Here is a 72,089-nt window from a genome sequence, read left to right as displayed (position 1 = left end):
AAGCCATTGATGTCAACCTCTGGTATGTCATCAAGAATGGCGTTCCCAAGGCCGGTGAAGGCGTCACCCCAGCCGATGTCAAGAAGTTCATTCAACTGTATTCTACTGCCAAGAACATCATCTATGGTCATCTGACCAAAGGACAGTATGGCCATGTGAGTGCTCTGGAAACGGCGAAGCTAATCTGGGACTGGCTCTCCAAGGTCAATGAAGGCGTCTCAACCCAGAGAGACTCAAGGATCAGTGTTCTTCGCAATCTCTTCAACCGCTTCAAGAGAAATGACAATGAGAATGTTAAGCTGACATTTGATCGCCTCACTGACATCACAAATGAGCTTCATGCACTCGGTGCCACTGAGATCACCAAGCATGAAATCATCAAAACACTCTTGAGATCACTAGACAGCTCATTGGACACCCTGGCCCTGATGATTCAAGAACGCCCTGACTTCAAGACTCTCGATCCGTCTGACATAATTGAGAGGCTCAACACACATGAGTTCCAGTTGTCTAAGAAAAGAGATATCTATGGTCCCAACTATGGCCGAGCTCGTGCTTTGAAGGCAAAGGCTATTTCCTCATCTGAAGAAGAATCTGACTACAGTTCTGAGGATCCTGAAGACATTGGAAAGGAACATGCCATGCTCGTGAAGAAGTTCCATAGGTTCACCAGGAAGAAAGGCTCCAGACAGTCTTTGAAATCCAGCTCAAGAAATGATGAAGCTTCCTCCCATGACTACAAGAAGAGAATGTGCCACAGGTGCAAGAAACCTGGTCACTACATCTCTGAATGTCCTCAATGGACAATTAGAACAACAACAAGAAGAAGAGCAGGGAATATGGTTCTTATGACAAGAAGAAGAAGAAATCCTCAAAGTCTTCTTCTTAGTATTCATCAAAGTCTTCATCACACAAGAAGAGCTCATTTAGCAAGGCTCGTGCGTTTGTTGGAAAGGATATGGATCCATAGGAGGAGTCTGCATCTAAGGAGGTGGAGATAGAGTCTGAAGAGGAATCTGATTCAGGCATGGCAAGCTTGGCTTTAGCTTCGGCATATGTCACCAAGTCCATCTTCAACACTGAAGACGATGGCCTCTTCACCAACACTGATGCTAATGGTGAGGATGACTCTGCACCCACCTACTGCTTCATGGCACGTGGTGCAGAGGTAAACTCACGCGATGCTCACTATCAAACATCAAGTGAAGATGATTCTAAATGTGAATCTAAACCTAGCTACAAAACACTTGCCAAAATTGCAACACAGCAACAGACTGCTATGGAACATATTCAAAAACTGTTAGACAAAAGCAATGACCTGTTGGACGTGGAAATGACTCAAACTCAGTCCTTAATTGAAGACATTAAAAATCTTCATGTTAAGTACGAAGAACTTGAAAGTCGTCATGAAACGCTCTCAACTACTCATGAAAAGCTCTCCTATGATTACCTTCAAAGGAAGCAAGAGCTTGAGAACTTGAGATCAGCTCATGAAGATCTTCAAAAGGAGAACGAGTCACTTCGCACTCAACAAATCAGTTCAGCTCAGGAAGGATTTGAACGACCATGTCTAAAATGCCTTGAGCGTGATAACGCTACTTCTATTGCTGGATGTTCTACTGCTACTACTGTTGCAATATCTTCAACTGCTGATGTGGTAACTAACCCCTTTGCTGAGGATACCACTACTATTGCTGATGAGAATGCCAGGTTGAAGACATTGCTTGAGACAGGAATGTACAAAAGTCTCAAAGGGCATCAGACACTATGTGAAGTCCTCATGAAATAGATTCTGAACCGAAACCCTAGGAATGAGGGTGTTGGGTTCGAAAGGAAAATGAACATTGATGGTTCTTACTGGAAGCCTGAGCAGTACCCCAAACCACATGGGTTGCTGCAAAGCGACCCTCAGTGGATCTATCTACCTTATCAGACTTCACTTGTGCTAACCCAATTATCATTGATGAATCCTTTGATGCAAACTATAAACTGTTTAAGAATCAGAATGGTGAAGTGTTTGCCAGGTATATTGGTACTAACTGCAGGAATGGACCACCTTTGAAGAAGATCTGGGTGCCCAAGAGTTGTCTTGAAAATCTTCAGGTGAATGTCATCATGACACCACCTGGGAAGAAGACAAACCCCAGACCAAAGGCCTCACATGGCCCAAAGGCTTCTTACAGACAGAGGACTCACCAGAGTCACCCAAACACTAATGTTTTGTAGGGAAACCATACTCAGGCCTATGAATATGAGCATGTTTCATCAAACTGCCATGTTCATAAGACCAAGAACTATTCTACCTACTCTTATGAGTATTATTCATCTCCTGCAATACTATTTGCTAGGGCTCCAAAGCCAAAGTTCTCAGATGCTCCACTTAGACTCATTGCTTCGAAGACACGCCTGAAGATGTGGGTGGTTAAGAAAACTTAACTCTCTTTTGCAGGGAAGGGTCTCCAGCCGGAAATCAAAGGCGTCAGATGCTATTGCTGGGGACCTAAAACATCTTGTGGAGCGCAAGATAAAATGCCCAAATGGTCTTACTATGTATTTTGTTCCCGTGTCGCTTGCCAAACATCCTATCAGTCCTAACCTGTATCTGAGCTTTCATAATCCACTTGCTCGTCAAATGTTTGTGCTTCACAATACCCTTCGTGAGGCCTATCCCCCTAACTGCACTGAAGGGTATGACACCAGCTGCTTCAGAATGGATTATTGACAGTGGATGCACTAACCACATGACTGGCGATCGAAGTCTTCTCATGGACTCAACCTTACATCCATCTGACAAGAGTCACATCACATTTGCTGACACTGGTAAAGGCAAGGTATTGGGTCTAGGTAGAGTTGCAATCTCAAAGGATCAGCACATCGATAAAGTGATGCTTGTTGAATCCCTTGGTTTCAACTTAATGTTTGTCTCAATGCTTTGGGACTTGAACATGATTGTGATATTGGAAAATATCGTTGCCTTGTTCTAATGAAATCTAACAAGTCTATAGTCTTTGAAGGGTACCGAAAAGGTGATCTGTACATGGTAGATTTCTTAGCAGGACCACAGCTGGCCGTATGTCTTCTAGCAAAAGCTTCTGAGTGCTGGCTCTGGCATCAGAGGCTAGGGCATACTGGCATGAGGAACTTGTACACTCTCTCGAAGAAGAAGCATGTTGTTGGCATCGAGGGCGTCAAGTTCAAAAAGGATCATCTGTGTGGTGCCTGCGAAGCAGGGAAGATGACTAGGGCCAAGCATCCTTCAAAGACAATCATGACGACATCATGTCCTTTCGAGCTGCTTCACATGGACCTATTCGGCCCTACTCATTACTCTACTCTTACTACCACTGCTTGTCTCTATGGATTTGTTATTGTTGATGATTACTCTAGATATACATGGGTGCATATAATTCTCTACAAGACTAAAGTGCAGGATGTCTTTAGAAGATTCGCCAATCGTGCCATGACGAACTATGGCATCAAGATCAAGCACATCAGAAGTAACAACGGCATAGAGTTCAAGAACACCAGCCTTGACACTTATCTTGATACATTGGGCATCACTCATGAATTCTTAGCTCCATCCACACCTCAGCAAAATGGCATCATGGAGCGCAAGAACAGAACACTCATTGAGATGGCTCGGACGATGCTTGATGAGTACAAGACTCCAAGGAAGTTCTGGCCTGAAGCTATTGATACTGCATGCCATGTCATCAACCGTGTTTATCTTGACAAGCTTCTAAAGAAGACATCATATGAGCTACTGACCGGTAAGAACCCAAACGTAAGCTACTTTAGAGTATTTGGTGCAAGGTGCTGGATCAAGGATCCACATCACACTTCAAAATTAGCACCGAAAGCACATGAAGGTTTTATGCTTGGTTACGGGAAGGATTCACAATCCTACAGAGTCTTCAACCTCTTTCACTATAAAGTGGTTGAAACTGTGGATGTGCGGTTCGATGAGACTAACATCTCGCAAAGAAAGCACCTGCCAAATGTGCTAGATGAAGTTCCACCTAGTGAATCCATCAAGCTTATGGGTTCTGGAGAAATCATACCTCAGAGGCACATGCTGAAGAGGAACTTATCATTTCTGCACCAAATCAACCTGAAGACTCTGCTCAGCCTGAAGCCAATGCTGATGACGGAAAAAATGACTAGCTAGGGCAAAATCTTCATCCAGTTCATCCTCGTGTTGCAAATGAAGTACAGACTGAGAAATAATTAATAGCATCAATGGACATGGTCCACTCACTCTTTCAAGAGCAACTCAGCTAGCAAATTTCTGTGGGCACTTTCCATTTATCTCCATATCTGAACCCAAGGAAGTTGTTGAAGACTTCATGGAACCTGAGTGGATTCAAGCTATGCAAGAAGAGCTTCAACAGTTTGAGCTGAACAATGTGTGGGAATTGGTCAAGCATCCTAACCCATGGAAGCATAATATCATTGGAACCAAATGGATCTATCGCAACAAACAAGATGAGCATGGTCAAGTTTTTAGAAACAAGGCTCATCTCGTTGCTCAAGGATATACTCAAGTTGAATGGATTGACTCCGATGAAACATTCGCTCCGGTAGCTAGTCTTGAAGCCATTCGCATTCTGCTAGCCTATGCCAACCATCACAACATCCTCCTGTATCAAATGGATGTGAAGAGTGCCTTTCTCAATGGCAAGATTGAAGAAGAAGTGTATGTTGCACAACCTCCTGGCTTTGAAGATCCAAAACATCCTGATATGGTTTACAAGCTCAACAAGGCACTATATGGACTCAAACAATCCCCCCGTGCTTGGTATGACACAATAAAAGACTTCCTGAAGAGAAAAGGCTTCAAACCTGGTTCCCTGGATCCCACTCTCTTCATGAAGACATACAATGGTGAACTGTTTGTGTGTCAGATCTATGTGGATGACATTATCTTCGGCTACACTGACAAAAGATATAGTGATGAGTGTGGACACATTATGTAAGAGCAATATCAGATGTCCATGATGGGTGAGATGAAGTTCTTCCTTGGTCATCAAATCTGTCAGCAAAGCAATGGAATCTTGAGATCTCAAGAGAAATACCTCAAAGATTTCCTGAAGAAGTTTGGAATGCTAGACTGCAAGGGATACACGATGCCAATGCCAACCAAAAGTCATCTGGGCCCCAACGATAATGGTAAAGAGTTTGATCAAAAGGTATACCACTCCATGATTGGTTCTTTACCCTATTTGTGTGCATCTAGGCAAGATATCATGCTTAGAGTTTGCATGTGTGCCCGATTTCAAGCGGCACCAAAGGAGTCGCATCACTTAGCTGTAAAGCGAATTCTTCGATATTTGGCTTACACCCCAACACTAGGATTATGGTATCCAAAGGGCTCATATTTTGATCTAGTTGGATTCTCAGATGTTGATTATGTTGGTGACAAGGTTGATCGCAAGTCTACATCAGGCACATGTCACTTTCTTAGACGATCTCTTGTCTGTTGGTCTTCAAAGAAGCAGAACTATGTGTCTCTCTCCACTACTGAATCTGAATACATTGTTGCTGGATCTTGCTGTGCTCAGCTTCTATGGATGAAGAAAACCCTAAAGGATTATGGCATCCATATGAAGCATGTGCCACTCTACTGCGATAATGAAAGCGCCATCAAGATTGCCAATAACCCAGTTCAGCACTCGAAGACAAAGCACATTCAGATCTGTCATCATTTTCTCAGAGATCATGTCATGAAGGAAGATATTGATATCATTCACATCAGCACTGAAGAGAAATTGGAAGATATCTTCACAAAGCCCTTGGACGAGAAAAGGTTTTGCAAGTTGCAGTGTGAGCTAAATATGTTAGAATCCTCGAATGTCCTGTAACTGGACACACATCCTAACGCTTATGCATGTGATGACTTAGATGTGCAACACACGAAGTAACGTATATCAGTAACGTATATCTTCAAATAATGAAGACATACACTCTAAGTGTGAATACATTAATGCGGAATTTGACTTCGAAGCACCACGATAATTGTGCGCCGTGTCTGGGTCTAATACATCCTATACGGTGGGCAACGCCACCACCAAACTCTTACTTGATGTGTTTGTTTTATTGACATCACATTTGCATGGTCTTCGCATTTGGTTTGTCTTTAACACTGATTTGATCTCATGATTATCTTCACAGTGATTGATTTGGTCTCATACTGATATATATATACATTTGTGTTTTGTCCTCTACAACATTCACTTGTAGCTATGTCTTCATGTTTGAATCTTTTTGATCTAAGTGAATGTGATCGGACCCTAACACCCTCTATGCTTCTACCTCAGATTCTATCTATCCAAATCATATGCATTCTATTAAAATTGTTGATTGTCTTCTCTGAGTCCTTGTCAGCAGAAGACACAGAGACAAAAATTGAATCCGTTTTAGTGCTATATCCTTTTTGCCTGAAGCCCGGAGAAGCTGGAACAACCACCCGACAATCCATGCATGCGTGGGAACATGGAACAACTCCCAATGTGTTGCATGCATGCCATGTGTCCTTCAGATATGAACCGCCAGGGGCACCTGCATAAGACCGTTGTGCCGTCCTTGTCTCTATAAATACACACCTCACCGCGGTCATTATCTCTTCTTCCACCCCCTCTACTCGCACCAAAACCGTAGCGCCGCCGCTAGCTCGTGACAACACCGGAGACGAAGCGCTTAGCTGTCGCGACATCTTCGACATTGTCTTCACGCCGGCCGCAGACCTCGTCCTCTCCGCCGCCGTTGTAGGTGTCTTCCGTCGCCAAGTTAGGGCACGGGAGATTGAACTGCTCAGCCTCCCTCTCGACTTCATCTAGCAGTTCTCGTCTGGTAATTAAATCTCACTTTTACTCCCCCTTTTGATTCATAAGATCCATCCACTTCAACCAGAAGTGGTTTCTAAGCTTGCAAATCTGGATCTATCTTGTTTGCATCTCATATCATGCCAAGTATATTCACTTATGCTTCACTACTAGTTAGATTCCGCACTTGTACTTATTCTTGAATTTGTACAAATCTGGAACCAGCTCGCAACAAATAAGTGAATGTCTTCACACTGTGAGGTCAATGTCTTCAAACTTATTTATCTTCAAAATCTTCTAAGAATGCATATGACCTCTTCCCCTTCCCACGCATCTCTAATGCTGTCACAGGTACATGTCTGTGGGAGAATCCCTTGGTTCTCATAGTCTGCATTCGTTTGCAGAATTCTTACAGCGACACATCAATTCTCCTGAAGCCAGTTCCTGTTTGACCAGCAGAAGGAAGGCATTCACAGTCTTGAAGCCTTTCAACTTGAATACTATGGCCACTGAGAAATCAGCTAGAAAGGGCGGCAGGCAGCGCCATGGGGATACATCCAAGGACCTGGCACCAGATCTATTTTAACTATACAAGTCCAATCCTAAAGAAACCTATGGTGAGCGCAAGACCCGAATCCAATGGATTCAGAGATATTGGGTAGAAGAATGGTTCAAGTACAGATTTGTGATTGTTGAGTATGCAGAATAGAATGCCATCAAGTGACCATGGGGAGATATTATATACAGAGGTCTGCAGCCTAAGTCCAGGCCCGAAGCTATTGCTCAATGAAAGTGCTAGTTATCGACTAGAGGGGGGTGAATAGGCGATTTTTATGAAAGTCTTCAAAACACGGGGGCTTTGAAGACAAACAGTAGAAATGAACCTATTGATATGCAGTAGAAGGTAGACTACACTAGACATGCCATAGTCAAGTAAGCAATGAAGTGAAAGCACGAAGACGATAAATAGCTAGGTAGTATGGATCAAGACGGAAGAAAGTATGAAACCAATCAACAACAGTCTTCACATAGTGAAGTCAATCATATCACGCAAGAAGGCAATGACTTCACGAAGACAAACTGTAAGTAAAGAGAGAGGTAAGGATAGAACCAGTTGCTTGGTGAGGACTGGTATTTGTTGGACCAGTTCCAGTTGCCGTGACAACTGTAAGTCTGGTTAGGGAGGCTGAGATTCAACTCACAAGACCGCGTCTTCACCTTATTCCCCTTGAGCTAAGGACACACAGTCATCGCCCAATCACTCTGGTAAGTCTTCAAGGTAGACTTCCAAACCTTCACAGACTTCGTTCACCGGCGATCCACAATGAGTCTTGGATGCTCAGAACGTGACGCCTAACTGGCTGGAGGATTCACAGTACTCAAGTGTAACAAGTCTTTAGATCACGCAGACAGAAAGACCTCAGCGATGCCTAGCACTCTTTGGCTCTGGTGTTTAGGGCTTTGTCCTCGCAAGGATTTCTCTCTCAAAGGCTTCGAGGTGGGTTGCTGTCAAACGACAAAAACCGTGTACTATCTCAGAGCAGCCACCAATTTATGGTGTAGGGGGTGGGCTATTCATAGACACTAGGCAACCCGACCTGATTTGTCCGAAATGACCCTGGGTCACTAAGGAACTGACACGTGTCTAATGGTCAGATTTCAATCACACGTGGCAGCTTGACTTGGGATACAAGTAAAGCTAACTTATCCAGCTCCAGATAAGATTTGCTCTCATTGGCTTCGCTCGAAGACATAGGATTTGGTTGAGCATCACTTTAGTCACTCTAACTTTGTCCACTTGGACCCCACTTAACAGTACGGTGGTTCCTATGACTCAACAAAGAAGAAAAGGAAACTACGAAACAACTATGTCTTCACAATCCATAGTCTTCATACGATGCCTTCTCATGTCATAGTCTTCAATGTGAAACTCTTCACAGACCACCATTGTCTTCAATGTCTTCATACATTTTTAGGGGTCATCTCTGGTAGGTAAACCGAATCAATGAGGGACTACTACCTCTGTTTATCCTGCAATTCTCACAAACACATTAGTTCCTCAACCAGGTTTGTCATCAATACTTCAAAACCAACTAGGGGTGGCACTAGATGCACTTACAATCTCCCCCTTTTTGGTGATTGATGACAAACTGGTTGAAGTTTTCAACGGGGATAATAGTATGTGAAATTGTAAAGGATTAAGGTATTGTCTTCATAAGTAGCAAAAGGCTCCCCCTGAAGATGTGCATATATAAGTATTTTGCGTTTGAATGCAAATGCACATGGCAGTTTGTATTTTTGGAGATCCTCTTCAACTTATGAAGACAATTCATCAAGAATGAAAAGATATAACGAAGTTAATGACATGAATAATGATAAATGGACGTCTACAAAATTACTTCGTGCGGAATTTATCATCGCACATGCGGAATTTATCATCGCATCACATAGTTGACAGAAAAGGTAGCAGACGACCATCAAGTTTAAGTGTTATAACTCAAAAGAACCAAATGTATCGAAATTGAGAGTTGTAAGAACTTGGCAAAAGTATAGCAACCACCCTTATGAACCCGCTTGAATACTATCAACTCATACGCTTCTCCCCCTTTTGTCAGTGAGGACCAAAAAGGTTTGAAGACATAGAGCTTTCTACTCATTCCCATGAGGAGTAGGCGAAGCAGCAGGGTCGACGTTGAGGTCTGGTGGTGCAGAAGAACTTGGTCCACTGTCGATTTGAGGCGAAGCTATAGTTGGTGAAGTAGCATCATCTTCGTCATCAATGACTCTGGGATTGATAGTTGCCGCTGAGGATGAGTAGTCAGAGTCTTCGAGTGAGGGAGTCCGACGCAAGTGAGCGTTCCGGGGAGGAGTGGAATCAAACTTAAATCTCTCTATGAAGCCATCCTATTGAAGATCATATTCAGAGCTCAGCAAAGTCAGACTCTTCCATGATCGCCGACAGGTTTCATGAGTGACAAATGCATTCTTGGTGGCAAGGTTGTGAATGCGATTAACATCCACCAAGAGGCTCTGGATCTGACGCTTGAGCCAGTCATGATGCTTATCTTGTTTTTGATGCAGGGCGACGAGAAGCTCTTGGTCATTGAGAACACGAGATCGCTTCCGAGGCCTTTCGGCAATTGTGCTTTCAGTGGCTTCAGTATGGGCACGAGGTGCACGTGTATTTCCAGCCAAAGGATAAACACGAGTTGCAGCAAGAACTCCTTCAATGGGTTGAGTGAAACTTTGACGATCGACATTGTGAAGATAAATTGGCTCCTTGGCAGGCTCTGGGTATATGGCTTTGACAGACAGATCAACCTCTGGCAAGAATATGAGATGATTGCGCGTAGAGGGCTGATAGTTTATAGCAGAGTGAAGCTTGATGAGGCGCATTACCCATGGAGCATAGAACTTCAGACCAAATATATCGGAGCCAGATGCAGCCAATTGCCTAATGAAGAAGTCTTGAGCATTGAAGCTGATGCCATTGAAGATATAGAAAACCAATGTCGTCATTACTCCTTCAAGCTTCGCTGCAGGAGAATATCCTTTGACAGGCCAGAGAGTTCGCCTGATAATATGATAAATAGTGCGGGGAAGATACTCTAGGTCTTCAACAAAGAACTCCTTTGGATATTCAGCCTCTTGGGGCAGTGGCTTCATCATTCTTAGCATTTGGCTCATGTTGGGCTCAAGCTTCTGGAAGATGCTCTCCAAAGCATTATGGTGCAGCTGACAACCTGGTTCATAGTGTTCACCAGGAGTGGGCAGGGCAGTAAGCTCAATTATATGTTGGGCTTTGGCTTCATGGTGTACATCGCCTGTCATCCACTCAAGGACCCAAGTCTTCGGATCCTTGTAGTAGCCGCGAATGTGGAGAGTTGCATAGAATTGCAACAGAAGCTCTTCATTCCAATGCTCTTTATCGGTCACAAACTGTAGAAGGCCAGCATCTCTGAAGCAGTCAAGGGCTTCTTCCAGGCAGGGCAGGCCAGCAATGGCTTTGAAGACTAGACGCATATGAGGAAAAATGCGCCCCTGATTGTATAGTATGCAGGAATAGTAACTGTGCTGCTGATAACTCCAGAACCTATCAGATGATATTCTTGGCTTGGAATATGGGCTCTTGGCGCTATCAAAGAAGGTGTTGTGTGCTATGAAGCCATTCACAGTAAATGATCCTGGTGAAGTTGCAGTACCTGGAAACCTTGGCAGCCTTGGCATTGGCTTCTGTACCTGAGGCATGTGCTCCACATGATAGTCAAATTGAGGTCCGGGAGCAGGCGAAGGAATCAGAATGGGCCAGCGAACGGTGACAAGATGACCACGATCGTATGCTTGCTCAATGGTGTGAGGTCTTGGAGGTGGTACAGGAGCAGAGGCATTGACTTCGAGCTGCAGATTTTCTTCAGGTGCAACATTGACTTCAGGCACCGTATTCGCTTCAGGTGCCACATTAGCTTCAGTCATGACAACGTCATTGGCTTCAGTAGTGTTGTGGGTGGCCGCCTCAGTGCTTTCAACCTCCACTTGAGTAGCTAGAGGGTTGGGCACAGACTCGTTCTCCTCGAGAACAGTTTCTTGGTTGGTAGGGGGTGTGGCAACTCGCTCTTCTTCTTGATGTGGTTCTGGTGGTTCTTGTTGATCATCGGTTGATGCAGCCGGAATGTCTTCAGCAGCATTTGCTTCGGACTCAGAGACGTTCACAGTTGGAGTGGCGTCAGGGAACACTTGTTGTGCCACTGAGTTATGTTGCACTTCTCCTTCTGGAATGCTCGATAGAGTGACTTGTGGCCTTGGTCCTTTGTGAAGCCTGTGGAGTGCGGGCGACGCCTTTGGAGAGGGAGTCAGCTGGACCACAAAGTCATCATCTTCAGGAACCGGAGAGGTGGCTTGAGATGGGGGGGTACTTGGGGATTCTTGACGTGGGGAGTCTTGAGGGCGATCAGCCCATGAATCATCCTAAGCAATTGGCGTCAGAGGACGACCAATGCTGATGAGCTTGCTGTTCATCAGAACAGGCGATGATACCATTTGGTGCTCAATTTGAGGAAGGACTTCATCATATTCTACATTGTCATGATGACCAATGTCTTCAGCTTCAGGAGCTGGAATGTCTTCAGCTTCAGGAGCCTCTGTGGAAGCAGGCTCATGAACTATTAACTGACACTCACGGTGTTTAGACGCATGACGAGCAGCTGAGATTGGCTCGACGACAAGGGGCTCTGTGGGAGCAGCCCGATCTTTCTTCTTTGTCTTTCCCTTCTTGGTCGGTGGAGAATCGTCAGTGGTGTTCTTGGTCTTGTGCTTTCGGGCTTCGGCTTCAGCTCCCCTTGTTTTCTTGAGTTTTGAAGCAACTGTGGGGACCTTAGGCTTCATGCTTGTCATGCTGGCGGGGAAGACAATGTGAGGTTCTTTCTGTTGGGGAACGTAGTAATTTCAAAAAAATTCCTACGCACACGCAAGATCATGGTGATGCATAGCAACGAGAGGGGAGAGTGTTGTCTACGTACCCTCGTAGACCATTCGTGGAAGCGTTATATCAATGCGGTTGATGTAGTCGTACTTCTTCACATTCGACCGATCCAAGTACCGAAAGCACGACACCTCCGAGTTCTGCACACGTTCGTATCGGTGACGTCCTCGCCTTCTTGATCCAGCAAGAGGGGCGAAGTAGTAGATGAGTTCCGGCAGCACGACGGTGTGGTGATGGTGTTGGTGAAGAACAATCTCCGTAGGGCTTTGCATAAGCACTATGAAAACCATGACAGAGGATAAACTAGAGGGGACGGGGTTGCCGGCACACAGCTTGGTGTTTCTTGATGTGTCTTTGGTGCTAGCCCTACCCCTCTATTTATATGTTGAGCCCTAGGGTCGAAACATGGAATAAAAGCCTCCTCAAAGTTGGTTTCACCCGAAAGGCAAGAGTCCTTCTGGGACTCCAGGGCTAGACGCCAGGGTTCCCGGCATCTACCCCCTAGACGTCAGGGTTCCTGGCATCTAGCCTCTAGTCTCCGCAAAACTTCCTTTTGCACTTTCAAAAAGCCTCGTGGGCTTTCCCCTTTGGCCCAGATAAAGTGTTCTTGTGCCCAAACATTTCGGGAAACATCCGGAACCCCTTCCGGTGAATTCCGGAACCCTTCCGGAGATCAAACACTATTAGCCCATATATCAAACTTTATCTCCGGACCATTCCGGAGTTCCTCATCATGTCCGTGATCTCATCCCGGACTCCGAACAACATTCGGTCATCAACATACATAACTCATATAGTACTATATCGTCAACGAACGTTAAGCGTGCGGACCCTACGGGTTCGAGAACTATGTAGACATGACCGAGACACCTCTCTGGTCAATAACCAATAGCGGGACCTGGATGCTCATATTGGCCCCGACATATTCTACGAAGATCTTTATCGGTCAGACCGCATAACTACATACGTTGTTCCCTTTGTCATCGGTATGTTACTTGCCCGAGATTCGATTGTCGGTATCTCAATACCTAGTTCAATCTCGTTACTGGCAAGTCTCTTTACTCGTTCCATAATACATCATCCCGCAACTAACTCATTAGTTGCAATGCTTGCAAGGCTTATAGTGATGTGCATTACCGATTGGGCCCAGAGATACCTCTCCGACAATCGGAGTGACAAATCCTAATCTCGAAATACGCCAACCCAACAAGTACCTCTGGAAACACCTATAGAGCACCTTTATAATCACCCAGTTACGTTGTGATGTTTGGTGGCACACAAAGTGTTCCTCTGATAAACGGGAGTTGCATAATCTCATAGTCATAGGAACATGTATAAGTCATGAAGAAAGCAATAGCAACAAACTAAACGATCAAGTGCTAAGCTAATGGAATGGGTCAAGTCAATTACATCATTCTCCTAATGATGTGATCCCGTTAATCAAATGACAACTCATGTATATGGTTAGGAAACTTAACAATCTTTGATCAACGAGATAGTCAAGTAGAGGCATACTAGTGACACTTTGTTTGTCTATGTATTCACGCATGTATTATGTTTCCGGTTAATACAATTCTATCATGAATAATAAACATTTATCATGAAATAAGGAAATAAATAATAACTTTATTATTGCCTCTGGGGCATATTTCCTTCAGTCTCCCACTTGCACTAGAGTCAATAATCTAGATTACACAGTAATGATTCTAACACCCATGGAGCATTGGTGCTGATCATGTTTTGCTCGTGGAAGAGGCTTAGTCAACGTGTCTGCAACATTCAGATCCGTATGTATCTTGCAAATTTCTATGTCTCCCACCTGGACTAAATCCCAGATGGAATTGAAGCATCTCTTGATGTGCTTGGTTCTCTTGTGAAATCTGGATTCCTTTGCCAAGGCAATTGCACCAGTATTGTCACAAAAGATTTTCATTGGACCCGATGCACTAGGTATGACACCTAGATCGGATATGAACTCCTTCATCCAGACTCCTTCATTTGCTGCTTCTGAAGCAGCTATGTACTCCGCTTCACACATAGATCCTGCCACGACGCTTTGTTTAGAACTGCACCAACTGACAGCTCCACCGTTTAATATAAACACGTATCTGGTTTGCGATTTAGAATCGTCCGGATCAGTGTCAAAGCTTGCGTCAACGTAACCATTTACGATGAGCTCTTTGTCACCTCCATAAACGAGAAACATATCCTTAGTCCTTTTCAGGTATTTCAGGATGTTCTTGATCGCTGTCCAGTGATCTACTCCTGGATTACTTTGGTACCTCCCTGCTAGACTTATAGCAAGGCACACATCAGGCCTGGTACACAGCATTGCATACATGATAGAGCCTATGGCTAAAGCATAGGGAACATCTTTCATCTTCTCTCTATCTTCTGTAGTGGTCGGGCATTTGAGTCTTACTCAACTTCACACCTTGTAACACAGGCAAGAACCCTTTCTTTGCTTGATCCATTTTGAACCTTTTCAAAACTTTGTCAAGGTATGTGCTTTTTGAAAGTCCAATTAAGCGTCTTGATCTCTCTCTATAGATCTTGATGCCCAATATGTAAGCAGCTTCACTGAGGTCTTTCATAGAAAAACTTTTATTCAAGTATCCCTTTATGCTATCCAGAAATTCTATATCATTTCCAATTAGTAATATGTCATCCACATATAATATCAGAAATGCTATAGAGCTCCCACTCACTTTCTTGTAAATACAGGCTTCTCCAAAAGTCTATACAAAACCAAATGCTTTGATGACACTATCAAAGCGTTTATTCCAACTCCGAGAGGCTTGCACCAGTCCATAAATGGATCGCTGGAGCTTGCACACTTTCTTAGCTCCCTTTGGATCGACAAAACCTTCCGATTGCATCATATACAACTCTTCTTCCAGAAATCCATTCAGGAATGCAGTTTTGACATCCATCTGCCAAATTTCATAATCATGAAATGCGGCAATCGCTAACATGATTTGGACAGACTTAAGCATCGCTACGGGTGAGAAGGTCTCATCGTAGTCAATCCCTTGAACTTGTCGAAAACCTTTTGCAACAAGTCGAGCTTTGTAGACAGTAACATTACCGTCAGCGTCGGTCTTCTTCTTGAAGATCCATTTATTCTCAATTGCTTGCCGATCAACGGGCAAGTCAACCAAAGTCCACACTTTGTTCTCATACATGGATCCCATCTCAGATTTAATGGCTTCTAGCCATTTTGCGGAATCTCGGCTCACCATTGCTTCTTCATAGTTCGTAGGTTCATCATGATCTAGTAGCATGACTTCCAGAACAGGATTATCGTACCACTCTGGTGCGGATCTTACTCTGGTTGATCTACGAGGTTCAGTAATAACTTGATCTGAAGTTCCATGATCATCATCATTAACTTCCTCACTAATTGGTGTAGGTGTCACAGAAACCGGTTTCTGTGATGAACTACTTTCCAATAAGGGAGCAGGTATAGTTACCTCATCAAGTTCTACTTTCCTCCCACTCACTTCTTTCAAGAGAAACTCCTTCTCTAGAAAGGATCCATTCTTGGCAACGAATGTCTTGCCTTCGGATCTGTGATAGAAGGTGTACCCAACAGTCTCCTTTGGGTATCCTATGAAGACACATTTCTCCGATTTGGGTTCGAGCTTATCAGGTTGAAGCTTTTTCACATAAGCATCGCAGCCCCAAACTTTAAGAAACGACAACTTTGGTTTCTTGCCAAACCACAGTTCATAAGGCGTCGTCTCAACGGATTTCGATGGTGCCCTATTTAACGTGAATGGGGCCGTCTCTAAACCATAACCCCAAAACGATAGCGGTAAATCAATAAGAGACATCATAGATCGCACCATATCTAGTAAGGTACGATTACGACATTCGGACACACCATTACGCTGTGGTGTTCCGGGTGGCGTGAGTTGCGAAACTATTCCGCTTTGTTTCAAATGTAGACCAAACTCGTAACTCAAATATTCTCCTCCATGATCAGATCATAGAAATTTTATTTTCTTGTTACGATGATTTTCAACTTCACTCTGAAATTCTTTGAACTTTTCAAATGTTTCAGATTTATGTTTCATTAAGTAGATATACCCATATCTGCTTAAATCATCTGTGAAGGTGAGAAAATAACGATATCCGCCACGAGCCTCAACATTCATCGGACCACATACATCTGTATGTATGATTTCCAACAAATCCGTTGCTCTCTCCATAGTACCGGAGAACGGCGTTTTGGTCATCTTGCCCATGAGGCACAGTTCGCAAGTACCAAGTGATTCATAATCAAGTGATTCCAAAAGTCCATCAGTATGGAGTTTCTTCATGCACTTTACACCTATATGACCTAAACGGCAGTGCCACAAATAAGTTGCACTATCATTATCAACTCTGCATCTTTTGGCTTCAACATTATGAATATGTGTATCACTACTATCGAGATTCATCAAAAATAGACCACTCTTCAAGGGCGCATGACCATAAAAGATATTTCTCATATAAATAGAACAACCATTATTCTCTGATTTAAATGAATAACCATCTCACATCAAACAAGATCCAGATATAATGTTCCTGCTCAACGCTGGCACCAAATAACAATTATTTAGGTCTAAAACTAATCCCGAAGGTAGATGTAGAGGTAGCGTGCCGACCGCGATCACATCGACTTTGGAACCATTTCCTACGCGCATTGTCACCTCGTCCTTTGCCAGTGTTCGCTTAATCCGTAGTCCCTGTTTCCAGTTGCAAATATTAGCAACAGAACCAGTATCAAATACCCAGGTGCTACTACGAGCTCTAGTAAGGTACACATCAATAACATGTATATCACATATACCTTTGTTCACCTTGCCATCCTTCTTATCCGCCAAATACTTGGGGCAGTTCCGCTTCCAGTGTCTAGTCTGCTTGCAGTAGAAGCACTCAGTTTCAGGCTTAGGTCCAGATTTGGGTTTCTTCTCCTGAGCAGCAACTTGTTTGCTGTTCTTCTTGAAGTTCCCCTTCTTCTTCCCTTTGCCCTTTTTCTTGAAACTAGCGGTCTTATTGACCATCAACACTTGATGCTCCTTCTTGATTTCTACCTCCGCAGCCTTTAGCATTGCGAAGAGCTCAGGAATCGTCTTATCCATCCCTTGCATGTTATAGTTCATCATGAAGCTCTTGTAGCTTGGTGGCAGTGATTGAAGAACTCTGTCAATGACACTATCAACAGGAAGATTAACTCCCAGTTGAGTCAAGTGATTATGATACCCAGACATTTTGAGTATATGTTCACTGACAAAACTATTCTCCTCCATCTTGCAGCTATAGAACTTATTGGAGACTTCATATCTCTCAATCCAAGCATTTGCTTGAAATATTAACTTCAACTCCTAAAATATCTCATATGCTCCATGACGTTCAAAACATCGTTGAAGACCCGGTTCTAAGCCGTAAAGCATGGCACACTGAACTATCGAGTAGTCATCAGCTTTGCTCTGCCAGACGTTCATAACATCTAGTGTTGCTCCTGCAGCAGGCTTGGCACTTAGCGGTGCTTCTAGGATGTAATTCTTCTGTGCAGCAATGAGGATAATCCTCAAGTTACGGAACCAGTCCGTGTAATTGGTACCATCATCTTTCAACTTTGCTTTCTCAAGGAACGCATTAAAATTCAACGGAACAACAGCACGGGCCATCTATCTACAATCAACATAGACAAGCAAAATACTATCAGGTACTAAGTTCATGATAAATTTAAGTTCAATTAATCATATTACTTAAGAACTCCCACTTAGAAAGACATCCCTCTAATCTTCTAAGTGATCACGTGATCCAAATCAACTAAACCATAACCGATCATCACGTGAAATGGAGTAGCTTTCAATGGTGAACATCAATATGTCGATCATATCTACTATATGATTCATGCTCGACCTTTCGGTATCAGTGTTCCGAGGCCATATCTACATATGCTAGGCTCGTCAAGTTTAACCTGAGTATTCTGCATGTGCAAAAACTAGCTTGCACCCGTTGTAGATGGACGTAGAGCTTATCACACCCGATCATCATGTGGTGTTTGGGCACGACGAACTTTGGCAACGGTGCATACTCAGGGAGAACACTTTTATCTTGAAATTTAGTGAGAGATCATCTTATAATGCTACCGTCAATCAAAGCAAGATAAGATGCATAAAAGATAAACATCATATGCAATCAATATAAGTGATATGATATGGCCATCATCTTGTGCTTGTGATCTCCATCTCTGAAGCACCGTCATGATCACCATCGTCACCGGCGCGACACATTGATCTCCATCGTAGCATCGTTGTTGTCTCGCCAATCTTATGCTTCCACGACTATCGCTACCGCTTAGTGATAAAGTAAAGCATTACAGCGCAATTGCATTGCATACAATAAAGTGACAACCGTATGGCTCCTGCCAGTTGCCGATAACTCGGTTACAAAACATGATCATCTCATACAATAAAATTTAGCATCATGTCTTGACCATATCACATCACAACATGCCCTACAAAAACACGTTAGACGTCCTCTACTTTGTTGTTGCAAGTTTTACGTGGCTGTTACGGGCTTAAGCAAGAACCGTTCTTACCTACGCATCAAAACCACAACGATAGTTTGTCAAGTTGGTGCTGTTTTAACCTTCGCAAGGACCGGGCGTAGCCACACTTGGTTCAACTAAAGTTGGAGAAACTGACACCCGCTAGCCACCTGTGTGGAAAGCACGTCGGTAGTACCAGTCTCGCGTAAGCGTACGTGTAATGTCGGTCCGGGCCGCTTCATCCAACAATACTGCCGAACCAAAGTATGACATGCTGGTAAGCAGTATGACTTATATCGCCCACAACTCACTTGTGTTCTACTCGTGCACAACATCAACGCACAAAACCTAGGCTCTGATGCCACTATTGGGGAACGTAGTAATTTCAAAAAAAATCCTACACACACGCAAGATCATGGTGATGCATAGCAACGAGAGGGGTGAGTGTTGTCTACGTACCCTCGTAGACCATTCGCGGAAGCGTTATATCAACGCAGTTGATGTAGTCATACGTCTTCACGTCCGACCGATCCAAGTACCGAAAGAACGGCACCTCCGAGTTCTGCACACGTTCGGCTCAGTGACGTCCTCGCCTTCTCGATCCAGCAAGAGGGGCGAAGTAGTAGATGAGTTCCGGCAGCACGACGGTGTTGTGATGGTGTTGGTGAAGAATAATCTCCGCAGGGCTTCGCCTAAGCACTACGAAAACTATGACAGAGGATAAACTAGAGAGGACGGGGTTGCCGGCACATGGCTTGGTGTTTATTGATGTGTCTTTGGTGCTAGCCCTACCCCTCTATTTATATGTTGAGCCCTGGGGTTGAAACTTGGAGTAAAAGCCTCCTCAAAGTCGGTTTCACCTGAAAGGCAAGAGTCCTTCTCGGACTCCAGGGCTAGACGCCAGGGTTCCCGGCGTCTACCCCCTAGACGCCAGGGTTCCTGGCGCCTAGCCTCTGGTCTCCGCAAAACTTCCTTTTGCACTTTCAAAAAGCCTCATGGGCTTTCCCCTTTAGCCCAGATAAAGTGTTCTCGTGCCCAAACATTTCGGGAAACATCCGGAACCCCTTCCGGTGAATTCTGGAACCCTTCCGGAGATCAAACACTATTATCCCATATAACAAACTTTATCTCCGGACCATTCTGGAGTTCCTCGTCGTGTCCGTGATCTCATCCCGGACTCTGAACAATATTCGGTCATCAACTTACATAACTCATATAGTACTATATCATCAACGAACGTTAAGCGTGTGGACCCTACGGGTTCGAGAACTATGTAGACATTACCGAGACACCTCTCTGGTCAATAACCAATAGCGGGACCTGGATGCCTATATTGGCTCCTACATATTCTACGAAGATCTTTATCGGTCATACCGCATAACAACGTACGTTGTTCCCTTTGTCATCGGTATGTTACTTGCCCGACATTCAATCGTCGGTATCTCAATACCTAGTTCAATCTCGTTACCGGTAAGTCTCTTTACTCGTTCCGTAATACATCATCCCGCAACTAACTCATTAGTTGCAATGCTTGCAAGGCTTATAGTGATGTGCATTACCGAGTGGGCCCATAGATACCTCTCCGACAATCGGAGTGACAAATCCTAATCTCGAAATACGCCAACCCAACAAGTACCTTTGGAGACACCTATAGAGCACCTTTATAATCACCCAGTTACGTTGTTATGTTTGGTGGCACACAAAGTGTTCCTCCGGTAAATGGGAGTTGCATGAAGAAAGCAATAGCAACAAACTAAACGATCAAGTGCTAAGCTAACGGAATGGGTCAAGTCAATCACATCATTCTCCTAATGATGTGATCCCGTTAATCAAATGACAACTCATGTATATGGTTAGGAAACTTAACCATCTTTGATCAACGAGCTAGTCAAGTAGAGGCATACTAGTGACTCTCTGTTTGTCTATGTATTCACACATGTATTATGTTTCCGGTTAATACAATTCTAGCATGAATAATAAACATTTATCATGAAATAAGGAAATAAATAAGAACTTTATTATTGCCTCTAGGGCATATTTCCTTCACTTTCTGCCTTGATGCTTCAGCTTGGGCCACAGCAGGCTTCTTCTTCTTCTTGGCAGCCATTCTGTGGTCGATGCCAGGGCGCCCCAGAGCCTTGCGCTTTTCTTCTTCATTGTGAGCTTGAACACTTTTCTCAGCAAAATACTTAATTCTCTCTCTTGAACCTTTTGCTTCCCAACATTTCTAGTGGAACTGCTCCTTGAGCTCATGCAGCGTCTGCTTGAGCTTTGAACATCAGCCACGCTGAGGTTTGCCATATTCTTCTTGAACCGAGCTTTCTCATAATCAATCTTGTTCTTCCGTTTAACAATATTCTGAGCCAGAGCTAGCTCAGTAGCAATGGCACTGTGGAAAGAGACACTGATGCCAATTGGAAGCTCAAGGTCATCGAGGTTGATGTTGGGGTTTTCAAACCATTCATCAATGAAGTTGTTCAATATATCCACATCAAACAGGGGTAGATTATTGAAGATCTCCGCCTCTTCCTTGCTCTTTATCAATAGCTCAAGAGCATCATCGCCAAGATCGTCATCACTTGAAAGATCAATGGCTTCATTTTCGTTCCTCAGAACAGCAACTGGGGTCAGTGCTTGACCGGAAATCTGGATGGGCTTCTTCTTCTTCTCAGTCTTGGAGATGCGAGAGAGATCTTCAGATTGCACACTCGGCTCAGGAGGTGCAGTGGCCAGAGGCTTCACACGTGAAGCTTTTGGTGCAGTGGAGGGCTTTGAAGCCTTTGGTTTCTTCTGCTTATGAGGCTTTGGAGGAGCAGGTGCTTCATCAGAATCAGCGTCATCTGTAGTGTGCTCCACGGCTGCCCCCTGAACAGCAATGTGCATGAGGAGACGTCGAGATTGTAGTAAGGCCCGATGATATTGGGTTCGGCATCACGAGTGCCATCAGCCCGAGGAGCAGATGGACCAGGGTTGAAGTCAAGTCCAAGTCCTTCTTGTTCTTCTTTGCAGACTCTTTGGCAAACTGGAAGTTGCGCTTGAAGAGATTGTCTCCACAACACCATAGCAGACTGGATGGGTCGGGATTAGCAAGCTGAGGTCCACGGACCATGCAAGGGGTAGAAGCCTTGAGAGATGGCTTCGGACTTGGACTTGGACTGAAGACCTTTGTATACAATATCTCCCAGGGGCCCCTGATGGCATTCTTTTCGGCATATTCGTTAGTGACAAATTTGTACTTGAACCATTCCTCTGCCCAATATCTTCGAATCCATTGGATTCGATTCTTGCGTTCCCCATAGGTCTCTTCAGGATCTGACTTGTATAGTTCGTAGAGATCTGGTGGCAAGACCTCAGCTATGTTCCCACTGTGCTGTCTGCCACCCTTTCTTGCTGACTTCTCTATTACCATGAAGTTCAGACTGAATGGCTTTAGAACTTGCAAAGGCTTCCGTCTACTAGTCAGACAGGAACTGGCTTCGGGAGAATTGATGTGACGCTGTAAGAACTCTAGAAACGAACGCAGACTATGAGAACCAAGGGATTCTCCCACGGACATGTACCTGTGACAGCATTAGAGATGCGAGGGAAGGGGAAGAGGTCATATGCATTCTCAGAAGATTTTGAAGATAAATCAGTTTGAAGACATTGACCTCATAGTGCGAAGACATTCACTTATATGATAAGAGTTGGTTCCAGATTTGTACAATCCAAGAATAAGTACAAGTGAGGAATCTAACTGTGTGTGAAGAATAAGTGAATATACTAGGCATGTTACGAGATGCAGAACGGGATAGATCCAAATTTGTAGGGACAGAAACCACTTGTGGTTGAAAAGGATGAATCTATCGGATCAAAAAGACAGTAAAAAGGAGATTTTATTTACCACACGAAGAACTACTAGACGGAGTAGAGAGGAAGCCGAGCAGTTCAATCTTCCATGCCCTAACTTGGCGACGGAAGACAGCTATGGCGATGGCAGAGGAGACGAGGTCCGCGGCCGGCATGAGGACGGCGCCGGTGAGGTCGCAGTAGCTAAGCGCTTCGTCGCTGGCGTCGTCGGGAGCTAGCGGTGGCTATAGGGTTTGTTGAGAGGTGGAAGAAGGGATAATGACCGTGGTGTGGTGTATATTTATAGGGACAGGGACGGCACAACGATATTACGCAGGTGCCCCTGGCGGTTCACACCTGAGGGACACGTGGAGAACATGCAACACATTGGAAGTTGTTCCATGTTCCCATGCACGCCTGGATTGTTGGGTGGTCGTTCCCGCTTCTCCGGTTTTCAGGCAAAAGAGATATAACATTAAAACAGATTCAATTTTGTCTCTGTGTCTTCTGCTGACAAGGACTCAGAGAAGACAATCGACAGATTCAATAGAATGCATATGATTTGGATAGATAGAATCTGAGGTAGAAGCATAGAGGGGGTTAGGATCCGATCACATTCACTTAGGTCAAAAGATTCGAACATGAAGAAATAGCTATAAGTGAATGCTATAGAGGACAGAACACTAATATAAGTATATACCAATATGATACCAAATCAACATTGTGAAGTAAACACGAAGACAAAATCAATGTTAAAGACAAACCAAATGTGAACAATATGCAAATGAGATGTCAAATGAAAACACTTCAAACAGTAGTTTGGTGGTGGCGTTACCCACCGTATATGAAGTATTAGACCCAGACACGACGCACAATTATCGTGGTGCTCTGAAGTCAATTTATGCATTAATGTATTCACACTTAGAGTGTATGTCTTCATTGTTTGAAGATATACGTTACTTCGTGTGTTGCATATCTAAGTCATCATATGCATAAGTGTTAGGATGTGTGTCCAATTACAGGACATTTGAGGATCTAAGATATTTAGCTCACACCGCAACTTGCAAAACCTTTTCTCATCCAAGGTCTTTGTGAAGATATCTGCCAATTGCTCTTTAGTGTTGACGTGAATGATATAAATATCTTCCTTCATGGCATGATCTCTGAGAAAGTGATGACGGATCTGAATGTGCTTTGTCTTCGAATGCTGAACTGGGTTGTTAGCAATCTTGATGGCACTTCCATTGTCGCAGTATAGTGGCACATGCTTCAGAGGGATGCCATAGTCCTTCAGAGTTTGCTTCATCCACAGAAGCTGAGCGCAGCAAGATCCAGCAGCAATGTATTCAGATTCAGCAGTGGAGAGAGATACACAGTTCTGCTTCTTTGAAGACCAATAGACAAGAGATCGTCCAAGAAAGTGACATGTGCCTCATGTAGACTCGCGATCAACCTTGTCACCAGCATAATCAGCATATGAGAATCCAACAAGATCAAACTCTGAGCCCTTTGGATACCATAATCCTAGTGTTGGGGTGTAAGCCAAATATCGAAGAATTCGCTTCACAACTAAGTGATGCAACTCCGTTGGTGCCGCTTGGAATCGGGCACACATACAAACGCTAAGCATGATATCTGGCCTAGATGCACATAAGTAGAGTAAAGAAGCAATCATTGAGCGGTATACTTTTTGATCGAACTCTTTACCATTGTCGTCAGGGCCCAGATAACTTTTGGCTGGCATTGGCGTCGTGTATCCCTTGCAATCTTGCATTCCAAACTTCTTCAGGCAGTCTTTGAGGTATTTCTCTTGAGATATGAAGATGCCGTTGCTTTGCTGATGAATTTGAAGACCAAGGAAGAACTTCAGCTCACCCATCATGGACATTTGATATTGTTCTTGCATCATGTGTCCAAACTCATCACTGTATCTTTTGTCAGTGCAGCCGAAGATAATGTCATCCACATAGATCTGGCACACAAACAGTTTAGCATCATATGTCTTCGTGAAGAGAGTGGGATCCAGTGAACCAGGTTTGAAGCCTTTGCTCTTCAGGAAGTCTTTGAGTGTGTCATACCAAGCACGAGGGGCTTGTTTGAGGCCATATAGTGCCTTGTTGAGCTTGTAAACCATGTCAGGATGTTTTGGATCTTCAAAGCCAGGTGGTTGTGCAACATACACTTCTTCTTCAATATTGCCATTGAGAAAAACACTCTTCACATCCATTTGATACAGGAGGATGTTGTGATGGTTGGCATAGGCTAGCAGAATGTGAATGGCTTCAAGCCTAGCCACCGGAGCGAATGTTTCATCGAAGTCAATTCCTTCAACTTGAGTATATCCTTGAGCAACGAGACGAGCCTTATTTCTGACAACTTGACCATGATCATCTTGTTTGTTGCGATAGATCCATTTTGTACCTATGATATTGTGCTTGGAGGATCAGGACGCTTGACCAATTCCCACACATTCCTCAGTTCGAACTATTGAAGCTCTTCTTGCATAGCTTGAATCCACTCAGGTTCCATGAAGGCTTCAGCAACTTTCTTGGGTTCAGATATAGAGACAAATGCAAAGTTCCCATAGAAATTTGCCAGTTGCGTTGCTCTTGATCGAGTAAGGGGACCAGGAGCATTGATGCTATCAATTCTCTTCTCAATCTGTACTTCATTTGCAACACGAGGATTAACTGGACGAAGACTTTGCTCTTGCTGAACATTGTCTTCATCATCAGTATTGGCTTCAGGCTGAGCAGAGTCTTCAGGTTGATTTGGTGCGGAAATGATAAGTTCCTCTTCAGCATGTGCCTCTGAAGGTATGATTTCTCCAGAACCCATAAGCTTGATGGATTCACTAGGTGGAACTTCATCTAGCACATTTGGCAGGTGCTCTCTTTGCGAGATGTTAGTCTCATCGAACCGCACATCCACAGTTTCAACCACTTTATAGTGAAAGAGGTTGAAGACTCTGTAGGATTGTGAATCCTTCCCGTAACCAAGCATAAAACCTTCATGTGCTTTCGGTGCTAATTTTGAAGTGTGATGTGGATCCTTGATCCAGCACCTTGCACCAAATACTCTAAAGTAGCTTACGTTTGGGTTCTTACTGGTCAGTAGTTCATATGATGTCTTCTTTAGAAGCTTGTGAAGATAAACACTGTTCATGACATGGCATGCAGTATCAATAGCTTCAGGCCAGAACTTCCTTGGTGTCTTGTATTCATCAAGCATCGTCCGAGCCATCTCAATGAGTGTTCTGTTCTTGCGCTCGATGATGCCATTCTACTGAGGTGTGTATGGAGCTGAGAATTAATGAGTGATGCCCAATGTATCAAGATAAGTGTCGAGGCCGGTGTTCTTGAACTATGTGCCGTTGTCACTTCTTATGTGCTTGATCTTGATGCCATAGTTTGTCATGGCACGATTGGCGAATCGTCTGAAGACATCCTGCACTTCAGTCTTCTAGAGAATTATATGCACCCAGGTATATCTAGAGTAATCATCAACAATAACGAAGCCATAGAGACAAGCGGTAGTAGTAAGAGTGGAGTAATGAGTAGGGCCAAATAGGTCCATGTGAAGCAGCTCGAAGGGACGTGATGTGGTCATGATTGTCTTCGAAGGATGCTTGTCCCTAGTCATCTTCCCGGCTTCGCAGGCACCGCACAAATGATCCTTTTTGAACTTGACGCCCTCGATGCCTACGACATGCTTCTTCTTCACGAGAGTGTACAAGTTCCTCATGCCAGCATGCCCTAGCCTCTGATGCCAGAGCCAGCACTCTCAAGCTTTTGCTAGAAGACATACTGCCAACTGTGGTCCTGCTGAGAAATCTACCATGTACAGATCACCTTTTCGGTACCCTTCAAAGACTAGAGACTTGTCAGATTCCATTAGCACAAGGCAACAATTTTTTCCAAATATCACAATCATGTTCAAGTCACAAAGCATCGAAACATACATTAAGTTGAAACCAAGGGATTCAACAAGAATCACTTTATCCATGTGCTGATCCTTTCAGATTGCAACTCTACCTAGACCCAATACCTTGCTTTTACTAGTGTCAGCAAATGTGATATGACTCTTGTCAGAAGGACGTAAGGTTGAGTCCATGAGAAGACTTCGATCGCCAGTCATGTGGTTAGTGCATCCACTATCAATAATCCATTCTGAAGCAGCTGGTGTCATACCCTACAGTGCAGTTAGGGGGATAGGCTTCACGAAGAGTATTGTGAAGCATAAACTTTTGACGAGGAAGTGGATTATGAAAGCTCAGATCCCGGTTAGGACTGATAGGATGGATGGCAAGCGACTCAGGAACGAAATACATAATAAGACCATTTGGGAATTTTATCTTGCGCCCCACAAGATGTTTTAGGTCCCCAGCAATAGCATATGACGCCTTTGATTTCAGGCTAGAGACATTTCCCTGCAAAAGAGAGTTATGTTTTCTAAACCACCCACATCTTCAGGGGTGGCTTCGAAGCAATGAGTCTTAGTGCAGCATCTGAGAACTTTGGCTTTAGGGCCCTAGAAAATAGTCTTGCAGGAGGTGAACAATACTCTTAAGAATAAGCAGAGTAGTTCTTGGTCTTATGAACATGGTGGTTTGATGAAACACGCTCATATTCATAGGCCTGAGTATGGTTTCCCTGCAAAACATTTGTGTTAGGGCGACTCTGGTGAGTCCTCTGTCTGTATGAAGCCTTTGGAACATGTGGCGTCTTTGGTCTGGGGTTTGTCTTCTTCCCAGGTGGTGTCATGATGACATTCACCTGATGATTTTCAAGACAACTCTTGGGCACCCAGATCTTCTTCAAAGGTGGTCAATTCCAGCAGTTAGTACCGATATACCTTGCAAATACTTCACCATTCTGATTTTTAAACAGTTTATAGTTTGCATCAAAGGATTCATCAATGATAATTGGGTTAGCACAAGTGAAGCCAAATAAGGTAGATGAATCCACTGAAGGTCCCTTTGTAGCAACCCATGTGGTTTTGGGGTACTACTCAGGCTTCCAGTAAGAACCATCAACATTCATTTTCCTCTCGAACCCAACACTCTCTTTCCTAGGGTTTCGGTTCAGAATCTGTTTCTTGAGGACATCACATAGTGTCTGATTCCCTTTGAGACTCTTGTACATTCCTATCTCAAGCAATGTCTTCAACCTGGCGTTCTCATCAGCAATAGTAGTGGTATCCTCAACAGAGGGGTTAGTTACCACATCAGCAGTTGAAGATATTGCAATAACAGTAGCTGTAGAACATCCAGCAACAAAAGTAGCATTATCACGCTCAAGGCATTTTAGACATGGTGGTTCAAATCCTTCCTGAGCGGGACTGATCTGTTGAGCGTGAAGTGACTCATTTTCTTTTTGAAGATCTTCATGAGCCGCTCTCAAGTTCTCAAGTTCTTGCTTCCTTTGAAGATAATCGTAGGAGAGCTTTTCATGAGTAGTTGAGAGTGTTCCATGACGACTTTCAAGCTCTTTGTACTTAACATGAAGATTTTTAATGTCTTCAATTAAGGACTGAGTTTGAGTCATTTCCGTGTCCAACAGGTCATCGCTTTTGTCTGACAATTTTTGAATATGTTCCATAGCAGTCTGTTGCTGTGTTGCCATTTTAGCAAGTCTTTTGTATCTAGGTTTAGATTTACATTCAGAGTCATCTTCATTGGATGTTTGATAGTGAGTATCGCGTGAGTTTACCTTGGCACCACGTGCCATGAAGCAGTAGGTGGGTGCGGAGTCATCGTTAGCATCAGCGTTGGTGAAGAGGCCATCGTCTTCAGTGTTGAAGATGGACTTGGCGACGTACGCTGAAGCTAAAGCTGAGCTTGCCACGCCTGAATCAGATTCCTCTTCAGACTCCATCTCCACCTCCTCAGATGTAGACTCCTCCTCTGAATCCATTTCCTTGCCAACAAATGCACGACCCTTGCTAGATGAGCTCTTCTTGTGTAACGCCCTCGATGCGGCTATATCTCCCACGTGTCGAAGCACGACTTAGAGGCATAACCTCATTGAAAGCAATGTCGCAAGTGAGGTAATCTTCACACAACCCATGTAATACATAAGGGAAAGAGATACATAGTTGGCTTACAATCGCCACTTCACACAATTACATGAATAAACCATTACATCATCCAGATGCAATCAAGGTCCGACTACGGAACCAAAATGAAAGAAGACTACCCCAAATGCTACACAGATCCCCGATCGTCCCCAACTGGGCTCCACTACTGATCAACTAGAACGAAACAACACAAAGCGCAAGATCTTCATCGAGCTCCTCCTTGAGCTTGGTTGCGTCACCTACATGGTTCAACGGCACCTGCAAACTGGTTTTGGAAGTATCTGTGAGTCACGGGGACTCAGCAATCTTGCACCCTCGCGATCAGGACTATTTAAGCTTATAGGAAGGGTAAAAGGTATGAGGTGGAGCTGCAGCAAGCGACTAGCATATTTGGTGGCTAACATACGCAAATGAGAGCGAGAAGAGAAGGCAAAGCACGTTCAAGAAAGTATGATCAAGAAGTGATCCTAAAACAACCTACGTCAAGCATAACTCCAACACTGTGTTCACTTCCCAGACCCCGCCGAGAAGATACCATCATGGTAACACATGCGGTTGATGTATTTTAATTAAGATCAACTTCAGGTTTTCTACAACGGGACGTTACCAAATTCCCATCTGCCCATAACCGCAGGCACGGCTTTCGAAAGTTCAAATCCCTGCAGGGGTGTCCCAACTTAGCCCATCACAAGCTCTCACGGTCAACGAAGGATATTCCTTCTAGCGGGAAGACCTGATCAGACTCGGAATCCCGGTTACAAGACATCCTCGACAATGGTAAAACAAGTCCAGCAACACCGCCCGAATGTGCCGACAAATCCCGATAGGAGCTGCACATATCTCGTTCTCAAGGCACACTCAGATAGGTCAAGCTACGAGTAAACCAACCCTCAAGTTACCCCGAGGTGGCCCCGCAGGCTGCCCAGTTCGGACCAACACTCAGAGGAGCACTGGCCGGGGGGGGGGGGGGGCGGGTTAATATAAAGATGACCCTCGGGCTCGCGAAAACCCAAGGGAAGGTTATAGGTTGTTAGTGCAAATGGTAAAACCAAGGTTGGGCCTTGCTGGAGGAGTTTTATTCAAGGCGAACTTTCAAGGGGTTCCCATTATAACCCAACCGCGTAAGGAACGCAAAATCCGGGAACATAACACCGATATGACGGGAACTAGGGCGGCAAGAGTGGAACGAAACACCAGGCATAAGGCCGAGCCTTCCACCCTTTACCAAGTATATAGATGCATTAATTAAATAAGAGATATTGTGATATCCCAACAAAATATCCATGTTCCAACAAGGAACAAACTCCAATCTTCACCTGCAACTAACAACGCTATAAGAGGGGCTGAGCAAAGCGGTAACATAGCCAAACAACGGTTTGCTAGGACAAGGTGGGTTAGAGTCTTGGTTCAACAATATGGGAGGCATGATAAGCAAGTGGTAGGTATCGCAGCGTAGGCATAGCAAAAGAGCGAGCAACTAGCAAGCAAAGATAGAAGTGATTTCGAGGGTATGGTCATCTTGCCTAAGATCCCGCAAGGAAGAAGAACGAGTCCATGAAGAAGAAAAACGGACGTAGACGAACGGGTCCTCACAAACGCGACGTTATCGGAACCAACCTGAAGAAGCAACACCGGAAAGAAGCACACAACATAGTAAACAACCAACACACGAACATGGTATGATATGCGGGATGCGGTATGTGATGCATATGCATGATTTGACAAGGAATGATTGAATCTGGCCTCAACATGGACATCCAAGAGTGCCACTGGAAAGGTGAGGTGATTTCAGTTGAAATCGATATAAAGATCACCAGAATCGGACGCACGGTTTGGAAATGGCAAGCAAAACGAATATGGCACCGGTCTACGATAATCAGCAAGTAGCCATCTAAATGCAACAAGATAAATATGCTACAACACTCAAACATGACAACAAAATACATGGCAGGGATCCACTCATAATTCTTGACAAAAGATGAACACTAAGCTACGGCTAATTCATCAATTAACAGGTTCAAACAAGCACGGCAAAAGAGCAAATGATAACAGGTTTCAGACTTAGTGAAATTAACACAAGTCTGGAATTTATCATCAGGAAGCACACTTTAGAGCATGAAAACTATATGCTACAGGAACTTAAAATGGCAAAGCAAGGCATGGCATGAAGCTACTCAAAGCACTTAACAAAAGTCCCTTAGTGAACTTGAGCCAAAAGGGAAAATAAAATACAATTGCAAGCATGTGAACATGGCAAAAACATAAACAGATTCAGACTTAGTGAAAAACTGGAGAATGCAAAACAGTTAACAAGTAGGCATGTTTACGAGCTCGATGCACTCACTACAGAGCATGGCATGACAAACTAAGCATACACCCATCAAAAATACATGGCATAGAAGCTAGACATGGCAAGAACAACAACATACCATGCACGGAACAATAAGAACAAGCTTGGCAAAATCGCTAAACATGTTAACAATCTGCCAGGAACATTTTATAGCAAAAGTAGAGCTCGATTGACTCGATCTAGGGTGCTCCCTAAATGCAAACAAATACATGGATGGATAGAGCACCATAATGTTAACAAAACATCCTTAATGATCATCCTAAAAAGAGGCACGGATCACTAGGAAACAACATGAACATATAGCTTAATGACAAAAAATCAGGACAAGGACTTGGTGAAAAACTATGTCCCTGAAATCAGCATTACCGATTACGCTACTTTCCAAGCTCGTGCTAGTCACCACACACACCACAAAAATACATGGCAAGCACCTCTGTAAAGATGGCATGGCATATAACAAAACACATGTAAAGTCTAATTGATGAAACAGATCTGATAAATTCATCACATAGCCCTCTTCCAACAGCATTTTGGGCATCAAGATGAGCTCAAATGAAAATGATGCAATGAGATGAAATGATCTACTCGTCGAGACGAACATTTTGATATGCTACACGAATGAATCGGAGCAACGGATACAGAGTTACGATGCGTTGAATATGGGCATATGAATCTGGAAACTTCGGGGAAGTCAACCCGGGACGAAGCGGTGCGGGACGGAGCGATCCAGATCTGGACGGAGGCCGTTTGGTTCGGAGGAGTGGTGGATCTCATCCCACTCCCCTGATCTGGCCGGAGACAGGTTCCGGCGAGCCCGCGGTGGCGCGGCGAGTCGACGACGGCCGGCGACGAGGTGCGGGCGCAGCGGCGCAAGGCGACGGGCACGAGGCGCGACGACCACGCGGTTGCGGGCGGTGGCGCGTCGCGGTGGCTGACGGGCGGCGGCTGCAGCTTGAGGAGGGGGCGATGAAGGGCGGCAGGATGGGCGGCGCAGCACCGGCGAGACAAGGCGGCGCCGGCGACGACCGGCGGGAGGAGCTATGGGCTCGGGCGCTCTCAGGCAGCGGGGCAGGCGCGCGGGCGCTCGGCGGCGGTGGCCCCGATCTGGGCTCCCTCTGGCCCGGCGGTGGGGAGGAGAGAGAGGAGCGGCGGCGCTGACATGTCGCGCCGGGATTCGTCCGGCGCGGCGTCTGGACATGTCCGGTGTGGAAGAAAGTGTCCGGTGGCGCGAGGTAGGAGGAGCTAGGGTTTGGACTGCGCGAAAAATCGGGGAGAGCCACATATATATAGATAGAGGGAGCTAGGAGAGTCCAAATGAGGTGCGGTTTTCGGCCACGCGATCGTGATCGAATGACCCAGATGATGGAGGAGGTTTAGGTGGGTTTTGGGCCAGTTTGGAGGGGTGTTGGTCTGCAATAGAAACGAAGCCTTTTCGGTCCCTCGGTTAACCGTTGGAGTATCAAACGAAGTCCAAATGGCACAAAACTTGACAGGCGGTCTACCGGTAGTAAACCAAGGCCGCATGACAAGTCTTGGTCCAATCCGAAAATGTTTAACGCCCGCACACGAAAAGAGGTAGAAAGGGACACCGGGTGACATAGGAGCGCCGGATTGCAAAACGGACAACGGGGAAAATGCTCGGGTGCATGAGACGAACATGTATGCAAATGAAATGCACATGATGACATGATATGAGATGCATGACACGCAAGCAAGGACAAGGCAATAACAACGAATAACTGGAGGACACCTGGCACATCGGTCTCGGGGCGTTACATCTTGTGTGATGAAGACTTTGACGAAGACTTGGAAGAAGACTTTGAGGATTTCTTCTTTTTCTTGTCATCAGAATCATATTCCTTTCTCTTCTTCTTGTTGTTGTTCTCATTGTCCCATTGAGGACATTTAGCGATGTAGTGACCAGGTTTCTTGCACTTGTGACACGTTCTCTTCTTGTAGTCACGAGAGGAAGCTTCATCATTTCTTGAGCTGGATCTTGAAGACTGTTTGGAGCCTTTCTTCCTAGTGAACCTTTGGAACTTGTTCACGATCATGGCAAGCTCCTTTCCAATGTCTTCAGGATCCTCAAAACTGCAGTCAAATTCTTCATTAGATGAGGAAACAACCTTTGCCTTCAAGGCGCGAGCTCGGCCATAGTTGGGACCATAGATGTCTCATTTCTCAGACAACTGGAATTCATGTGTGTTGAGCCTCTCAAGTATGTCAGACGGATTGAGAGTCTTGAAGTCAGGGCGTTCTTGAATCATTAGGGCCAAGGTGTCAAATGAGCTGTCGAGTGATCTCAAGAGTGTCTTGACTGAAAGTGCTAGTGATCGACTAGAGGGGGGGTGAATAGGCGATTTTTATGGAAGTCTTCAAAACATGTAAGTTTCGAAGACAAACGATAGAAATAAACCTATTACCATGCAGCGGAAGGTAGACTACACTAGGCAAACCATAGTCAAGTATTCAATGAAGTGAAAGAACAATGAATAATAGCAGCTAGTCAGTAAGGATCAGGTAGGAAGATATTGTGAAGCCAATCAGAACAAGTAAACGCTAAGTGAATCCAACTAGTGATGCAATCGTACAATGACTTCACAAGCACCAACAATAAGTAAAGGGAAGGGAAGGGTGAAACCAGTGACTCGTTGAAGACAATGATTTGTTGGACCAGTTCCAGTTGCTGTGACAACTGTACGTCTGGTTAGGGAGGCTGAGACTCAACTCAGAAGACCTCGTCTTCACCTTATTCCCCTTGAGCTAAGGACACCCATTCCTCGCCCAATCACTCTGGTAAGTCTTCAAGGTAGACTTCCAAACCTTCACAGACTTCGTTCACCGGCGATCCACAATGACTCTTGGATGGTCAGAACGCGATGCCCAACCGGCTAGAGGATTCACAGTCCTCAAGTGTAATAAGTCTTCAAATCACACAGACATGAAGACTTAAGTGATGCCTAACACTCTTTGGCTCTGGGTGTTTAGGGCTTTATCCTCGCAAGGAATTCTCTCTCAAAGGCTTCGAGGTGGGTTGCTCTCAAACGACAAAAGCCGTACTCTAAATCTAAGCAGCCAACCGTTTATGCTTGTAGGTGGTGGGCTATTTATAGCCACTAGGCAACCCGACTTGATTTGTCCGGAATGACCCTGGGTCACTAAGGAACTGACACGTGTTCCAATGGTCAGATTTCAAACACACACGGCAACTTTACTTGGGCTACAAGCAAAGCTGAGTTATCCAACTCTGGACAAGATTTGCTCTCATAGTCTTCACTCAAAGATATAGGATTTCGGTTAAGCATCACTTCAGTCATTCTGACTGGTTCTCTTGGACCCCACTTAACAATACGGTGGTTCCTATGACTCAACAAAGAAAAACACAGAACGACGAAACTGCTAAGTCTTCGCGCTCCATAGTCTTCACGCGATGTCTTCTCTTGTCATAGTCTTCAATGTGAATGTCTTCACATACCACCTTTGACTTCAATGTCTTCATACATTTTTAGGGTTCATCTCTGGTAGGAAAACCGAATCAATGAGGGACTTCTACCTGTGTTATCCTGCAATTCTCACAAACACATTAGTCCCTCAACTAGGTTTGTCGTCAATACTCCAAAACCAACTAGGGGTGGCACTAGATGCACTTACAATCTCCCCCTTTTTGGTGATTGATAACAAACTAGTTGAAGTTTTCAATGGGTAATATAATATGTGAAATTGTAAAGGATAGAGAATTGTCTTCATAAGTTGCAAGGGCTCCCCCTGAAGATGTGCATATAAGTAATTTGCTTTTGGAATGCAAATGCACATGGCAGGTTGTACTTGTGGAGATCGTCTTCAACTTATGATGACAATTCATCATGCATGAAAAGTATGTGAAGATAATGACATGCATAATGAAAAATGGACATCTACAAAATGATCTAAGTGCAGAATTTATCGTCGCACATGTGGAATTTATCATCGCATCACAGAATAGCAAATAAGTAGCAGACGACCATCAAGTTTAAGTGTTACAATTCAAAGAACCAAATGTATCAAAACGAGAGTTGTAAACACTAGGAAAAACATAAAGAAACCGCCCATATGGACCCGCTTGAAGACTATCAAACTCATATGCTTCTCCCCCTTTTGTGAGTAAGGACCAAAAAGGTTTGAAGACATAGAGCATCTACTCGTTCCCATGAGTAGTAGGTGAAGTAGCAAGATCGTCGGTGTTGTTTGGCGATGCAGACGAACTCGGGGCAGTGTCGATGCGGGAAGAAGTAGGGGGTGGTGAAGTGGCATCATCTTTATCCTCGATCACTCTGGCATTCACAGTTGCCGCGGAGGAAGAGAACTCAGAGTCTTCAAGAGACGGAGTTCGTCGCAGCACAGTCCTTCCTTGAGGTGTAGAGTCAAACTTGAAACGTTCAGAGAAGCCATCCTCTTAAAGATCATCCTCAGAACACATAAGCGTCAGCCCTTTCCATGTACGCCGACAGGTTTCATGGGCAACAAAGGCAATCTTGGTGGCAAGATTGCGAATGCAGTTGACATCCACCAAGAGGCTTTGCATTGGGTGTTTCAGCCAGTCATGATGCCTATCTTGTTTCTGATGAAGGGCAACCAGAAGCTCTCGGTCATTGAGAACACGAGACCGCTTCTTGGGCCATTGGGCAATGGTGCTTTCAGTGGCTTCAGTGAGGGCACGATGAGGTGCACGTGTAGTACCAGCCAGAGGATAAACACGAGTGACTGCTTCAACTCCTTCAATGTTTTGAGAGAAACTTTGATGCTCAGCATTCTGAAGACTAAGAGGCTCCTTGGCAGGCTCTGGATAGATGGCTTCAACGGACATATCAACGTCAAGCATAAAGATCCGATGATTGCGAGCAGAGGGCTGATATGAGATAGCTGAGTGTAGTTTGATCAACCGCATTATCCATGGAGCGTAAAATGGAGCGTAAAACTTCAAGCCAAAAAGATCAGATCCTGTTGCAGCAAGTTGGCGGATGAAGAAGTCTTGTGCATTGAAGCATTTGCCATGAAGAATATAAAAGACCAAAGTCTTCATTGCACCTTCCAGCTTTGCATGTGGAGAATGTCCTTTGATGGGCCAGAGAGTTCGCCTGATAATGTGATAGATAGTGCATGGCAGATACTCAAGGTCTTCAACAAAGAACTCCTTAGGATATGCAGCATCTGGAGGCAAAGGCTTCATCATGCTAAGCATCTAACTCATGTTCGGTTCAGGCTTCTGAAAGATGCTCTCCATAGCTGCACTATGAAGCTGGCAACCAGGTTCAAAAAGATCTCCAGGAGTGGGCAGACCAGTGAGCTCAATGATATCAAAGGCTTTGGCTTAGTGATGAACATTGCCGGTCATCCACTCAAGGACCCAAGTCTTCGGATCTCTGTTGTAGCCACGAATGTGAAGAGTGGCATAGAATTGGAGCAGCAACTCTTCGTTCCAGTGCTCTTGGTCGGTGACGAAAGGCAACAGTCCAGACTGTTTGAAGCAATCCAGAGCTTCTTCCAAGCATGGCAGACCAGTTATGGCTTCAGTATCAAGATGCATATGAGGGAAATGCGACCTTGATTGTACAGAATGCATGAGTAATAACTTCGCTGCGGATAGCTCCAGAACCGATCAGAAGATATTCTTTCCCTTGAGTAGGGGTTCTTGGAGCTATTGAAGAAGGTGTTGTCTGCTTTGAAGCCGTTGACATTAAAGGATCCAGGTGCTGATGCAGGACCTGGAAACCTGGGCAACCTTGGCATTGGCTTCTGTACCTGAGGCCTGTGCTCAACATGATAATCAAACTGAGGACCAGCAGCAGGTGCAGGAACAGGAGCAGTGGCAGAGGCGTTGGGCTGCACAGCAGAGGCTTCAGGAGCAGTTGCATCATTGGCTTCATTGACTTCTGGCATTGGTGCAGGCTCCACATTTGCTTCAGCCATGACTACGTCATTGGCTTCATTTGTGTTGGGGGTGGCAGCCTCAAAATTCTCATCCTCCACTTGATGAGCTGGAGGGTCGGGCACTAACACGTTCTCCTCGAGAACAACTTCTTCAGTAGTGGGGGAGTAGGGACACGTTCTTCCTCTTGTGTGTCGTCGGCTGATGCAGCCAGGAATGTCTTCAGCAGCTTTAGCCTCAGACCCGAAGACATTACAGTAGGAGTGGCATCTGGAACACTTGACGTGCAACAGATTGGTGAGGCACTTCTCCTTCTGGAACGCTCGAAAGAGGGACTTGAGACCTTGGTCCTTTGCGAAGCCTGCGTAACGCTGGCGACGCCTCTGGAGATGGAGTTGGCTGGGCCTCAAAGTCATCTTCTTCTTTGCCGGGGTGGTGTGACTTGTTGTTGTGGGTGATCAGCCCATGATGCATCCTGAGCAATTGGCGTCAGAGGACGACCAATGCTGATGAGTTCGCTGTGCGTAAGCACAGGCGATGATACCTGTTGGTGCTCGATCTGAGGAAGAACTACATCATCTTCAACATTGTCATGGTGACCAATGTCTTCAGCAGCGGTGGGATCAGCTGCTGGAATGTCTTCAGCTTCATGAGCCTCTGTGAAAGCAGGCTCATGGACAGTCAGTTGGCGCTCTTGATGTTCAGCGGCAGGGCGAACCATGGAGATAGGTTCAACAACTAAGGGCTCTGTGGGAGCAGCCCGATCCTTCTTGGTCTTGCGCTTCTTCTTGGAGGGAGCAGCAGCAGAGGCTTCAGGATGTTTCCTCTTTCTCGCTTCAGCTTCAGTAGTCCTCGTCTTCTTCAGTTCTGAAGCGGTTGACCTGACCTTTGGCTTCGAGCCAGTCATGTTGGCTGGGAAGACAATGGGATGTGCTTCTTGTCTTGGTGCTTCGGGTTTGGCCACATCTGGCTTCTTCTTCTTCTTTGCAGCCATCCTAGGGTCGATGCCAGGACGACCAAGGGCCTTGCGCTTCTCAGCCTCATTGTAGGCTTGCACACACTTGTCAGCCAGGCTCTTCATGCGCTCACGAGAACCTTGAGCTTCTTCACGCTTCTTGAGAAAGGCTTCTTTGAGCTCGTGCAGCATGATCTTGAAATTTGTGACCTCTTGCACGCTGAGCTTGGCCATGTGCTTCTTGAACTGAGCTTTCTCAAAGTCGATCATTTGCTTCAGTTCAACGATGCGCTGAGCTATAGCTAGCTCTGAAGCAATGGCGCCATGGAAGGCGACACTGAGACCAATTGGAAGTTGCAGATCTTCAAAGCTGAGGTTGGGTGTGTCAAACCACTCATCAATGAAGTTGTGGATGATTGCCACGTCAAAGAGAGGCAAATCATTGAAGATTTCTGCTTCTTCTTTGCTCTTGGTCAGTTGCTCAAGAGCGTCATCTGCAAGATCTTCATCGCTGGACAGATCAATGGCGTCATTGCACATAATAGCAGCAGTAGTCAGTTCTTGGCTGGTGTGTTGCAGAGGCATCTTGACTTTAGAGGGCTTGGATATGCGTGACAAATCTTTAGACTGCACACTGTCTTCAGGAGGTGCAGTAGCCAGTGGCTTCGCCCGTGAGATTTTTGGTGCTGAGGCAGGCTTTGAAGCTTTAGGCTGCTTCAGTTTCTTTGGCTTTGGAGGTGCAGGCGCTTCATCAGATTCAGCGTCATCTGCAGGCTCATCCACGGCTGTCCCTGAACCATGATATGAGTGATGAGACCTTCCAGGTTGTAGAAGGGCCCAACAAGATTAGGTTCGCTTCGTGGGTGCCATCGGCACGGGGAGCCAGGGTTGAAGTATAGTCCCATGACTTCTTGTTCTGCTTCGCCGAATTCTGGGCAAACTGGAAGTTGCGCTTGAACAGATTGTCGTCACGATACCATAGCAATGACGATGGGTCAGCATCCGCAGGCTGTGGTCCACGGACCATGCAGGGATAGAAGCCTTGTTCAATGTTTCATCTCTGGGACCTGGGTTGAAGATTTCTGTATAGGATGTCTCCCCATGGTCGCTTGATGACATTCTTCTCAGCATATTCCTTGGTCACAAACCTGTACTTGAACCACTGTTCTACCCAATATCGTCGAATCCATTGGATTCGTGTCTTGCGCTGATTGTAATCCTTTTCTGGATCTGTCTTGTACAGCTCTGAGAGGTCATCCGGCAGATCTCTTGATGTTTCACCTCGACGGTTTCTGCCACCCTTCCTTACTGATTTCTCTGCAGCCATGAACTTTAAACTGAATGGCTTCAATACGTTCAAAGGCTTCAAAGGTTTTGGCTTGCTGGACAAACAGGAAATTGGCTTCGGGAGAATTTATATGATGCTGTAAGAATTCTGCAAATGAATGCAGACTATGAGAACCAAGGGATTCCTCCCACGGACATGTACCTGTGACAGCATTAAGGTGCGAGGGAAGGGGAAGAGGTCATATGCATTCTCAGAAGATTTTGAAGATAAATCAGTTTAGAAGACATTGACCTCATCGTGCGAAGACATTCACTCATAGATAATGAGTTGGTTCCAGATTTGTACGAATCCACGGAATCAGTACAAGTGAGGAATCTACTACTTTGTGAAGCATAAGCGAACATACTGGCATATTATGAGATGCAGTATGAAATAGATCCAACTTGTGTGAACAGAAACTGCTTGTGGTAGAAAGTGACGAATCTATAGGATCAAAGGGGCGTAAAAAGGAAGTTTTATTTACCACACGAAGAACTGCTAGACGGATGGAAGAGGAGGCGAGCAGTTCGATCGTCCATGCCCTAAGTTGGCAACGGAGGACACCTACGGCACGGCGGAGAAGACGATGTCCGCGGCCGGCGTGAAGACGGCGTCGGAGAGGTCGCGGCAGCTAAGCGCTTCGTCGCCGGCGTTGTCGTTGAGGGCTAGTGGTGGCGCTAGGGTTTGTGCGAGAGTGGAAGAAAGGATAATGACTGTGGTGAGGCGTGTATTTATAGGGACAGGGACGGCACATCGTTATTACACAGGTGCCCCTGGCGATTCACATCTGAAGGACACGTGGCCATCATGCAACATATCGGAGGTTGTTCCACATTCCTACGCACGCCTGGATTGTCGGGTGGTCGTTCCCACTTCTCGGGTTTCAGGTGAAGGAATTAGCATTGAAAGCGGACTTAATGTTTGTCTCTGTATCTTCTGCTGACAAGGACGCAGAGAAGACATTCGACAGTTTCAAGAGAATGCATATGATTTGGAGAGATAGAGTTTGAGATAGAAAGCATAGAGAGGTTAGGGTCCGATCACATTCACTTAGTTCAAAAGATTCAATAAGAAGACAAAGCTATAAGTGAATGCTGTAGCGGACAGAACACTAGTATATATATCTATATAATCAACATAGTGAAGATAATCATGAAGACATGTTGAGATTGAAGCCAAGACCAAATTGTGAAGACATAGCAAATGCAATGCATGGGTGAAACACTTCAAACAGAAGAATTTGGTGGTGGCGTTACCCACCGTATAGGAAGTATCAGACCCAGACATGGCGCACAATTATCGTGGTGCTCCCAAGTCAAATTCCACATTAATGTATTCACACTTAGAATGTATGTCTTCATTGATTGAAGATATACTTTACTTCGTGTGTTGCACATCTAAGTCATCAATATGCATAAGTGTTAGGATGTGCTTGACACAGAAATTTGAGGATTCAAGATATCTAGCTCACACCGTAGCTTGCAAAATCTCTTCTCATCCAAGGGCTTGGTGAAGATATCTGCCAATTGCTCTTCAGTGTTGACGTGTATGATATCATATCTTCCTTCACAACATGATCTCTGAGAAAGTGATGACGAATTTCAATGTGCTTTGTCTTCGAGTGCTGAACTGGGTTGTTGGCGATCTTGATGGCCGTTTTCATTGTCGCAGTAGAGTGGCACTTGCTTCAGATGAATGCCATAGTCTTTGAGTGTTTGCTTCATCCATAGAAGCTGAGCGCAGCAAGATCCACAGCAATGTATTCAGATTCAGCAGTGGAGAGAGATACACAGTTCTGCTTCTTTGAAGACCAACATACAAGTGATCGTCCCAGAAAATACATGTGCCGATGTAGACTTGCGATCCACCTTGTCACCAGCATAATCAGCATCCAGAATCCAACCAGATCAAACTCTGAGCCCTTTGGATACCATAATCCTAGTGGTGGGATGTAAGCCAAATATCAAGAATTCGCTTCACAGCTAAGTGATGCGATTCCTTTGGTGCCGCTTGGAATCGAGCACACATGCAAACACTAAGCATAATATCTGGCCTAGATGCACATAGATAAAGTAAAGAACCAATCATGGAGCGGTATACCTTTTGATCGAACTCTTTACCATTGTCGTCGGGACCCAGATGATGTTTGGCTGGCATTGGCGTCGTGAAGCCTTTGCAGTCTTGCATACCAAATTTCTTCAGGCAATCTTTGAGGTACTTCTCTTGAGATATGAAGATGCCATTGCGTTGCTGACGTATTTGAAGACCAAGGAAGAACTTCAGCTCACCCATCATGGACATCTGATATTGCTCTTGCATCATATATCCAAACTCTTCACTGTATTTCTGATTGGTGCAGCCGAAGATAATGTCATCCACATATATTTGGCACACAAACAGTTCACCATCATATGTCTTCGTGAAGAGAGTGGGAGAGAGTGGGGTCGAGGGAACTAGGTTTGAAGCCTTTGCTCTTCAGGAAGTATTTGAGTGTGTCATACCAAGCCCGAGGGGCTTGTTTGAGGCCATACAGTGCCTTGTTGAGCTTGTACACCATGTCAGGATGTTTTGGATCTTCAAATCCAGGCGGTTATGCAACATACACTTCTTCTTCAATCTTGCCATTGAGAAAAGCGCTCTTCACATCCATTCGATATAGAAGTATGTTATAATGATTTGCATAGGCCAGCAGTATGCGTATGGCTTCAAGTCTAGCCACAACAGCAAATGTTTCATCGAAGTTAATCCCTTCAACTTGAGTGTATCCTTGAGCAACGAGACGAGCTTTGTTTCTGACAACTTGACCATGCTCATCTTGCTTGTTGCGATATATCCATTTGGTGCCTATTATATTGTGCTTTCAAGGATCAGGACGCTTAACCAGTTCCCATACATTATTCAGCACAAATTGTTGAAGCTCTTCTTGCATAGCTTGAATCCATTCAGGTTCCATGAAGGCTTCTTCAACTTTCTTGGGTTCAGATATTGAGACGAATGCGAAGTGACCACAGAAATTAGCTAGCTGTGTTGCTCTTGAACGAGTGAGTGGACCTAGTGCATTGATGCTATCAATTATTCTCTCAATTTGTACTTCATTTCCAACACGAGGATGTACAGGACGAAGATTTTGCTCTTGCTGATCATTGTCATCGTTAGAGGGATTGTCTTTAGGCAGATCAGGTGCGGAGATGATAAGTTCCTCTTCAGGCTGAGCTTCAGACGGTATGATTTCTCCAGTTCCCATAAGTTTGATTGATTCACTGGATGGAACTTCATCTAGCACATTTGGCAGGTGCTCTCTTTGTGAGCCGTTCATCTCATCAAACCGCACATCCACTGTTTCAACCAATTTATAGTGAAAAAGGTTGAAGACTCTGTAGGAGTGCAAATCCTTTCCATATCCAAGCATAAAACCCTCATGTGCTTTTGGTGCAAATTTTGAAGTGTGATGTGGATCCTTCAGGCCAGAACTTTCTTGGAGTCTTGTACTCATCAAGCATCGTCCAGGCCATCTCAATAAGTGTTCTGTTCTTCCGTACGACGACGCCATTCTGCTGTGGCGTGTATGGAGCTAAGAATTCATGTGTGATGCCTAAGGTATCAAGATATGTATCTAGGCCAGTGTTCTTGAATTCAGTGCCATTGTCACTTCTGATGTGCTTTATCTTGGCGCCATAGTTGTTCATTGCTCGACTGGCGAAGCGTCTGAAGACATCCTGCACTTCAGTCTTGTAGAGGATTATATGCACCCAAGATATCTTGAATAATCATCAACAGTGACAAAGCCATAGAGACAAGCAGTAGTAGTAAGAGTTGAGTAATGAGTGGGACCGAAAATATCCATGTGGAGCAGTTCGAAGGGTTGAGTCGTTGTCATGATTGTCTTCGAGGGATGCTTGGCCCTCGTCATCTTTCCTGCTTCACAGGCACCACATAAGTGATCCTTCTTGAACTTGACGCCCTCGATGCCTATGACATGCTTCTTCCTTGCAAGGGTGTGGAGGTTCCTCATGCTAGCATGCCCTAGCCTTCGATGCCAGAGCCAGCATTCAGAAGCTTTTGCTACAGGACATACTGCAAGTTGTGGTCCTGCTGAGAAATCTACCACGTACAAATCATCTTTCCGATACCCTTCAAACACTAGAGACTTGTCAGATTCCATTAGTACAAGGCAACGATATTTTCCAAATATCACAATCATGTTTAAATCTCAAAGAGACAGACATTAAGTTGAAACCAAGGGATTCAACAAGCATGACTTTATCCATGTGTTGATCCTTTGAGATTGCAACTCTACCTAGACCCAATACCTTGCTTTTACCAGTGTCAGCAAATGTGATGTGACTTTTATCAGATGGACGTAAGGTTGAGTCCATGAGAAGGCTTCGCTTGCCAGTCATGTGATTGGTACACCCACTATCAATAATCCATTCTGAAGCAGCTGGTGTCGTACCCTACAGTGCAGTTAGGGGGATAGGCTTCACGAAGATAATTGTGAAGCAAAAACATTTGATGAACCAGTGGATTATTAAAGCTTAGATCGAGATTAGGACTGATAGGGCAAGTAGCAAGCGATTCAGGAACAAAGTACATAATAAGACCATTTGGGCATTTGATCTTGCACCCTACAAGATGTTTAAGGTCCCTAGCAATAGTGTCAGACGATTATGGTTTTTGGCTGGAGACCTTTCCCTGCAAAAGAGAGTTAAGCTTTCTTAGCCACCCACATCTTCAAGGGTGGCTTCGAAGCAATGAGTCTAAGTGCAGCATCTGAGAACTTTGGCTTTGGAGCCCTAGCAAAAAGTCTTGCAGGTGGACAATAGTACTCATAAGAATAAGCAGAATAGTTCTTGGTCTTATGAACATGGCGGTTTGTTGAACCACGCTCATATTCATAGGCCTGAGTATGGCTTCCCTGCAAAACATTTGCGTTAGTGCGACTCAGGTGAGTCCTCTGTCTGTATGAAGCCTTTGGACCGTATGAAGCCTGTGGTCTGGGGTTTGTCTTCTTCACCTGTGGTGTCATGATGACATTCACAGGAAGATTCTCCAAACACCTTTTCGGCACCCAAATCTTCTTCATAGGCGGTCCATTCCTGCAGATAGTACCAATATACCTGGCAAACACTTCACCATTTTGATTCTTAAATAGTTTATAGTTTGCATCAAAGGATTCATCAATAACAATGGGATTAGCACAAGCGAAGCCAGATAGGGTGGATGGATCCGCTGAAGGTTCCTTTGCAGCATCCCATGTGGTTTTGGGGTACTGCTCAGGTTTCCAGTAAGAGCCATCAGCATTCATTTTTCTTTCGGATCCAACACCCTCTTTCCTAGGGTTTTGTTTCAGGATCTGCCTTTTGAGGACATCACATAGTGTCTGATGCCCTTTGAGACTTTTGTACATCCCTGTTTCAAGCAGTGTCTTCAACCTAGCATTCTCATCAGCAATAGCAGAGGTATCCTCAACAGAGGGGTTAGTTACCACATCAACAGTTGAAGATATTGCAATAGTAGCAGCAGTAGAACATTCAGCAACAGAAGTAGCGTTATCACGCTCAATGCATTTAAGACATGGTGGTTCAAATCCTTCCTGAGCTGAATTGATCTGTTCGGCGCGAAGTGACTCGTTTTCCTTTTGAAGATTTTCATGAGCCGCTCTCAATTTCTCAAGATCTTGCTTCCTTTGAAGATAATCATAGGAAAGCCTTTCATGAGTTGTTGAGAGCGTTTCATGATGACTTTCAAGTTCCTCATACTTAACGTGAATATTTTTTATGTCTTCAATTAAGGACTGAGATCGAGTCATTTCAGCATCTAACAGATCATCGCTTTTGTCTAACTGTTTTTGAATGTGTTCCGTAGCTTTCTGTTGTTCAGTTGCAATTTTAGCAAGTGTTTTGTAGCTGGGTTTGGAACCACAATCAGAGTCATCGTCACTATATGCTTGATAGTGAGTAGTGCGTGTGTTTACCTTGGCGCCGCGTGCCGTGAAGAAGTAGGAAGGAGCGGAGTAGTCCTTGTCATTTGCATCGGTGTCGGTGATGAAGTCATTGTTTTCAGTGTTGAAGATGGACTTGGTAACGTATGCTATAGCTAGACTCGCACCACCAGAATCGGACTCCTCCTCAGACTCCACCTCCGCCTCCTCAGAAGCGGACTCCTCCTCAGAATCCATTTCCTTGCCAACAAACGCACGTGCCTTGCCAGATGAGCTCTTCTTGTGTGATGAAGACTTGGAGGAAGACTTGGAAGAAGACTTTGAGTATTTCTTCTTCTTCTTGTCGTCAGAGTCATACTCCTTGCTCTTCTTCTTCTTTTCTTCTTGTTCTCATTGTCCTACTGTGGACACTCAAAGATGTAGTGGCCAGGTTTCTTGCACTTGTGACATGTTCTCTTCTTGTTGTCATGAGCAGAAGCTTCATCATTCCTTGAGCTTGATCGTGAAGACTTTCTTAAGCTTTTCTTCTTGGTGAATTTTTGGAATTTCTTCACGAGCATAGCAAGCTCCTTTCCAATGTCTTCAGGATCATCAGAACTGCTGTTAGATTCTTCTTCAGATGAGGAGACAGCCTTTGCCTTCAAGGCACGAGTTCGCCCATAGTTGGGACCGTAGATGTCTCTTTTCTTAGAAAGCTGAAACTCGTGTGTGTTGAGCCTCTCAAGTATGTCAGACGGATCGAGTGTCTTGAAATCAGGACGTTCTTGAATCATCAAGGCTAGGATGTCAAATGAACTGTCAAGTGATCTCAGGAGTGTCTTGATGACTTCATGCTTGGTGATCTCAGTAGCGTCGAGGGCTTGAACCTCATTTGTGATGTCAGTGAGTCGATCAAACGTGAGCTGGACATTCTCATTGTCATTTCTCTTGAAGCGGTTGAAGAGGTTGCGAAGGACACTGATTCTCTGATCTCTCTGGGTTGAGACGCCTTTGTTGACCTTGGAGAGCCAGTCCTAGACTAGCTTAGATGTTTCTAAAGCACTCATGCGGCCGTACTGTCCTTTGGTCAGATGACCATAGATGATATTCTTGGCAGTAGAGTCCAGTTGAACGAACTTCTTGACATCAGCAGCAGTGACACCTTCTCCAGCCTTGGGAACGCCATTCTTGACGACATACCATAGGTCGACATCAATGGCTTCAAGATGCATGTGCATCTTATTCTTCTAGTAGGGATATTCAGTTCCATCGAATATGGGGCACGCAGCGGAGACTTTAATTATCCCTGAAGTCGACATAATTAAAACTCTAGGTGGTTAAACCGAATCACACAGAACAAGGGAGTACCTTGCTCTGATACCAATTGAAAGTGTTAGTAATCGACTAGAGGGGGGGTGAATAGGCGATTTTTATGAAAGTCTTCAAAACATGTAAGTTTCGAAGACAAACGATAGAAATAAACCAATTACCATGCAGCGGAAGGTAGACTACACTAGGAAAACCATAGTCAAGTATTCAATGAAGTGAAAGCACAATGACTAATAGCAGCTAGTCAGTAAGGATCAGGTAGGAAGATATTGTGAAGCCAATCAGAACAAGTAAACGCTCAGTGAAGCCAACTAGTGATGCAATCGAACAATGACTTCACAAGCACCAACAGTAAGTAAAGGGAAGGGAAGGATGAAACCAGTGACTCGTTGAAGACAATGATTTGTTGGACCACCTCCAGTTGCTGTGACAACTGTACGTCTGGTTAGGGAGGCTGAGATTCAACTCAGAAGGCCTCATCTTCACCTTATTCCCCTTGAGCTAAGGACACCCAGTCCTCGCCCAATCACTCTGGTTAGTCTTCAAGGTAGACTTCTAAACCTTCACAGACTTCGTTCACTGGCGATCCACAATGACTCTTGGATGCTCAGAACGCGACGCCTAACCGACTGGAGGATTCACAGTCCTCAAGTGTAATAAGTCTTCAAATCACACAGACAGGAAGACTTAAGTGATGCCTAACACTCTTTGGCTCTGGGTTTTTAGGGCTTTATCCTCGCAAGGAATTCTCTCTCAAAGGCTTCGAGGTGGGTTTCTCTCAAACGAAAAAAGCCGTACTCTAACTCTGAGCAGCCAACCGTTTATGGTTGTAGGGGGTGGGCTATTTATAGCCACTAGGCAACCCGACCTGATTTGTCCGAAGTGACCATGGGTCACTAAGGAACTTACACGTGTTCCAACAGTCAGATTTCAAACACACACGGCAACTTTACTTGGGCTACAAGCAAAGCTGACTTATCCAACTCTGGACAAGATTTGCTCTCATAGTCTTCACTCGAAGATATAGGATTTTGGTTAATCATCACTTCAGTCATTCTGACTGGTTCTCTTGGACACCACTTAACAGTACGGTGGTTCCTATGACTCAACAAAGAAAAACACAAAACATCGAAACTGCTAAGTCTTCACGCGATGTCTTCTCTTGTCATAGTCTTCAATGTGAATGTCTTCACATACCACCTTTGACTTCAATGTCTTCATACATTTTTAGGGGTCATCTCTGGTAGGAAAACCGAATCAATGAGGGACTTCTACCTATGTTATCTTGCAATTCTCACAAACACATTAGTCCCTCAACTAGGTTTGTCGTCAATACTCTAAAACCAACTAGGGGTGGCACTACATGCACTTACATTGACGATTTTATGCTTGGTGATTTCAGTGGTGCCGAGTGCATGAAGCTCATTTGTGATATCAGTGAGGCGATCAAACATCAGCTGAACATTCTCATTTTCATTTCTCTTGAAGTGGTTGAAGAGATTGTGAAGAACACTGATCCTTAAGTCTCTCTGGGTTGAGACGCCTTCATTGACCTTGGAGAGCCAGTCCCAGACTAGCTTTGTAGTTTCCAAAGCAATCACACGGCCATACTATCCTTTGGTCAGATGACCACAGATGATGTTCTTGGCAGTGGAATACAGTTGAATGAACTTCTTGACATTAGCTGCGGCGACACCTTCACCAGCCTTGGGAACGCCATTCTTGACGACATAACAGAGGTCGACATCAATGGCTTCAAGATCATGTGCATCTTATTCTTCCAGTAAGGGTAATCAGTGCCATCGAGGACAGGGCACACAACGGAGACTTTGATTATCCCTGCAAGTCGACATAGCTAAAACTCTAGGTGGTTAAACCAAATCACACAGAACAAAGGAGCACCTTGCTCTGATACCAATTGGAAGTGCTAGTTATCGACTAGAAGGGGGTGAATAGGAATTTTTTATGAATGTCTTGAAAACATGGGGACTTTGAAGACAAACAGTAGAAATGAACCTATTGATATGCAGCAGAAGGTAGACTACACTAGACAGGCCATAGTCAAGTAAGCAATGAAGTGAAAGCATGAAGACTATCAACAGCTAGGTAGTATGGATCAAGATGGAAGGAAGTATGAAACCAATCAACAACAGTCTTCACATAGTGAAGTCAATCATATCATGCAAGCAGGCAATGACTTCACGAAGACAAACTATAAGTAAAGAGAGAGGTAAGGATAGAACCAGTTGCTTGGTAAGGACAGGTATTTGTTGGACCAGTTCCAGTTGCTGTGACAACTGTACGTCTGGTTAGGGAGGCTGAGATTCAACTCACAAGACTGCGTCTTCACCTTATTCCCCTTGAGCTAAGACACACAGTCATCGCCCAATCACTCTGGTAAGTCTTCAAGGTAGACTTCCAAACCTTCACAGACTTCGTTCACCGACGATCCACAATGACTCTTGGATGCTCAGAACGTGACGCCTAACCGGCTGGGAGATTCATAGTCCTCAAGTGTAACAAGTCTTCAGACATAAATACTTTAGTGATGCCTAGCACTCTTTGGCTCTGGGTGTTCAGGGCTTTGTCCTCGCAAGGATTTCTCTCTTAAAGGCTTCAAGGTGGGTTGCTGTCAAACGACAAAAACCGTCAACTATCTCTGAGCAGCCACCAATTTATGGTGTAGGGGGTGGGCTATTTATAGCCACTAGGCAACCCGACCTGATTTGTCTGAAATGACCCTGGGTCACTAAGGAACTAACACGTGTCTAACGGTCAGATTTCAAACACGGGCGACAGCTTGACTTGGGCTATAAGTAAAGCTGACTTATCCAGCTCCGGATAAGATTTGCTCTCATTGTCTTAAGAAAATTCCTTATTTGACACTGTCTTAAAATCTGGTTCCTTATTTGACACTGGAAAAGTTTTTCTTCCCTATTTGACACTAGTCCTAAATTTTATTCCCTATATGACATTTCCGTCCATTTTGAGCCTAAATGACATCTAAAAAGACGATTTTGCCCCTCACACGGTATGTGTGCGCGCGCGTGTGTGTTGTTGCATGTGTGGGTGCATGTGCACATGTGTGCTGCTGTGTGTGTGTTTGCTACTGCGTGTGTACGTGCGCGCGCGTGTGTGTGTGTGTGTGCTGTTGCGTGCCTATGTGCTGCCTTGTAAGTGCATCTAGTGCCACCCCTAGTTGGTTTTGGAGTATTGACGACAAACCTGGTTGAGGGACTAATGTGTTTGTGAGAATTGCAGGATAACACATGTAGAAGTCCCTCATTGATTCGGTTTTCCTACCAGAGATGACCCCTAAAAATGTATGACGACATTGAAGTCAAAGGTGGTATGTGAAGACATTCACATTGAAGACTATGACAAGAGAAGACATCATGTGAAGACTATGGAGCGCGAAGACTTAGTTGTTTCGTCGTTCGTTTTCTTCTTCGTTGAGTCATAGGAACCACCGTACTGTTAAGTGGGGTCCAAGAGAACCAGTCAGAATGACTGAAGTGATGCTTAACCAAAATCCTATGTCTTCGAGTGAAGACAATGAGAGCAAATCTTATCCAGAGCTGGATAAGTCAGCTTTGCTTGTAGCCCAAGTAAAGTTGCTGTGTGTGTTTGAAATCTGACCATTGGAACACGTGTCAGTTCCTTAGTGACCCAGGGTCATTTCGGACAAATCAGGTCGGGTTGCCTAGTGGCTATAAATAGCCCACCCCTACAACCATAAACGGTTGGCTGCTCAGAGTTAGTGCACGGCTTTTGTCGTTTGAGAGAAACCCACCTCGAAGCCTTTGAGAGAGAATTCCTTGCAAGGATAAAGCCCTAAACACCCAGAGCCAAAGAGTGTAAGGCATCACTTATATCTTCCTGTCTGTGTGATCTGAAGACTTATTACACTTGAGGACTGTGAATCCTCCAACCGGTTAGGCGTCGCGTTCTGAGCATCCAAGAGTCATTGTGGATCGTCGGTGAACGAAGTCTGTGAAGGTTTGGAAGTCTACCTCGAAGACTTACCAGAGTGATTGGGCGAGGACTGGGTGTCCTTAGCTCAAGGGGAATAAGGTGAAGACACGGTCTTCTGAGTTGAATCTCAGCCTCCCTAACTAGACGTACAGTTGTCACAGCAACTGGAACTGGTCCAACAAATCATTGTCTTCAACGAGCCACTGGTTTCATCCTTCTCATTCCTTTACTTACTGTTGGCTCTGGTGAAGTCATTGTATGATTGCATTATCTTTTGTCTTCACTGAGTGACCGCTTGTTCTGATTGGCTTCACACTATCTTCCTACCTGATCTATACTGCCTAGCTGCTATTAGTCGTTGTGCTTTCACTTCATTGAATACTTGACTATGACTTGCTTAGTGTAGTCTACCTTCCGCTGCATGATAATAGGTTTATTTCTATCGTTTGTTTTCGAAACTTCCAAGTTTTGAAGATTTTCATAAAAATCGTCTATTCACCCCCCCTCTAGTCGATCACTAGCACTTTCAATTGGTATCAGAGCAAGGTACTCCCTTGTTCTGTGTGATTCGGTTTAACCACCTGGAGTTTTAGCTATGTCGACTGCAGGGATAATCAAAGTCTCCGCTGCGTACCCAGTCTTCGATGGAACTGAATATCCCTACTAGAAGAATAAGATGCGCATGCATCTTGAAGCCATTGATGTCGACCTATGGTATGTCGTCAAGAATGGCGTTCCCAAGGCTGGTGAAGGTGTCACTGCTGCTGATGTCAAGAAGTTCGTTCAACTGGACTACACTGCCAAGAACATCATCTGTGGTCATCTGACCAAAGGACAGTATGGCCGTGTGAGTGCTTTGGAAACATCCAAGCTAGTCTGGGACTGGCTCTCCAAGGTCAACGGAGGCGTCTCAACCCAGAGAGATCAGAGAATCAGTGTCCTTCGCAACCTCTTCAACCGCTTCAAGAGAAATGACAACGAGAATGTCCTGCTCACGTTTGATCGACTCACTGACATCACAAATGAGCTTCAAGCCCTCAGCGCTACTGAGATCACCAAGCATGAAGTCATCAAGGCACTCCTGAGATCACTTGACAGCTCGTTTGACACCCTAGCCCTGATGATTCAAGAACGTCTTGACTTCAAGACACTCGATCCATCTGACATACTTGAGAGGCTCAACACACATGAGTTTCAGCTTTATGAGAAAAGAGACATCTACGGTCCCAACTATGGGCGAACTCACACCTTGAAGGCAAAAGTTGTCTCCTCATCTAAAGAAGAATCGGACAGCAGTTCTGATGATCCTGAAGACATTGGAAAGGAGCTTGCTATGCTTGTGAAGAAGTTCCAAAAATTCACCAAGAAGAAAGGCTTCAGAAAGTCTTCACGATCAAGCTCAAAGAATGATGAAGCTTCTGCTCATGACTACAAGAAGAGAACATGCCACAAGTGCAAGAAACCTGGCCACTACATCTCTGAGTGTCTGCAGTGGGACAATGAGAACAACAAGAAGAAGAAGAGCAAGGAGTATGATTTTGACAACAACAAGAAGAAGAAATACTCAAAGTCTTCTTCCAAGTCTTCCTCAAAGTCTTCATCAAACAAGAAGAGCTCATCTGGCAAGGCTCGTGTGTTTGTTGGCAAGGAAATGGATTCAGAGGAGGAGTCTTCTTCTGAGGAGGCGGAGGTGGAGTCTGAGGAGGAGTCCGATTCTGGCATTGCAAGTCTGGCTATAGCATACGTTGCCAAGTCAATCTTCAACACTGAAGATAATGACTTCATCACCGACACTGATGCAAATGACAAGGACTACTCCGCTCCCACCTACTGCTTCATGGCACGCGGTGCCAAGGTAAACACACGCACTACTCACTATCAAACATCAAGTGAAGATGACTCTGATTATGGTTCCAAGCCCAGCTACAAAACACTTACTAAAATTGCAACTGAACAACAGAAAGCTATGGAACATACTCAAAAACTATTAGACAAAAGCGATGACGTGTTAGACGCTCAAATGACTCGATCTCAGTCCTTAATTGAAGACATAAAAAATATTCACGTTAAGTATGAGGAACTTGAAAGTCATCATGAAACGCTCTCAACAACTCATGAAAGGCTTTCCTATGATTATCTTCAAAGGAAGCAAGATCTTGAGAAATTGAGAGCGGCTCATGAAAATCTTCAAAAGGAAAACGAGTCACTTCGCGCCGAACAGATCAGTTCAGCTCAGGAAGGATTTGAACCACCATGTCTTAAATGCATTGAGCGTGATAACGCTACTTCTGTTGCTGAATGTTCTACTGCTGCTACTATTGCAATATCTTCAACTGTTGATGTGGTAACTAACCCCTCTACTGAGTATACCACTTCTATTGCTGATGAAAATTCAAGGTTGAAGACATTGCTTGAAATAGGGATGTACAAAAGTATCAAAGGGCATCAGACACTATGTGATGTTCTCAAAAGGCAGATCCTAAACCGAAACCCTAGGAAAGAGGGTCTTGGGTTCGAAAGGAAAATGAATGATGATGGCTCTTACTGGAAACCTGAGGAGTACCCCAAAACCACATGCGTTGCTGCAAAGGAACCCTCAGTGGATCCATCCACCCTGTCAGGCTTCAATTGTGCTAATCCCATTGTTATTGATGAATCCTTTGATGCAAACTATAAACTGTTTAAGAATCAGAATGGTGAAGTGTTTGCCAGGTATATTGGTACTAACTGCAGGAATGGGCCACCTATGAAGAAAGTCTGGGTGCCGAAAAGGTTGTTGGAGAATCTTCCTGTGAATGTCGTCATGACACCACAAGTGAAGAAGACAAACCCCAGACCACAGGCTTCATATGGTCCAAAGGCTTCATACAGACAAAGGACTCACCTGAGTCGCACTAATGCAAATGTTTTGCAGGGAAGCCATACTCAGGCCTATGAATATGAGCGCATTTCATCAAACCGCCATGTTCATAAGACCAAGAACTACTCTGCTTATTCTTATGAGTACTATTGTCCACCTGCAAGACTTTTTGCTAGGGCTCCAAAGCCAAAGTTCTCAGATGCTGCACTTAGACTCATTGCTTCGAAGCCACCCTTGAAGATGTGGGTGGCTAAGAAAGCTTAACTCTCTTTTGTAGCGAAAGGTCTCCAGCCAAGAATCAAATTCGTCTGAAGCTATTGCTGGGGACCTTAAATATATTGTAGGGCGCAAGATCAAATGCCCAAATGGTCTTATTATGTATTTTGTTCCTCAGTCGCTAGCTACTTGCCCTATCAGTCCTAACGTCGATCTGAGCTTTCATAATCCACTAGCTCCTCAAATGTTTATGCTTCACAATTCTCTTTGTGAAGCCTATCCCCCTAACTACACTGTAGGGTACGACACCAGTTGCTTCAGAATGGATTATTGATAGTGGGTGTACTAATCACATGACTGGCAAACGAAGTCTTCTCATGGACTCAACTTTACGTCCATCTGACAAAAGTCACATCACATTTGCTGACACTAGTAAAAGCAAGGGATCAACACATGGATAAAGTGATGCTTGTTGAATCCCTTGGTTTCAACTTAATGTCTGTCTCAATGCTTTGTGATTTAAACATGATTGTGATATTTGGAAAATATCGTTGTCTTGTTCTAATAGAATCTGACAAGTCTATAGTCTTTGAAGGGTATCAGAAAGATGATTTGTATGTGGTAGATTTCTCAGCAGGACCACAACTTGCCGTATGTCTTCTAGCAAAAGCTTCTGAATGCTGGCTCTGGCATCGGAGGCTAGGGCATGCTGGCATAAGGAACCTGCACACTCTTGCAAGGAAGAAGCATGTCATAGGCATCGAGGGCGTCAAGTTCAAGAAGGATCACTTATGCGGTGCCTGTGAAGCAGGAAAGATGACGAGGGCCAAGCATCCCTCGAAGACAATCATGACAATGACTCAACCCTTCAAATTGCTCCACATGGACTGAGGGAGTCCTGGATTAGGGGGTGTTCAGGTAGCCGGACTATACCTTCAGCCGGACTCCTGGACTATGAAGATAAAAAATTGAAGACTTCGTCCCATGTCCGGATGGGACTTTCCTTGGCGTGGAAGGCAAGCTTAGCGATGCGGATATTCAAGATCCCCTACCATTGTAACTGACTCTATGTAACCCTAACCCTATCCGGTGTCTATATAAACCGGAGGGTTATAGTCCGTAGGCAATCAACTCCATATCCAACAATCATACCATAGGCTAGCTTCTAGGGTTTAGCCTCCTTGATCTCGTGGTAGATCTACTCTTGTACTACCCATATCATCAATATTAATCAACAAGGACATAGGGTTTTACCTCCATCAAGAGAGCCCGAACCTGGGTAAAACATCGTGTTCCCTGCCTCCTGTTACCATCCGGCCTAGACGCACAGTTCGGGACCCACTACCCGAGATCCGCCGGTTTTGACACCGACATTGGTGCTTTCATTGAGAGTTCCTCTATGTCGTCACCTTTAGGCCCGATGGCTCCTTTGATCATCAACAACGATGTGGTCCAGGGTGAGACTTTGCTCCCCGGACAGATCTTCGTCTTCGGCGGCTTTGCTCTGCAGGCCAATTCGCTCGGCCACCTGGAGCAGATCGAAAGCTACGCCCCTGGCCATCAAGTCAGGTTTGGAAGATTAAACTACATGGCTGACATCCGCGGAGACTTGATCTTCGACGGACTCGAGCCACGGCCAAGCGCGCCGCACTATCTCGAGGGGCATGATCTAGCTCTGCCCCCGGACAGTGTCCTGGAGGCTGCACACGCATCGGTTCAGACCCCTAACTCGGAGCCTATTGTGCCAATCGAGGATGAGCGGTTGGACGTCACCTTGGGGGCTGCGATCCCGAAAGCGATCGAGCTGAACGCTAGCCCCGCACTTTGCACGACCCGTGACTCCAAGGATCCGGACTCCTCCCCGGACTCCGAACCCCCCGCGCCCCCGCCAATCGAATCCGATTGGGCGCCGATAATGGAGTTCACCGCCGCAGACATCTTTCAGCATTCGCCTTTTGGCGACATCCTAAATTCTCTTAAGTCTCTCTCTTTATCAGGAGAGCCCTGGCCGGACAACGGTCAGCGAGGGTGGGATACTGACGATAAGGAAATTCAAAGCCCACCCACCACCCACTTTGTAGCCACTGTCGACGATCTAACCAACATGCTTGACTTCGGCTCCAAAGACATTGACGGCATGGACGACGATGTAGGAGACGAACAGGAACCAGCACTTGTAGGGCGCTGGAAGGCCACCTCGTCATATGACATATATATGGTGGATACTCCAAAAGATGGAGATGGTGATGGAACAGTGGGGGATGACGCCCCCAAGAAATAGCCAAAGCGCCGGCGTCAGCGGCGCCGCTCTAAATCCCGCCAAAGCAAAAACGGTGATTCCGGCACGGGAGATAATACTACCCCAGATAGCGCCGAAGAACACCCACCTCAGCAAGATTCGGCACAGGAAGATGGAGAAGCCAGTCCTCATGAGAGAGCGGCAGACCGAGAGGTCGAGGATGATAACTATACGTCTCCCTGCGAAGACGAGGCAAGCCTCGATGGCGACGAATTCTTCATACCATTAGACCCCACCGAACAAGAGCGTTTTAAACGCAGGCTTTTAGCCACGGCAAGAAGCCTCAAGAAAAAGCAGCAACAACTTAGAGCTGACCAAGATTTGCTAGCTGACAGACGGACTGAAGTCCTTGCGGCCGAAGAGTATGAACTCGAACGCCCCTCCAAGAGTTACCCGAAGCGCAGGCCGCTACCCCGATCAGAGGAGGAAACACCTACATCACCAGCGCATGACATGGCAAACCGGCCACCTCGCGGCCGCGACAGAGAGGCCTCTCGGCCCTCCACCCAAGTCATGCCCCGACGCCGCTCAACCAAGGCACGGGAAAATGCGCCAGACCTGCGAGACATACTGGAGGATAAGGCAAGACAAACAAGATTGATCTACGGATCACGCAGGCGCCCTACGGCATGTGAAATGATCTTCACTCCGGACACAACAAATCCGGCTGGGACGAACACAACAGACATAGCTCTTCCGAGCTGCATCGTGATATAGCCCAGTAAAGAGGCGCCGCACACCCGCTATGCTTCACGAATGAAGTAATGGATCATAAAATCCCAGAGGGTTTCAAACCTATAAACATCGATTCATACGATGGCACAACAGATCCGGCGGTATGGATCGAGGATTATCTCCTTCACATCCACATGGCACGCGGCGATGATCTACACGCCATCAAATACCTCCCGCTCAAACTTAAAGGACCGGCCCGGCATTGGCTTAACACTTTGCCAGTAGACTCAATCGGTTCTTGGGAGGACCTGGAAGCCGCATTCCTCGACAACTTTCAGGGCACTTACGTGCGACCACCGGATGCCGACGACTTAAGCCACATAATTCAGCAGCCAGAGGAATCGGCCAGACAATTCAGGACACGGTTCCTAACAAAGAAAAACCAGATAGTCGACTCTCCGGACGCAGAGGCCCTAGCAGCCTTCAAGCATAACATCCGCGACGAGTGGCTTGCCTGGCACCCGGGACAGGAAAAACCGAAATCCATGGCAGCCCTCACGACACTCATGACTCGCTTTTGCATGGGAGAAGACAGCTGGCTAGCTCGCAGTAACAATTTATCAAAGAACCCTGGTAATTCGGATACCAAGGACTAAAGTGGCAGGACACGTCGGAATAAGCAAAAACACCACATTAGCAGCGACAGCAATGAAGACACGGCAGTCAATGCCGGATTCAAAGGCTATAAATCCGGTCAGCGGAAAAAGCCATTCAAAAAGAATACTCAGGGCCCGTCCAGTTTGGACAGAATACTCGATCTCTTGTGCCAGATACATGGCACCCCCGAAAGGCCAGCCAATCACACTAACAGGGATTGTTGGGTGTTCAAGCAGGCAGGGAAGTTAAGGGCCGACAACAGAGACAAGGGGCTGCACAGCGACAACGAGGAGCCCAAGCCGCCGAACAACAATGGATAGAAGGGCTTTCCCCCACAAGTGCGGACGATGAACATGATATACGTAACCCATGTTCCCAAGCGGGAGCGAAAGCGTGCGCTACGGGACGTATACGCGATGGAGCCAGTCGCCCCAAAGTTCAACCCATTGTCCTCCTGCCCGATCACTTCTGATCGAAGGGACCATCCCACTAGCATCCGTCATGGTGGCTTTGCCGCATTGGTTCTCGACCCAATCATCGACGGATTTCATCTCACAAGAGTCCTCATGGACGGCGGCAGTAGCCTGAACCTGCTTTATCAGGATACAGTGCGGAAAATGGGCATAGATCCTCAAGGATTAAGCCCACAAGAACGACCTTTAAAGGCGTTATACCAGGTGTAGAAGCCAACTGTACAGGCTTAGTAACACTTGACATGGTCTTCGGATCCCCCCACAATTTCCGAAGCGAAGAGTTAATCTTCGATATAGTCCCGTTTCGCAGTGGCTATCACGCCCTGCTCGGACGAACCGCATTCGCAAAGTTCAATGCGGTGCCGCACTACGCATATCTCAAGATCAAGATGCCAGGCCCTCGAGGAATAATTACGGTCAACGGAAACACCGAACGCTCCCTCCGTACGGAGGAGCATATGGCGGCTCTCGCAATGGAGGTACAAAGTAGCCTTCTCAGGCAATTCTCCAGTCCGGCCATTAAAAAGCCAGACACTGCCAAGCGCGCCCGGAGTAACCCACAGCAGGACCGCCTGGCACACTCTAAACAAGATTAGCAATGCGGCCCCAACCCCAGCTTTCGCGACATAGCGAAACCAGTACCTCGTGTACATAACTACGCCCTTGAAATACCATGGGCACAGGGGAAGGGGCACAATAACGGCACGCCCAAAATACGGCTTAAAACGTACTAGGGGCTGCCGGATTCTTTTTTTAATTTTTTCTTACTTTCAGGACTCCATACTTCGGACGACCTGTTCGGCAATTCGACTGCCGCACAAACGATGCAAGATCCAGGGAGGCAGATAAGCCATGCCGCATTATGGAACTCCCAGGTGGTCTCTGTTACGAGCGGTATACCTGTTTTAAATACAATTCCGTGGCCTGCCCCTGGTCAGGACATACTGAATAGTCCAATATCTTTTGCTTACCGCACTATTTGTATCGTTCGGCTTTGATAAATAGCCTCTCTATAAACAATGCTTAGCTTCTTGTCTATTTTATGCATTATCTTCTTTTCACATTTATGTTTATTAAATGACATGATTGCACCCGTACACCATGGTACGGCCAACACGCCAGGGGCTTCAGTACCCCTCATAATGGTGTGAGAAGTCCGTACACTTTCACAAGTGCGGCACCCCGAACTTATAGCACTATATGCATCGGCTCCGAATCATGATTTGGGTCAATAGTTGGGTTTGCCCGGCTCCTATGTTTTGGTGCCTTACGTTCCGCTCTATCGGCTAAGGTAGCACTAGGAGAACCACTGCCATTGTGCCCCAGTTCAGCTGGGTTAAGCACCTCAGTGGAAAATGCTAACACTGACTATCATGATGTGGCGAGAGACCGGTCGCTGTTCGAGAGGTTTTTCGAGTCCCTAAAAGCTTATGCTGCTTCGAGCGAGGAGCTGGCTTTGTCCGGCCAAGGCGTGGATAGCGCCCCGAAATCGGTATTCCGAACTAGGGGCTTCGCCAAAATTTAAAATTATAGAGTTCTATGGCTAAGTGAGAGTGTTCAAGCATTATAGTCCGATTGCCTGGTTCGTTGTGCTGAGCGCCTCCCTCGAAGGACCCAACTATGGGAAAAAGAGCGCTCAGGTTTATCCCGAACACCCCAGCACTAGTGGCACGGGGGCAAAAGCCGACAACTGGCCATCTCTCAATTTTTGATAAATGGCCGCACAGAAAGTAATATTTTAAATTCAATAAGCATTGCTTAACGCATATGAACAAGTTTTCAGCGCACAGGATAAACACGAGCGAGTTCATTCAAATATCACATCGTTGGTACATTCATCCGCCACAAGGCGGACACCTGCAAGAACATCCTTGTAGTAGTTCTCGGGCTTGCGATGCTCCTTCCCCGGTGGCGGCCCGTCCTTCACAAGCTTCTCAACGTCCAGCTTACCCCAGTGCACCTTTGCACGGGAAAGGGCCCGACGGGCACCTTCGATGCAGACGGAGCGCTTGATGACTTCAAGCCTCGGACAGGCCTCCACTAGCTGCCGCAGCAGCCCGAAATAGCTCCCAGGCAGGGCCTCTCCGGGCCACAGTCGAACTATGAAGCCCTTCATGGCCTGCTCGGCCACCTTGTCGAGCTCGACCAGCTGTTTCAGCTGGTCGCTCAAGGGCACAGGGTGTCCGGCCTCAGAATACTGAGACCAGAACACCTTCTCTGCCGAGCTACCCTCTTCAGCTCGGTAGAATGCGGCGGCGTCGGATACGCTGCGGGGAAGATCTGCGAATGCCCCTGGAGAGCTCCGGATTCGGGTAAGTAACAGGTAGTTCACTTTTATATTTCTGCTTTGCATAAAGAATGCCTTACCCGCTGCTATCTTCCTCATCTCCTCCAACTCTCGGAGGGCCTTTTGGGCTTCGGCCTTGGCAGACTTGGCAGCCTCTAGGGCCATGGCAAGCTCGGATGCTTGCGCCTTTGAATCCAGCTCCAAACTCTCATGTTTTTTCATGAGAGCCTGAAGCTCTTGCTGCACCTCGCTGACCTAAGCGCCAAGTCTGTCTCGCTCGGTGCGCTCCGCGGCCGTTTTCTTTTCGGCCTCAGACAGCGCCTGCTTAAGGGTCGCCACCTCAGTCGTGGCCCCTACAATAAGCAGTACAATCCTGTTACCCTTTTTGCAATCAGGCCTTTCTATAGGAACTTTTTCTGTAAGGTATTTCTTACCTTCTTCCTCCTCGAGCCGCCGCTTGGCAAGGCCGAGCTCTTGCTCGGTCCGCTCGAGGTCCTGCTTCAGGACACCCACCTCCGTAGTCAGTGCGGCGGTGGATAGCAGCGAAGCCTGCATACGCATATTGACTTTTTTTTAGACTCCTGCGATATTTACTAGATCCTCTATTTGGCTTTTCTTTCCAAACGCCAAACAGAGCATCAGGGTCTACTGTCTATGCAGTAATATTTTCACATATTTTTACTTACCTCGAAGCCTGTTAGAAGGCTAGCGCAAGCTTCAGTCAGTCCTCTCTTAGCGGACTGAACCTTCTGGATCACCGTACTCATAATAGTACGGTGCCCCTCGTCGATGGAGGCATCGTCAAGCACCTCCAGCAGATTGTCCGGCACCTCCGGTTGGACGGAGGCCGCCGGCTCGGAAGGCTTGCTAATCTTGGAAGGAGTTCGCCTACTGCGGTCCCGAACTGTGGAAGATTCCGGCGCGGTGTCCGGCACAAAGCCGGACTGAGAGCCCCGGGGAGCCTTATCCCCTTCACTCCTGGAGTCCGGGAGGTTGCCTTGCGGCTCCTCCGGGACCACCTCCACCTGCCCCGGAGCTTGTCACGACGCCACTTCGGCGTCGTCTGCAGTGCGGGGGGAGACAGCGGGCGGAACTGAGTTCACGTCAGATGAGTCCTGGGAGCCGCCCAACGATTCGTCGAATTCGGCCCGGGGCAGACTGTATAATTACATTCGACATTAGGGAAAGCTGTGCAACAAAGGAACATCATGAGTTACTCCGATATCCAAACTTACGATTTCGCCGGATGCTTGGCCCTGTTTGGCCACTCCTCTTCACCCTCTTCGGCGTTGGGGGCGTAGTCCGGCGGAGGGGTCTTCCTTTTCCTAGACCCCTCGGCCTCCCCCGTTGGGGCGGCCTTCCTCTTCTCTCCTCCCTCCGCTGGGGGGGGGAGAGTTTTCTTCTTCCTCCTCGTTTTCGCGGGAGGAGGGCGTCTCGGACTCGTCAGATGACGAGTCCGACACCACCACATTGCGGGCACTCTTTCGAGTCCCCGTGGTCTTCTTCTTCTTGGCCTTCTTTTTCGGCACCACATAAGGCGCCGGAACCAGCAGCTTCGTTAGTAGAGCTGGGGCTGGGTCTTCGGGCAGCGGAGCCGGACAATTAATCGGTCCGGATATCGCCCGCCAAGCCTGTCAAAGGTAAGGGAGTTTAGATCCCGCATAGAGTCAAACTATGAAAAAGCTTAACATCCTGTAAAAGGTGTAGATGGCATACCTCGCTAGCGTGACGCCGCGAGCTGTATCCGCGGTCCTCGGAAGCGGATGCGGGAGCCTCGGCGCCCTTGAATAGCATCTTCCAGGTGTCTTCGTACGTCGTGTCGAAAAGCCTGCTGTGGGTTTGATGCTGCGCCGGGTCGAACTCCCACAGATTAAAATCCTGTTGTTGGCACGGGAGGATCCGGTGGACGAGCATAACGTGGATTACATTAACAAGCCATACTGGCTTGTTCACCAGGGACTGGATGCATGTTTGCAATCCGGTCACCTCTTTTTCGTCACCCCATGACAGGCCCATCTCTTTCCAGGACATAAGCCGCGTGGGGGGTCCGGATCGGAACTCGGGGGCTACGGTCCATTCCGGATCGCGCGACTCAGTGATATAAAACCACCCGGATTGCCATCCCTTTAGGGTCTCCACGAAAGAGCCCTCGAACCATAGGACGTTGGCCGTCTTGCCCGCCATGGCGCCTCCGCACTCCGCCTGGCTGCCGCGCACCACCTTGGGCTTGACGTTGAAGGTCTTGAGCCAAAGGCCGAAATGGGGGCGGACGCGGAGAAAAGCCTCGCACACGACGATAAACGCCGAGATGTTGAGGATGAAGTTCGGAGCCAGATCATGGAAATCCAGGCCGTAGTAGAACATGAGCCCCCGGACAAATGGGTGGAGTGGAAAACCCAGTCCGCGGAGGAAGTGGGGGAGAAATACTACCCTCTCATGTGGCCTTGGGGTGGGGAGAAGCTGCCCCTCTTCAGGAAGCCGGTGCGCGATGTCCTTGGACAAGTATCCGGCCTTACTTAGCTTCTTGATTTTGCCCTTCGTGACGGAGGAGACCATCCACTTGCCTCCCGCTCCGGACATTGCTGGAGAAGGTTGAGGTGGGAAGTGCGGGCTTGGGTGCTGGAGCTCGGGTGCGCAGGAGATGGATAGGCAAAGGGGGAAGAAGGCATAGGTAAAAAGGTGGATCCTTGTCCCCTTATATGGGTGGATGCGGTTGTGCGTCCCCACCTGCCTAGTAAAACTCGCTTGCCTCCCAAGCGCCGTGATAAGTGGTGCGGTTGGGTTACCCACGTCCGTATTGATGAGAATCCCGTAAAAGGGCGGTACATGATCTCTGCTTCGACAAGACGTGCCAAGGAAACCGCCTCGCAAAACACGCTGAGGTGGAAAAGTGAAAACGATTCGAGTGAAGGGCTTGGCCGTAGTGTGTTGACGCACTGTGGAATACGTCAGCAGATTTGATTTGTGTTAATATTATTCTCTCTATGGCAATATGTGGAAGCTTATTTTGCAGAGCCGGACACTACTCTTGGTGTTTACAATCTTCTATGAAGGACTTGGAGGAGGAACCCGCCTTGCAATGCCAAAGACAATTTGCACGCCGGACTCGTCGTCATTGAAGCCTGGGTCAGGGGCTACTGAGGGAGTCCTGGATTAGGGGGTGTTCGGGTAGCCGGACTATACCTTCAGCCGAACTCCTGGACTATGAAGATACAAGATTGAAGACTTCGTCCCGTGTACGGATGGGACTTTCCTTGGCGTGGAAGGCAAGCTTGGCGATGCGGATATTCAAGATCCCCTACCATTGTAACCGACTCTATGTAACCCTAACCCTATCCGGTGTCTATATAAACCGGAGGGTTGTAGTCCGTAGGCAATCAACTCCATATACAACAATCATACCATAGGCTAGCTTCTAGGGTTTAGCCTCCTTGATCTCGTGGTAGATCTACTCTTGTACTACACATATCTTCAATATTAATCAAGCAGGACGTAGGGTTTTACCTCCATTCAAGAGGGCCCGAACCTGGGTAAAACATCGTGTCCCTTGCCTCCTGTTACCATCGTAGACGCACAGTTCGGGACCCCCTACCCGAGATCCGCCGGTTTTGACACCGACATCTTCTCACATGCTGAGAGATACTGCTGTCCATGGAATAGGAGTCCAAGAGTAAGACGTACCAACTTGTAACGCCCTCGATGCGGCTATAGCTCCCACGTGTCGAGGCATGACTTAGAGACATAACCGCATTGAAAGCAATGTCGCAAGTCAGGCAATCATTACAACATCCCATGTAATACATAATAAAACGGGGAAGATAACATAGTTGGCTTACACTCGCCACGTCACATCAGAGTACATAATTAACATTCATCATACAAATCACTCATGGCCCGACTACGGCGCCAAAATAGAAAAGACCCCCAACATGCGACAAGGCCCTGAATCGATAACCCCAACTAGGCACCACTACTGATCGTCGGGAAAGGAAACATAATAACGCTGAGAGTCCTCGTCGAACTCCCACTTGAGCTCGTACTCGTCGCCTGGAGCGGAATCACCTGGACCTGCATCTGGAGTTGTAGTATCTGTGAGCCACGGGGACTCAGCAATCTCACACCCACGCTATCAAGACTATTTAAGCTTATAGGACAGGATAAGGCAAGTATATGTGGAGTTGCAGCAAGCGGCTAGCATATATGGTGGCTAACTTATTCGCAAAGGAGAGAGAGAAGAGGGGGCAAAGCACGAGCGAGAAACTAGAAGAATAACCTGCGCAAGCATAACTCCAACACCGTGTCCACTTCCCGGACTCTGCCGAGAAGAGGCCATCACGGCAACACACGCAGTTGATTCATTTTAATTAATTAAGATTCAAGTTATCTACAACCGGACATTAACAAATTCCCATCTGCCCATAACCGCGGGCACGGCTTTCGAAAGTTCAATCCCTGCAGGGGAGTCCCAACTTAGCCCATGACAAGCTCTCACGGTCAACGAAGGAAAAGACCTCCACCGGAGACACACCGATCAGACTCGGTAACCCGGTACAACAAGACAATTCGACAGGTTAAAACAAGACCAGCAACACCGCCCGAATGTGCCGACAAATCCCGATAGGAGCTGCACATATCTCTTTCTCAGGGCACACTCAGATGAGACTAGCTACGAGTAAAACCAACCCTCAAGTTTCCCCGAGGTGGCCCCGCAGGCAGCTCAGTTCGGACCAACACTCAGAGGGAGCACTGGCCCGTGGGGGGCTAAAATACGATGACCTTTGAGTCTGCAGAACCCAAGGGAAAGAAAAGGCTAGGTGGCAAATGGTAAAACCAAGGTTGGGCATTGCTGGAAAAGCTTCAATCAAGGCGAAATATCAAGGGGTTCCCATAATAACCCAACCGCGTAAGGAACGCATAATCCGGGAACATAACACCGATATGACGGAAACTAGGGCGGCAAGAGTGGAACAAAACACTAGGTGAGAGGCCGAGCCTTCCACCCTTTACCAAGTATATAGATGCATTAAGATAACATAGCAATATAGTGATATCCCAACAAGCAAATAAAAGATGTTCCAATAGGAACGGCTCCAATCTTCACCTGCAACTAGCAACGCTATAAGAGGGGGCTGAGCAAAGCGGTAACATAGCCAATCAACGGTTTGCTAGGACAATGGTAGGTTAGAGGTTCAATCATGCAATTGGGAGGCTGACAAGCAAAAGGTAGGCATCGTAGCATTGGCATAGCAAGAGCGAGCAAACTAGCATAGCAAAGATAGTAGTGATTTCGAGGGTATGATCATCTTGCCTGCAAAGTTGTCAAAGCTGACTGGATACTCACAAGCAAACTCAACGGGCTCCTCGGTAGCAAACGCGTCTCCCGGCTCTACCCAACAAGACAAACAAGCAACAAGGATACAATCAACCACGTGCAAGACTAAGCAATATGATGAAATGATGATATGCTATGCGGGATGCGATGCGGGATGCAAAATGCAAGATATGACAGGAAATGCATGAACCTGGCCTCAACTTGGAAAACCAAGTGTGCCACTGGATAGAGGGGATGAAATCGCTTGAAAACGATATAAAGATCATTGGAATCGGAGCTACGGTTTGGAAATGGCAAGCGTTTTAAGATATGCCACCGGTCTACGATTTACAGCAAGTAGGCATCTAAACGCAACGAAATGAACATGCTACAGCCACCAAACATGAAAACAAAATACATGGCAGTGATGTACACAAGATGCTTAACAAAACACTAGCACTGAGCCATAGGCAAATTCATCCATTAAGAGGTTCAAACAAGCATGGCAAAAATGAATATGCAAAACAGATTCCAGACTTAGTGAAATTAACACTAGCCTGAAATTTCAGACCACGAAGCCCTCTTCGGAGCAGCAAAACAACATGATAAATGACCTGAACATGACAAGTAAGAACATGGCATGGAGCTACTCAACAAGCTTAACAAAACACCCAAAGTGACCTGGGGCCAAAAGGGTTCACAAAATACTCTACCGAGCTCACGAACATAGCTCGAACACAATCAGCTTTCAGACTTAGTGAAAACTGAGACATGCTGAAATTATAGCTCACGAAGGCATGTAAACGAGCTCGATGCAGTCACTACGGTGCAAGTCATGGCAAGGCAAGCATATATCTAGAAATAAGACACAATATGGTAGCTACACATGGCAAGAACAAAGGCATAGCATGCATGGAACACTAACGGTAGCATCGGCAAAATCGCAAACAAGTTGACGATCTGCCCAGATTAACAACGAAGCAAAAGTTGAGCTCGATTGAGTCAACCTAGAGCACTCCACATATGCAAACAAAGACATGGATGGATAGAGCATAACATAAATATCAAAACTCTCTTACTGATCATCCTCAAAAGAGGCACGGATCACTAGGAAACAAGCTGGACATATAGCATCATGAACTAAAATATCCCAGACTTAGTGAAAATCATGAAGTCCCTGAAATCAGCAATCTCAGGTACCTCTCTTCGCAAGCTTGCACAAGACAACACACACATCCTAAAAATGCATGGGTGGCACCTCTGGAAAGAAGACAAAATGCTTAACAATTCATCCCAAAGGGGCACAGGCATATCATGCACGGATTAAACATGGCAAAAATAACAAAAGTGCATGATGAACTAACGGATCTGCAATTTAACTCACAAAGCCTCCTTCTAACAGCATTTAGGGCAACAAGATGACTTCAAATGCAAATGGTGCGATGGAATGAAATGATGTACATGTCGAGGCGAAGATTTTGATATATCATATGCCCAAAACGGAGCTATGGTTGCGGAGTTACGAGCAGTCAAACATCGCATAAAAAACTAGGGTTAGGAGATAAAAGTCAACTGGGGGATCCCCAGATCCAGATCCAGATCGGGTCCGGCGGCACTGTAGCAGGGCGCGGACTTCGGAGATCGCCGGAGATGGAGCTCGCCGGAGCTCGAGCTGGCCGGAGCGGAGGAAGGCGAGGCGGTGGCCGGAACGAGGGGCGGCGTGGCGCGGACGGCGAGGCGCGTTCGCCGGCGTCGGGGGGGGCGGCGTCCGCCGGCGTAAGCAGCGCCCGAGGCTGCCGGTGGAGGTAGCCGGCGAAGGTCACCGGAGATGGCGTCTCGGCGGCCGGCGGGGGCGTCGGTGGCGGTGGCCGCCGGAGCGCGGGGAGAAGAAGGTGTGGGGCGCGCGCGGGCGACCGGGCCGGGAGGGCCCCTCCTGGGCCCCGGCGGGCCAGTGGAAGCGGCGGCGGCGAAGTGGTCCGCCCGCCACGTGGCAGCTGGCGAGTGGGCGGCTGCGGCGGCGTGGCGCTGTCCGGCCGGGGGCGGACACGTCCGTCGGTGGCGTGGATGTTTTTTTTTTAGAAACGAGGAGGACGGGGAGGAAGACGAGATCCGAAATGGGGGGTGTTTAAATAGGCATAAGTGGAGCTAGGAGAGTCCAAATGAGGTGCGGTTTTCGCCCACGCGATCGTGATCGAACGCTCTAGGACATGGAGCAGAGTTTGGTGGGTTTTGGGCCAAATTGGAGGGGTGTTGGGCTGCAACACAGACGAGGCCTTTTCGGTCCCTCTGTTAACCGTTGGAGTATCAAACGAAGTCCAAATGATACGAAACTTGATAGGCGGTCTACCGGTAGTAAACCAAGGCCGCATGACAAGTCTCGGTCCAATCCGGAAATGTTTAATCCCCACACACGAAAGAAAGCTAGAAATGGCCACCGGAGGAGAACGAAGCGCCGGAATGCAAAACGGACAACGGAGAAAATGCTCGAATGCATGAGATGAACATGTATGCAAATGCAATGCACGAGATGACATGATAACAGATGCACAAAAAAGAAAACAACACACGGAGACAAAGACCCAAACCCGAGAAATAAATATAACTTAGCGCCGGAGACGGCAAGAGTTGGATACAAATATGGAAAGTTATATCTGGGGCGTTACAACACTCCACCACTACGAAAAGATCTCGTCCCGAGATCTAGGACTGAAAGAACTCCAGGTACTCAGAACGGAGGTGATCCTCGCGTTCCCATGTAGCTTCACGGTCGGAATGGTGAGACCACTTGACTTTGAGAAATTTGATTGACTTGTTGCGAGTCTTGCGTTCAGTCTCTTCAAGAATAGCAACTGGGTGCTCACGATAAGAAAGATCTTCTTGGAGCTCAATGTCGTCGAAGTTGACAGTGCGGTCAGGCGTCTTGAAGCACTTACGAAGCTGAGAGACATGGAACACATCATGAACATTTGCAAAGTTTGAAGGAAGCTCGAGTTGATAGGCGAGGTCGCCTCTCTTGCTGACAATCTTGAAAGGTCCCACGTATCTGGGGGCAAGCTTCCCTTTGATACCGAAGCGACGAGTACCTTTCATAGGAGAGACGCGGAGGTAAACATGATCTCCGATCTCGAAAGCCAAATCACGGTGCTTACTATCATAGTAGCTATTCTGGCGGGATTGGGCTGCTTTGAGGTTATCACGAATGACTTTGCACATTTCTTCTGCTTCTGTGATTAAGTCATTACTCAGCAGCTGACGTTCACCGGTTTCAGACCAGTTGAGAGGGGTACGGCACTTCCTACCATACAGAATTTCAAAGGGGGCCTTGCCCGAACTTGCTTGAAAACTGTTGTTGTATGAGAATTCAGCATAAGGAAGGCAGTCCTCCCACTTCATGCCGAAGGAGATCACACAAGCCCTGAGCATATCTTCAAGAATCTGATTGACACGCTCGACTTGACCGCTTGTTTGAGGATGGAAAGCTGTGCTGAAGCGAATGTTGGTACCCATGGCCTTCTGAAAAGAATCCCAAAACTTTGAGGTAAAGATACTGCCACGGTCTGAAGAGATCACTTGAGGAATACCGTGCAGAGAGACAATGCGAGAGGTATAGAGTTCCGCCAATTGAGCTGCAGTGATCGACTCTTTAATAGGCAGAAAGTGAGCCACTTTGGTGAGCTTGTCAATGACAACAAATATAGCATCATTGCCACGTTTGGACTTTGGAAACCCAGTCACGAAGTCCATTTCAATGTGGTCAAACTTCCATTCTGGAATGGCAAGAGGTTGGAGGAGACCTGCTGGCCTTTGGTGTTCTGCCTTCACTCTTCTGCAGACATCACATTCATTCACGAATTGAGCGATCTCGCGCTTCATTCGAGTCCACCAATAAGCTTGCTTGAGATCCTGATACATCTTCGTACTACCAGGGTGGATGGAGAGGAGAGAGTTGTGAGCCTCGTTCATGATCACTTTACGGAGTTCACCTTTGGGCACAACAATACGATCCTCGAAGAAGAGAGTGTCCTTGTCATCAAGGCGGTAGCACTTGTACTTGGACTGACTCTTTGCAATCCCAATCTTCACCTTTTTCACCATAGCATCAAGAAGCTGGGCTTGGCGAATCTGGTCTTCTAAGGTAGGAGAGACTTGAAGGTTGGCGAGGAATCCTTGAGGAACAACTTGCAGATTAAGCTTGCGGAAAGCTTCACAAAGCTCGGGTTGATAAGGCTTGAGAATCAGACTGTTGCAATAGGCCTTTCTGCTCAAAGCGTCAGCAATCACATTGGCCTTGCCTGGAGTATACTCAATACTCGGATTATACTCTTGAATCATTTCGACCCATCGAGTTTGCCTTAGGTTGAGATTAGGCTGGGTGAAGATGTACTTGAGACTCTTGTGATCAGTGAAAATGTCCACTTTTCTTCCCAATAGAAGATGTCTCCAAGTCAAAAGAGCATGCACAACTGCCGCCAACTCGAGATCATTAGTGGGGTAGTTCTTCTCATTAGGCTTCAGCTGGCGAGATGTATAAGCAACCACTTTCTTCTCTTGCATCAATACTGCGCCAAGACCTTGGAGAGAGGCATCACAAAAGACCTCGTACGGCTTGGATTCATCAGGCGGAGTCAGAACTGGAGCAGTGATCAACTTCTCTTTCGAAGTGTTGAAAGCAATATCACACTCCGGAGACCAAACGTACTTGACGTGCTTCTGAAGAAGATTTGAGAGAGGCTTCGCGATCTTGGAAAAGTTTTCAACGAATCTTCGGCAATAGCTTGCGAGACCGAGAAAACTGCGGAGTTGCTTCACGTTCTGAGGAGGTTCCCAATTCACAATTGCGGATACCTTCTCGGGATTCACGGAAATGCCCTTGGAAGAGATGATATGACCAAGATAAAGAACCTCATCGAGCCAAAATTCACACTTGGAGAACTTGGCATAGAACTGATGTTCCCTGAGCTTATCGAGAACCAAACGCAAATGCTTGGCATGATCTTCCTTGTTCTTCGAGAAAACCAGAATGTCATCGAGATAGACCAAAACGAAGTCATTGGTGTAGGCGTTGAAGATGAAGTTCATCATGCGAGAAAACGTCGGAGGAGCGTTGGCGAGGCCAAAAGACATGACAGTGTATTCATATGAACCAAAGCTTGTTCTGAATGCTGTCTTGGGAATATCTTCTTCACGAATTGGAATCTGGTGATAACCCATACGGAGATCGAGCTTGGAGAATACTTGAGCACCCTTGAGTTGTTCGAACAACTCATTGATGTTGGGAAGTGGGTATTTGTTCTTGATGGTCTTCTTATTCACTGGACGGTAATCAACACAAAGTCGGCTTGAACCATCCTTCTTCTTCACAAAAAGAACACCACAACCCCACGGAGAAGTACTAGGCCGGATGAGACCCAATCTTTCTTGCTCATCGAGTTGTTTCTTCAACTCCTTCAACTCTTCGGGGCCGAGCTTGTAGGGACGTTTGCACACAGGTTCCGTACCGGGCTCAAGTTCAATAACAAATTCAACCGGCCGGTTTGGAGGCATCCCTGGGAGTTCTTCTGGAAAAACGTCTTGATACTCACAAACAACCGGAATCTGCGAAATAGCATCCAATTCACCCTTCTCATTGAGAGAAAACAACCGGATGGTATTATCCCGAGCGGCAAAGACAATGACATCCTCAGACGAATGAGTTAGTTGAATCTGCCTGGCTGCACAATCAAGCTGAGCTTTATGCTTAGAAAGCCAATCCATTCCGAGAATAAGATCAATATCAGAGTTGCCAAGAACCATTGGAGAAGCAAGAAACTTGAAATCACCCATCAAGATTGAAATATCCGGCACCTCCATACTGGAACTCAGTCGCTTAGCTGGAGAGACGACTTGCATAGCTCTAGTAATGCCTTAGTGCTAAAATTGTTCTCCGATGCAAATGGAAATGACATGAAGGAATGCGATGCACCAGAGTCAAAAAGAACTTTTGCAGGAATATCATTAACAGGAAGGTTACCCATGATCACATCTGACGAGTCCTCTGCCTGGGCTGCATTCATCAAATTGACCTTGGCGTGCTTGGGGTTATGCTTGACCACAGCTGTACTTGCCGATCTCACAGGAGGAGGAGGAGGAAGACGCCTCTGGTTGAAACACTTGTTGGCATAGTGACCCTTCTGTTGGCACTTGTTGCACGTGACCTCTGAAAGCGGACGGTGATACGGAGCACTCGGTCTTGGAGGTTGAGACGAAGCCTTGTTCTGAAAGCCTGGGTTGGGTGGGTTGGAAGAACCACTTCCACCTTTGCTCTTCTGCTGATACGGCTGACGGAACGGAGGAGGAGGAAGCCAAAACTTCTGCTGCTTGGCCACTTGAGTAGAGGAAGAAGGAGTAACATCTCTGACTCGCTTCCTGGAAGCATCACACCTCAACTGAGCAGCCTCTTGCTTCAGTGCCATGTTGTAGAACTCATCGTATCTCAACGGCTCGAAGAGAACAAGAGCGAGCTGAATATCTTCTCTGAGACCACCCCTGAACTGATATATCATGCTCTTCTCATCAGGCACGTCCTGCTTGGCAAAGCGGGCAAGCTTCTGGAACAATTTGTTGTAGTCATAGACAGACAAAGAGCCTTGCTTCAGATTGCGGAATTCCTCACGCTTGCTTTCAACCACGCTCTGCGGAATGTGATGAGCGCGGAAATCTTGACGGAAATCATCCCAAGTGATCAAACGTCCACCTCTGGAATCCTTGTACTGCTGGAACCACTCTGCAGCCTGATCTTTGAGTTGGAAAGAAGCGAA

This window comes from Triticum urartu, chromosome 3 (genome assembly GCF_003073215.2).
Source record: "Triticum urartu cultivar G1812 chromosome 3, Tu2.1, whole genome shotgun sequence".
Classification (NCBI taxonomy): Eukaryota; Viridiplantae; Streptophyta; class Magnoliopsida; order Poales; family Poaceae; genus Triticum; species Triticum urartu.
This window is presented reverse-complemented; position numbering follows the sequence as displayed.